Genomic DNA, 72,089 nt, shown 5'->3' with positions numbered 1-72,089 from the left:
TCTACAGATCAATAGCTTAGTCTCACATAGTCAGTTTTCAGGATATTTAGTAGTGCTCTCTTCTCAAAAACATGGTCACTCCACACAGCTCAAGTGAACAATGTGAGATCAGGATTACTCCATGGGATTTGCTGCTGAGCAAAACTTCTGGCATCTCCCAGATCAGCCCTCCCCTTATACATTGGTTCATGCTGTTGTAAATAAAACCCATGATGCAAACCAGCCCAAACAGATTTTGTATATTCTGATGTTTGTGCAGCAGATCTGTTTCAGTTCTCCCTCAGCAAGAGGTGCTAGAAACTTGCATTCCCTCTGTATCAAAACAGTTGACTCCACATGGAAAAGAGACACCGCTCCACCCCTCTCCAACCTAAAGCCAGAAACAAACCACTGGTGAGAAGCAAAGCCTTAGCTGAAGCAAACTGACAGCATAATTTTTTTTTTCTGCACAGACTAGAGGTGCTCAATTTAATAAAAACATAAATGTGGAAAACATGCCGAATTCATTTTTCATCATACATTTTCAGACCAGGACAGGTCTGTCAGAAGATTTACTTATGCTTGAAACTTGTCAGGCAAAGTCATCCAGTATGGTCATACATAGCTGGAGAAACTAGTAAGTTTGAGGAATTTTAACAGAAGGTAGTATCAAATTCTGTTACACCAATGAAACCTTACTCTTCAACTAAAAGCAAAGCCTGGTGAAAACTGGTGCATAATTAAGACAAAGGAGTTACATCTACATAAACATTAAGTAAAAACATTAGGTTCTACATATATCTAGATTGTATCAACATGCACATTCACTTCGGTAAGGACAAGATAAACTGTCTTGATTAAACCAAGCTAATTTCACTGTTTTAGATTTTTTTGTTGACAAAACCATGTTCGTCTGATTTATTATCACGGAAGAACATGATTCTGTACTTGGGAGAGGTCCTTACATGGTTCACAGTTTTTTGGGACTGTCATATAAGTGATGCAAACTTCTACATCAGAGTTTATCAGAAGTCAAAAGCCAACGGTTTAAATCAAAGCAATACAAAGAAAATCCTATACAAAGGGGACTTGAAGCACACCTCACTGAAACTTTGCAAACTACAGAGAAATAATTTAAAGCAGCTAAGAAGAAAAGAAAACAGTGAAATTAACTATTAGGGCTGCCATAAACTCTGGTTATTTCCCTTTGGCATTTTCAAGATCATGAATCTATCTATCTATGGCATGGAGGATGTCTGGGTTTAAAATATGTCTTGTTTTTCTGTGTCTAGTCCATGCTTTTTGCATGAAAAGTATGCATTGCCTTTGTAAGTGTGTGGCAGTGATGGAAAGACAAGTCAGAGGGAGGTAAAATGGCAAAAGAGAGTTATGGGAGGTTTTGTTGGTGGGGTTTTTTTTAACTTACTGCTTGTTTTTCTACCAAGTCTCACTGACTTGTTAACTGCTTAGGTTGCCTCAAGGGTGTCATCAATTAATTGAACTCTGGCCTTCAGGAATTTGATTGATAGGCAGGTGATTGAAACACAGACCGTCCCACCATTAATGACCCTTCCTAGAATTCTGGATATTACTCAGCACCCCAGAAAAACTGCAGTGGTGATAGAAGGGTGGGTTCGATGTCTGGGGATGTTGGTGTCATGCTTGCACTATGCTCTAAAAGCTTTATATTTGGGGGTGTAGGAAACAGCAGTAAGGCACAAAAAGTTCTCTTCTTAGAAAAGAGCCTGTATCTCCCTGCACAGAGAGTAGCTACATATCTTATAAAACCCTGGACTGCTTATGATTCCTATCAGGACTTTAATATTCCCAGCTAATTTTTGGCAAGTCCTAAAGCTCCTTAAAATCTTGGCTTGGCAATAATAAATCAGTCACTGAATAATCCCAGTAGGCGGGATTATCATCTTCTCCTTGCTACCCCTTCACACTAAAAATGTTTATCTTGTCCAACTCTTAGAAAGAAAGTGCATGGTCAGGCAGATATATCATTGTTCATATTGCAACAACACTAAGAGGCCACAGTGGTACTAAATGAGGCTGAAAAGTACAGATCCTCCAGAACCCATCTCTCTGTTCTGTAGCCAAAGTACCTGAAGCTGTACTGTCAAATACTGTGTCACCTCTGGAGACACACCAAAATACCTTAAGTCAAACAGAAACGTTTTAAAAGTAACAGTTGGGCACAATTTTTTTTTTGTCATAACAGTTTTACAAGTCATATAACAAAGGTTGACTAGCCAAGCAGAAAGAGTTGAAGCATGCTCTTTCTTAGTCATTATTTCTTTGGAAACTTAGTATCTGTGGTTTTAAGAGAGCCATATCCAGTAAGTATTTGTATTTTGAATTGCTTCACTTTACCTCCAAATGCCAAGGGGCCTGCAATGGAAGATCAACCTCTACACACGTCTGCAAACCCTGGGCAACCCGAGCAAGAAAACACTGCTCCACACACTTTCAACTGGCTGTTCCTGCTACTCTCTATTACACATCTCAGCTGCCTTACCTTTCCTGCACCTCAAGAAGGTTATGAAGATGCATATGAAAGAAATATTCCTTTTTTTCTGTGTGCACAACACAATCTCGACATCTGGGGTCATTAAGTAGATATCAGCTTATTGACTAATAAATGCAATAGATTCAACAGTCTATATTTTAAATGGTTAGGATGGTCCCAGGCATGGTTTCAGCTAGTTCTCTGTAGCAGTGGGAGTCAGCATGAGGCAAAGATCATCCCCTGCAAGATGTCAGTAAGGTGGCTGTGGGTGCTCTGTGACAGCTGACCTCACAGCCAGGGAATGATCCCTTATAATTCAGTCGCTCAAGCAGATACAGCCAGTGAGGGCAATCTTGACACAAGGCCAACCATGACCAGAGATGGGTGGGGTAGAGTATATTACTCTAAAAACCTATGTTTTTCTAAGCAAGAAATGAAGGAAAATGCCTATGTATATCCCCATCTAAAAAAACCCTTTACTTCCCTATATGCTGCTGCATATTAGCAAGCTCTACCATTCCTATGCTCCCAGTTCTAATGCAGGACAAACAGCAGATATGCAAAATTCTTTGAAAATCAGAAAACCATGACACGGCACATTTATTTAAAAAGCAAATACTTCCATTACTTCTTATACAGTTTCAAGCATTTGTATGCTTAGCACTATGGGACTAAAAAGACTTTAAGGTACCACTGCATCTTCATTTCCCACCTTATTTATATTATTGTCCAAGTCCAGTCAAGAATCTGTCATCCTGATTCATGTTGACACAGTGGGGCTATTATCACATAGTTGTTCTCAAATCTGGATTGGGTGATGGTGAAGACACTGCAAAAGTACCTTCTATTTTATATTTTTGTGGGGTTTGTTCCAAAAAAAAAGCGTTGTATACTCTGAAACAGCAATGGCAAAAATTGTAGCTTGTAATCATTAATCCTGTGATTTTAGTGATTTAAGTAACTAGACATGAGCCACAAGAAACTAGGAAGAATGGTTTTTGCCCTACAAAAAAGCATTTTTACAACAGATAAACACTGCCTTGAGCTCAAATTTTCACACACAGAGCATTAAATTGAATTATATAGTGCTAGAGAGCTGACTGGATTTCCTAATTATTTCCAGACTTGTTAACTTTGGGAAAAATGGGAGAGTAAGAAGAGTGTATGGGGAAGCAGTGGGGCAGATCATTCCTGGAGAGAAGTGGAAGGGGCCCACACATATACATAACCTTGCTGAATCTTCCAGGGAAAGACTTTTTTCCCACTGCCACTGTAACAAGGAGTGGAGGACCCTGAGTTCTCACTATCCACGGTCCCAAGGCCTGTCCCCTTAAAAGGCAGAAAAGAAATTGCCCTTTTTTTTATCCTTGTGGGATGGTTTGGGAAGAAACTCTGTTTTCTTCTTCCCTTTCTCCCTTACTAGTTTTTGTAGAAAGGACTATTTATGAGTTCACCAAAGCCCAAATCCCCACAGCCGAAAAGGATTTTGACGCACAAACTCCTTACCTCCAAGACAGGAGCAGTGCATTTCTCATCACAGATTGGCCATACAGGGAAATTTTTGACTTACAAAAATCACTGATATGAACCTTTGATTTTTATGGTTGAGTGTTCTTGATGTGAATGAGAGGTCAGCAGTGTTCTCCCCCTCATTGTTTTTTCTGTATACAAGGACTTTCTGGAGGTTTATGATGTCACCTTTAACCCAAGTTATAAATACACAACACTGAGATCATAGGACACATTAATTTCCTGCTCTGACATTACACAAATTTAAAAATCTGTGTGACACATAAACATATAAACAAAAATTCATTCCTAATTTAAATCCATTTGCTTCCAAGTTCACACTATTATGCTGACAAACAGAGAACATTTATTATCAATTAACACAGTAAAACAAGAAGGCAATGTTCTTGTAAAATTTTTCTCTTAATATCCATGTGATTACTCATAACAAGATGGACCCTAAATTCTCAAGACGGATTGTAACATGCACGTAAAGGCTGCATATTGCAAATGCTTGGCATTTTTTCAGGTTGGAATAGCCCTGCTGCCTTCAAGTAAACTGCCTGCATATGCAAAGTTAAACACAAGGACTGGGGGGAAAAACTTCAGGGAACCCCAGAACATGTGGTTTTGGTCATCCCAAATCTATTTGCAGGTTTGAGTGGGGAACGTTTAACAGCTTTGTCTGTGAAAATATTTTTCCTGGTTTGATTTTTGTAGAAAAGAAAGAAATAATAATTCTGACCTTATGCAACTTGTTTCCTATCATTTTCTTGCATGCACCTGAGATTTTGTTTGGTTTAAACTAAATGTTTTATTCAACATAGTTTTTTTTCAATTTCATTTTGAGAAAAAATACTAAATATTAGCAAGAATACAATTTCCCATTTGTTTATGCAGACTTAGTCATTACATCATAAGGCTTACCAGACTGGAGCCCACCTAAGTGAATGAAACAATCCAAGTGTCATTACATCTTGAGTTCTCACTTTCCAGTCAGGGTGCCCAGCAGGTCTGTGAGTCTCTTGATTGTTCATATGTTCTGAGACTGAGGGAGAGTACTGTTAGTCCAAACTTTATAACAATTACGGTTTCCTGAATACAATTTAGAAGCTTTGTAGTTTCTGAAAACCAGCCCTAGAAATTATTTGCTTTAAGGATACTCATATCTGCTCCAGATGAAAAGTTTAAGACATTCTGTTTTCTTTTTCTGCCCTCAGATTCTTCCTTGTTACAAAACAATTCTGCAAAATATGGAAGATATACAGTCACTGTTAAACTGTTTGTTTTCTAACTTCCCTTTTTTTTTTACAGTTTCCTCATCTCTGTTTAGAAGTATTCATTCAGTTCTTGCCTGCTTTTCTAGTCTGTGCACATTTTTCTCATCTTCAGAGATCATTGAAGCTGATTTAAAACACAAAATAGAAATGGGCTCTGATTTTTGTTAAGTGTTTTCTCCTTCGCCTGTCAGCAGATTCCTCTGACATAATAGCTTCCCGTTGCATCAGTAACCATTTAATGTTGGTGATGAACATCTTGTGCTGGCCATAGAAAACTTGCAAGATATCAGGGGAGCAGATTGTCAAATATATTTAAAGGTAAGAAGTCATGTAAAGCAGTCCTAAGTTTAGTCTGTTTTGGAGATAATGTCTTACACTAGATTGATTACATACAGCCTGAAAAGTGTGCTCATGCATCCACTCTTGCTGTGTGCTGAAAGATAAAAACCCCATTTGCAGTATTTTATATTGGTGGTCTTTCACACTGGTAATGGAGATCTGTATGTTCCTTGTAAATCACATACATAATGACTGCCAGATAACAACCCACTTAACTGCTGAATGAAGTGTTTCTTAGCTGGAAAGTGAGCTGTGCCATGTTCATGATCTAGCAACTTACAGCACAAACCACTGGGTGAGTCATTGGTTTGTATCCCCATTAAAACAGACACATGCAGAACTCTCTGTAGTTATGATGCTGTAGTCATGATCCAACACAACTTGTTAGCCAAGCCTCTGTCCTGAACTTTAGCTGAATTTGTTTGTTTGGTCATGTTCCCCTATCACCATCCCCATTGGCATGGTATCCAAGTACTCTATGTACATCCAAGACAAGTTATAACACTTGCCTTGGGTTCAGAGAAAAGCACAAGATGCCTTCCCTCTCAGAGTTTCCTATTCAGTAGGTAGGGTTGCCATCAAACCAAGAGTGTAGTCACTTCTGAGCCCACAGTAGTTACTGCTCATCGTTCAAGGAGTAGTCATTAAACCGCAGTAACAGGACTGCCAGGGTTTCTCTGAAAAGTCCCCTCCTGCCAGCTTCCCTCTGCTCTCCTTCATAAACTATTTTGATATCTAGAGACTCTGATCTAGAGGGTGGATCAGATAGAGTCCGCATCCCCAGAAACACTCAAGGACAGGCTGGATAGGGCTCTGAGCAATCTGAACTAGTTGAAGATAGCCCTGCTCATTCCAAAGGGATTGTATTAGGTGAGCTTTACAGGTCCCTTGCACTTACACTGTTCTATAATTCTGTGTGATTTTATGACTCGTAGGTTTTATTATCAGGTATATCTGGAACACTAACATGCACCTACATAATGCTCTAAATTAATTTTTTTCATTCTGAGATCTGATTTATAATTTTAACTGAGATATATTCAACTCTGCTACCACTGCAGTACTTGCACCTAGGCTCCCATCCTTCCTGAAGCCCTCATACCACCCTTGCTAGTCAGGGAGTTGGTAGTCCCTGGCAGAGAGATGGTTGTCACTACACAGGCTGCCACAACAGGCTTTCCAGGTGAACAAGGCTCAGAAAATGCCTAGAGCAACACTCTGTTTTTGTCCTTTCCTAGAGAACTGCATGTCCCTTTCTAAGCAGAAAAGGAGTGCCCCTCAAAAAAATTCCTGTTCATGCACTGCCATTCTCCTTCCCCACAGCTGCCCTGGGGGGCCATTCCCTCACCAAGTGGATTCTCAGCTATGCATGGCTTCTTCTCTGCCTCTTCACGACCTGCTGGTCCCAGTAAGAGGCATAAACACAGCCATCTCCTCAGAGAGGCTCATGTGCAGCCACATCTCCAGAGGGGCCAGATGTGGCTGTCTCCCCAGCAAGGCCCATGTGTGGCCACCTCCACAGGGACAAACAGACACATCTGTCTCCCCAGCATGGCCTGCACAGGCAGCCGGGGTGGCTCTGCATCCGTGCTGGGTGCAGGGGCACTGCTCGGCGCAGGGCACGGCAACCATCTGGCAGAATTTACAGCCAGCCCCAAATCTGCAAGCATGCACTCTTCACAGGCTTATTCGAGACTTTGCTTAACGCCTCGCACACGGGCCTGTGCGGGCCTTGGCAGCGGCGCGTTCTGTAATATACGGTCATCCATCTGCCGCCTCCGTGGAGAGCGCTGACTCCCACGTCTGCCGGGCAGCGGCTGGAGACTGCGCTACCCAGAGGCTGGCTAATAAAAACAGAGCTATTACTTATTGACAGTGACAACAAACCAGTAAAATGTCTCTGAACCTCCTTTTTTCCTGGCTGCCAAGCCTATTGCCATCACCAGGAGGAGGGTACTGCAGGCAGCCGAGGTAATAATGGGTTTCTTTGTACGTCTTTATCTGCCAACAGTATTGCTCGAAATGAAAGCAGGAACTTAGGCACACCAGGCGTATCCATGATCCCTCACAAAGGGGATCCAAGAGAGGGGCTTTCATCTGAGGCTCTGGGAAACTGCTCTTCTGAACTGCATGGCCACACTGAGACAGCCCACAGCTGGATGGGGCCATTGGCACTACCGTCTGCCGCTCCTCTATGCTCCCCGCCTTGCCAAACTCCTAACACTAAATGGACAAATATTTATTTGCCTTAGGCAATGTTTAGGCCCAGAAGGTGACAGACATGCAAGTTTGTGTTTTTAAAACACCAAGGAGTTTACAGAACAAATACAGCTCCTCATCTTAAGCTGAATATTTTTAAACAAGGTTGTCATAACGTCACATTTGCCAGCACTTTGCGGCTAAGGCAGCACTGGGGAAAAATGGCTATAATGCTGTCCCAATAATGGCAACAGCTTAATGTAAACAGAGTTTTTCATCAGTGTTACACCAAGAACTGGAATAATAAATAGAGCTAGGGGGTAGCCCCACACTTCAAATAATTTTTGGAAACCGACTTCCACAGACTCAGCCCATTTCATATTTGTGCAGTTGCTGACCATAAGGATGGCAATAACCCTTGCTGTGTCTTGGACAAGTGCCGTGCTAATCACTCCTCACATCATCTCCAGCCTCAGGAACTGAGATCACTTGACACTGCACAAGTCTCCAAACTGTAATGAATTTCTTCAGATTTCAGGACAGCCCATTCAGTTTGACTGGCAGGTCGGTACAGCAACTGGCTGCCTGGGTGGCAAAGAGGAGCTTAGTCCTATACCTTCTGGAAGTACCATTACCCATTCAAGATTTTTATGTAAAGGTAAAATCATAGGAAATATACCAAACTGGGGGTTCCGTTCAACAGCACTTTAAAACTTTATAATTGAGCATACAGAGCTAAAGAACAGAAAATCAACACTACTACAAAAATCAGGCTGTGAAAATTATTAATGCTTTCTCTGAAGATGTCTGATTACTCATTTATTTTCTCATGTTGACAACAGGATTCACCATTAACTCTGAAATCACAAAAATTACCATGATATTCAAAACCAAAACCCCTACAAGTATAGTGCTTAGTCCAGAAAGAATCAGCATGTTCAGTAAATTTTCTTTAATTTACTTAAAATTTTCACACTGGATATTGTTTCACAAGGATGTATGTGAATTTCCTCTCCACTTAACTGCCACTCTTGAAAGTAGAATAAGCCAAATAATTTTCTGGTGAAATTTGGCTTGCTTTGACTGCAGCCAGGACTAACTGCTTTGCTGGCTTTGGAACCAGTCACAGAGTAACCAAAAGTTATGTTGCAAAATCCACAGGAGGGATTTTTCCAAGTTTTCACTCCAAGAGGATTTCCTTGTTAAGATTTCTCATCTTTGACAAGGGTAATACATTTATTCCCTGCTTTTACTTCCCAGAAAAGCATGTGCAAGCATGGTAAGTTTCAGGGATTTTTTGTAAGGTCGTGTCCATACACATGGAGGTCACCTGTGGTTTTGCAAGAGCCCACTCTCCTGGTTCCTGGCAGTGCCATACATGCTCCCAAAAACACAAGCTCACGAATCTCATGCTGTTTCGCAGTGAATTTAGGTAGCAAAAGTAAGGTGCATTTTACAAAGAAGCTATGTAAGTTGTATTTAAAAGGGAAAACAAACCACATGACAGATGCTGTCCAAGGTGCATATTTACTCCTGACCCCACATCTAGCCGACCTTTTCCTCCTACTTTGCTTCTATTATGTGCTAATGACCTATTTAAACAGTGGCAATAAGTAGCAGCATCTAACAAAAACAACATTGAGTTACAAGCTTTTGGCACATTCCAGAGACAGCTCTCAAAGATTTGAAGAATGCAGACCCATTTGAGACCCCAACCCAAGCACAAAAAATCCTGGAAAGTAATTTTATCTTGCCATGTGTCACTTAGGAACTAAAAATGAATATCCCAAAGAGTTTGATTCCTGGCACTTAGTAGATGGTAAATATTATTATTATTTTTAAACCAATGTTATTATTGGAAAGACATTAATAATTTGAAAATAAGATTAGTGTTGAAAAGGCTTCTTTGGTTTTGGCATTTTGTAACCTTTAAATCTGGGTAGACCATTCCTGGACAAGAATTTCAGCTGGAATTTTATTTTCATTTTTTCTGTATTTACTCTGTGATCTATTCCAGTATACACAGTGCAGCGTTGACTTTGCCTTGGGATACCATCTTCTTTTTTTTTTTTAATTTGAATGGTTTCAAAGAAATAAATTTATAAAGCTCTAACCGCAGAAATAAACTAGGCTCATACACCATTCCTTGAGAAGCTCATACATATTCATATTCCAGTGGCTCTGGCCATCATATTCAACAGATCTGTGGAAAGGGTGTAATAAATACCTGGATAATTCCAAGGACTGCTCTATATTTCTTGAAAGTAAATAGCTTAAAAGCTGGTTTTTTTTAAACTAGGGGGAGTCTGAGATACTATATCAACACTTCATGGAACATCCCTATGCAGCTTTATGGTCAGTTCTAGTTCTTCACTTGATGAGTAGCTCATTCTTGATGAACTACACAAACAGCAATAAACTACAGAGAAATCAGAGCTGATTTGAGTGCGTTTTACTGGCTTTTATGCTTTCTTTTCTTTTTTTTTTCACACAATAACCTGTAAGATGTAATGTATCCGTGGCCAAAGTAGATAAGACACCTGCAATTGCTGGAGCAAACAAAAGCAAGCAGAATAGAATGTGCTAGATACATACGAGCTCGCGTATTAACCACAGCCTGGAACTGCATAAAGACCGCAAAGAAAATTAATCCGCAAGTGCCAGGATGTTCAGAAGAAGGAAGAATTACTAGGAAGAAGCCAGTGATCCCTTTTTTTTTTCAATCTTAAGGACATGGGAGCAAGTAAACACTCTGATGAAGTGTCACGGGCATGAAATCATGCAACAAGTATCTTCAGTGGAGTGGCCACTTTCCCAACAACTGAAACGAGAAGGAGTCATTTGGGCAGGAGGAAGCAAATCCACTGTGTACCATCCAGCAGTCCCCACAGCCTGCTTGGCAACCTCAGAAGTGCATTGGCCTTAACAACCTTTTTCCAATACTGACTTAGAATAACATATTTGGCTTGCATCAGGCCTATAATGTGCTGGGTATGTTCTAAGAATAGGACCACATGGGCCTTGCCCCAAGCAGCTCAATATCTAAGATGTCAACCACAAGATTAAGGGAGGGGAAGAGGGATAAAACCTTTTAAAAAATAGTATCAGCTTCTTTGGCATGTTATCTAACCACTATTATCTGGGAATTTCTTGCTCAGAGGCATGTTCAGTGTGAGAGAGAGCCAAGCTCCAAGCACCCAGAGGGCAGCACAATCACAGTTTGAACAGCTGCACAATCTACTGCGAGCAGCAATTCATCCTGACATCTCACAGGGACAGAAGTAATTTTGTGGGAGGTCCCTGAAGAGCTGCACTGTCTGTCCTTCTTGCCCCAATATGACCCCAGATACTCAACCAGCATCCCCATAAGGCCAGCAATGTGCATAGGCCATTGCTGGGTAGGGGACTCCGGGTTCATCTCTCCCTTCTCCTTCAAAGATTTATGAATTGCAGCCAGAGCCAAGCAGATTAAGGTCCAAAATCTCCATTCCTGTCATTCAGAAGCTGTTCACATTTATACAGCACCTCCCTACTTGTGATTAGGATGCTTTCCTGGGAAATGGAAATTTGAGCTCATCAAGACTGAGCACAGCACTGATACCTCCTATTCAATTCTCTACTTCACGGCCAAGGGCGGCAATACTTGAACACTACCAAAAGATAGGCAGGGCTGGCAGAGGCTGCCTGTTTTTTCAGGTACTGGGTTTGGGGAACTGTCTGTGTGAGTGGATGCCAGGTGTGCATATGACCATCAGGGACTCCTTGCAGCCCCCAGACAGGTGCCTACTTATTGAAGGGAAAGACCTGTAACCACTGAGCATTGCAACCTCTCTCTCCCACTGGACAATGCTGGAAATTTCTGTACCTGACTATGGAGATTGGATTCCTCTCTAGAGTCTGACACCTAGTTCATAAGCATCTAAATACTTTATCTCATCTAGTTCTTAAATAGAATCATAGAATCATAGATGGGTTTGGGTCTGAAGAGACCTTTAAAGGTCATTCTAGTCCAACCCCCTCTTTAATGAACAGGAACTTCTTCAACTAGATCAAGTTGCTCAGAGCCCCATCCAATCAAATGGAATAGAAGCTTTTCAGGATTGACTGAAGTAACTGTGAAGCACAAGCACATATTGCAAAAAAATTTCCATTCTATTTACCCCTCAAACATATTGAGGAATTCCTTTCCTTCTCCTGACCAACTTCCAGAAAGTTTTACTGCTTTCCTTTAACAACTATACCCTGCAGATTATGTCTCTCAAATGCTGCTCCTAACAGTGTCTTGGAGTGGAAAGTACTCTGTGCCCAGTGCTGACTCTTGCTGTGCAACACTCAGGTTGGGTACCTGGAACCACTCAATGAAGCACACGCTCCTGCCAGCGCACCTCAGGATCATATGATCACAAGTTTCATAAGCATGGGTGATGCCATCCAAAGCAGACAATTTCAGAGGCACCTGCATGATATAGCCGACTTCATAACTTAATCCTGAAAATATCTTACTCACTTTTCTTCAGATCTCTCTTGATGGGAAAATCTTATTCTGGAAAGTAAATCTTCCTCAACTGTTCATAAGACTAGTCATTTCCAGTCTGAAGCACATGGGGAACATTTTGAGTAACACATTTAAGTGTTACTTTTTAAAAGAGCACAATAGAAAAAAAATCTCTTTTGGCCAAGACTACATGGAAATAATCTGTGGGTACCTAGAAGTGTTTTTATTATTACTGAAAATCTGAGAAAATAAAACAGAGAATGAAAACAGGGCTATGCAGAAGAGAAAGCTATAATATACTGTAACCTGTGTTTCCAAATTTCTGCAGTCCTCTTGTCTTCAGAAACAGCAGATGAACGCCAAGTATAAAACTTCAGGTTTCTAAGGAGAAGGATTAATAGAACTGAAAAAGTGATGCCTCGTAAACATGACATAGAATGAAGTCTGTCATTCTCCAACTAAGTTTTTATTTTGTTTTGGCTTTTTTTTGCTTGGCTGGTAGCATGAATGACAATGAAATGCATTGTGAATTTATAATCTGTAGATTTAACTGATAAACATGCCTGAGCATTTTTTCTCACCCTTTCCTAGGTTTCCATCCTCATCGGTATGGGTGTAAAATGTTTCAGATGTTATGAAATTTTACACACATTGGTGGTTAATGAATTTTTGAAGTTGTTAAGCTCAACAGTGTTGTATTCCTAGGTTCTCTTAAAAGCCTCATCTACCCCCTACAGTCAGTGATGTTGTGGTAGGGACCCTTAGGAAAACAATATGAGTTCTGATGTGTGCTACTTAAAAAGAGCGTATCCATACTGGCATATTAACATGCAAATTCTATATGTGGGCCTGCCAAAAAATATAAGTGTTCCATCCAATACATATAAATACAGTCTACTTCTCTGAAGAGGCATCATTTTAATCAAATGTACATTTGGACCATTGCTCACTATGAATTTAAACTCTTCAGTGTTTATATTAATATGAAACAGATTGCCCAGTTTTAATAAAAAGGCAGCTATCTTCTGCTGCTAACACATTAAACACAGGATGTTTGAATTTCAGTGCTGCATCCAAGAGCATAGGTGGCCCAAGTGCTTTTGTCCTACTTCAGTGTCTAGTTATAACACCATATAGACAGAAACATACATTTCTGTCCATACATAAAACTGTTGGTGTTCACGGAGGGGATCAGGAGGATGTAAGGAGTTCGTTAACTTCTGTCCACATCACAGTGCAGCACCTCTTCAGAGTACCTATCAAGGAATATGTCTACCTCTCAGAGAGGACAGTTCCTCTTTATTTCAAGGAGGTCTGAAGGTTTCACAGCAAAGGAAAACATAACTTGATGCTTGTGTTTATCAAATTTGTATTTTTACTTATACAAAACCAAACAATTTTGTATTTGAATGTCCCTACTTTGCCAGTACAGAAGAGGTGATGTGATTCAACTATTTAGTGCTTTGAACATCCCAGTTTGTCCATGTAGTTTGCTTTGCTGACTAAAGCAATCACATGGCTCTATCTGTGGTGTAAGACTGACATGTGGAAAAAACCTGGGATGAATATGATGAGTGGGGCTTACCATTGTTTTCATGCTGGGATTTGTGTAGATTTAAGAGTCTTTCCAAAATCTTCTATAAGAGTTTCAAGAGGAGGCTTCTGTTGAGCTGTTGATACTTAGTCCTTTTTATTTAGTACTGGAAAACTGGTGAAGTTTCACTAGATACAGAAAAAAACCCCAAACAACTAGGAGTAGGTGTCAGGGAACAACCTGGGCTTCTGGCTGCTCTGTGGATTCGCTAATTGCAGATATCCCCCTGCACCTCTTATCTTGTCTTTTATCTGTGCTCTTCCTGAGTTCAGATGAGGGTTTTGTCCTTTAACTGGGCAGATCCTGAGGTAGCAGGGCAGTGCACTAAGCCTTCTTTCATATCTGAGAAGCTTGCTTTCTCCCTCCCAACTTTTCCAAGCCTAGTACAAACGGGAAAAATGCATGACCCTCCTTAAAGATGCTGGACCTGCCATCTGGGCTGACACAAATGCACAGCCATCCATCACAGAGTGTTGTTGGGGAAAGCTTAGCTCCCTGCTGATGCACAAGAAAGCCCATATTGTTTGAGGGTCTAAATAGCTGTTTAATACATTCAAGCTTGGTTTTGCTGTTGTTGTTGGGATCTGTTTGTTCTTCTCAAGAAAGTTAGGGATAACTTTCAGAAGAGTGAACTTTTGGGAAGAGTGAACTCTGACTTTGTGAAGAGCTGCAGACACATCAGGACTGTGTTGAGACTGTGTTTGGAAGCATGTTCAGGCAGTTTTCCTTGTCCGTGGGACCATGCTGTACTTTGAAAACAATTCTTCTCACGCATGTGAAAACATATTTATGTGTATGAAAGGGTTTCATGATGAGGCAAACTGAAACTCTAGAAATGGAAACCTGATGGCAATTCCTTTCTATATTTCTTCTTCAAAAGCTGAAAATTTGGCAAATGGACTAAACCCACACTTAGTAATGAGGGAACCATAGCAAATAATTATATGCAAAAATAATCCTCTGGTCATTCATATGCATATACAATGAAAGCTGGAATTTATGTATAAGTGTAACCATTATATATATATATATATAACACTGTAAGCACTGGGGAATCACAATGATGGTTATTATTTTTAATTTCTGGTAGATTTTAATTTCTGGTAGAAAAAGGCAAAGAAGTGCTACCATATTGCATAACTTTTTAGGACAAGAGCTGATGACCTAAAGAGGATAAAAACTGAATGGGTTACAGGACAAATCACTCTACCCACACAGCTAACTATAAATTGCAGATTTTTGTTATATGACCTTTGAGTTTAATTTTTATGAAGCAAAACTGATTCTCATTCTCAGTCTAACAAATGAGGTAAAAAAAAAAAAAAGAAAAGAAGTTTAGGGTGGTTTAATCTTTTCCCTTTGTTCACCAGCTGAAGCTCACAAAGGGCTTCCAGCCTTATCCACCCTCTGATACGTGGTGCTCTCAGGCCAGTCTGAGCTGCTTTTCTCCTCTTCATCAATAGATGTCAATAGCAAGCTTCCTACTCCCAGAGACTTCAGCCATTTCAGGGCTCTCACCACAACAGGAAGGAGAAAAGAGTGACTCCCTCCCGAGCAAGAGTTCTGCTGTTGTGTACTTTCAGTTTGTCCTTAGAGGCAGAGACTCGTTCCTAATAGGACCAGGCGTACTTCTATATTTCATGCTCTGAAACTCTGAAGCTGAGCCAATGTTTGTGAGCTTCAGTCATCTCATGACACATAGAATCCCAGTTTTTGATGCAGATTCAGTAAATTCAACAACATTTTTCAGATTTGTGGGAACATGACTCAAAGTCATCCCTTTCCTTGATGAGTCCTAAAGAAAGCACAAGTGAAGAAGCTGGGCAGGGCACGTGTTCATACCTTTTTTGTTTGTCCTCTCTTTCTTTGGTTCTGGCTTTTGATTTCCACACATGAAAAATTCTGTCCAAGAATGGCAATTACATGCAAAATAACCTTGCTGTAAACAGCTACATTCTCCAGCCACGTACATTGAATGTAAATGAAATTTAAATGCATTTTGCTTATCCGTTAGTGTAACACTGTAGAGAATCAAAACCTGGTGGTGTTGCTTCTAATATCCTCTGACTTCCCTTCATTTCCTTCCTTCCTTTCTTTCTTATGCTGCAAGATAGCAATCCACAAGACATACTGAGCACGACAAGCTCCAAGAAACAGTCTGGTAGAAAACTATATCTGAATCTGCTGTGTAACTTGCTTTGCCACTTTCCTCTCATTCCCAGCTAAAAATAACTAAGAAGGTGGTGGTAGCAGCAGCCAAGAGGGCAGAAATGGCAATACACTCTCTCTCTCATATCAGCCAGGGATTTGGATTGCAAGGACAGGCGCCTACCAGCTAAATGCACTGCTTGCATTTTCCTGCCATTCACCTGCCCAAAGAGCAGATCACAAATCATGCCAGTTGTTCACAGAGGCACCAGCAAATGTCAGCGTGCTTTGAGTACAACAGCCAGCAGCCCTGCTGAAGCTAGCACATAGCTGTGATGGCAGGAAGTCTGTGTCATAATCTTCTTCTGAACGGGTTCTTTTTTATTATGTTTTGGATGGTAAGTGGGAGAGTGAACTCCTAAGAGTTATGGAGGATTCAGCTCCTGATAAGCGCTGAGGTAAAAAGAGTTAATGTCTGGAAATTCAAGGATCTCACATCTCACAGAAAAGCTCTGTGGCATCTCCCAGTGCCCTTAGATAAATCTGCTTTCATGTTTTGCCTTTCAATACAAGAATTTTGCAAAATATTCCCAATTTCCCTATCTTCAAGATTTCTTTACAAAGAGGCAGGGAGAAGAGGTATCTAAAACCAGTTGCAGTGGTTTATTCAAATCAGGTATTTAGAACGGTATATAAACCACTATTGTTCCCCATTTGGTCTTGCAATGCAAAATTTGAAATTATTATCGTGGTAACTCTGTTACATATTATTCCCTGAGGTTGATATGTGGCAAAACAGAGCTTTTCCAGAAGCCAGAGTAGGTTCTTGGAAACTGTAAACCAGAGGCTTTTAGGGAAAAATAAAAAATAAAAAATAAAATAAAATAAATAAAACCCACATTGGTATCTTGCCAAATGCATCCTTTCAGACAAGACACTGTCATTTCTCTGCTAGATTAGGAGCTGACTAAAAGTATCGACAGTTGGAATGTAGAAAGCACCTGAGAACATTCTATTGGTAGAAGAAGCCCCCAAGGAGAACAAGCTCAGATTTGTTACAAATCCCATCTCTTCATCTTGATTTTCTTATGGAGACCCTGTCTTCTTCAGGAAAGAGGAACAGAGCTCTCATTTCTTATTACTTCAGGAAGTTCTTCATTTCAGTTTGATTAAGATGATGTCTGGGTGTGCAGAGAAAACTGCCCTTGTGGTGTCTGAACAAGAGGAGATCAGGCACTGTCAGGGTGGGCTGTTCTCTAAAACGGAAAATTCCACCAACCTGGAATTCTTTATTCAGAATGAGAGTACTCAAGCTGCCACCAAGGGCTTTTGAAAGCGTGGGTTTCAGATTGCTGTTCATACAGCCTCAGACCCCTGAGCGCCAGCTCAAAGTGGTCCCTCCCCAAAAAGCTCATTTAATAGCTGATTCTGCCAGACTGTCTGCCAATCCTCAGTCATAGGTGTGATTTACCTTAGGGGCCCTACCTTTCTTTATCTATAAGGGGGACACATTGCTTTTGATGCCCTCAATAATACAGGATTTTCCTGACTGAATTCTTGCGTGAAACGCAAAAGCTGGCATTGAATTAAATGTGTTCTATATAAATACCCAGCCTTCAATTAAAATTTCCTGGAAGAAAACCTTTATCACTTCAGTTATTTCAATTGCCAGTTAGGTTTCTGTCTTCCAGATCAGTTTTTTTGAGTCATTGAAGGGTGTAGTATATTTATATCTTTCTCTTACCAGAGTTATGTTCCCCATAAATTGTAATTAAGTGACCCTGTAAATTCTTTCTGACAAGCTAGAGAGACAGAGCTGTGGGTAAATCTGAGTTACACATTTTCGAGATCTTAAACAATTATTGTTAGAATTGAGGAAGAAGTAATTACTGGTGCTAAAGTCTTTCCTTCTCTCTCTCTCTCTCTCTGTGTCTCTTTCTTTCTTATAATGAAAACCACTGAGACCTTCAAATCACTTTCTCTACTTAAGACAGAAGGAAAAAGCAAAATAACTTTTTTCCTCCAAGCAACAACCCAAAGAAAATGGTATTGGATTATTTTTTGCTACAACAGAAGACATTTGCAGCTGAAAAAAAAAATAAATGTCTCACATTGATGAAAGTGAAATTAATAAGTGGTTGAGAAGAGTTTCCTAAAACAGGATTTCCTAAAAAAAATTGAGTTTTTCTGTGATTGACAGCACATTCAGAAATGTTGGAAAGAGATTCTGCTGCAACAGGCAACTTTGACTAGGAAAAGTTCAAGTACAGGCATCACGGTGGCACAAGGCTGTGTTACTTTTTAAAATTTCCATCCCCAATGATGATTTTTGTCACAAAGAGTTCTATCTTTCACTCCTGTTTTGCATCACACTATTCCTTTGCGGGCACTTTGGCCAACAGGCATCTCCTGACTTAAAGATGTTCTGCAGGGATGCGTTCTGTCTGCCTGCCAGCTGAGGACTCCTTATCATCACAGCCTGTCAAAGATCCCCTTGTGTTTAGCAACAGTTGTTCTTGCTGCTCCTCTTTCTGGTTAGTAGCATTGTTATCTCCTCTGCAAGAACAGTATTCATGTCTGTCATTTCAACGACTCTGAATTCCTTATTTTTGTTGGAATTGATGGCAGTGCTGCTATTCCTGTTCATTGTACACTCTCTGGGACTGACATAATGAGTCATTCCTGTGGGCTCCATGATTGCCAGGTCAAGTTCTTTTCATACGGGGGAGAGACTTGTAGAAAGACTGAATAAGGAATATTGCCCAACTAATGTTCTAATGTAGCTTTCTATGATGTGACTAAACAGTATATCTCAAAAGTTTGACACCTAAGATGATTTTATTTGAGTGAAGACCATAAAATGGAAAGAAACTGAAGTTTTTACAGTAGCCTATGAAGGTATTCCTGCAGCTTTTCCAACAGCAGCATTGGAAACACTGTAGTGATTTGATGCAGAAGAGAAATATGAAGGTGAGTTTATTGAGCATGGAGGGAAGGATTCACACTAGTCACCCTTGGTTCTCCATGTAAAATTCAAATGGCCAAGGAAACATTTGTGACCATCAAACTATTTTCTGATTGTAAAGTTATACAAGAATTGACCAGAAACACTTGGGTATTTTTTAGCTTGGGGAGGTGGGGAGCATTTTTGCTTTTCCTAATTAAAAGTTCATTTTTCCATGGAAGTGTAAACAAGCTAACATAGATCTTGAATCGTAAATACAGGAGTCTAAGTGTAGTTTGGCTATTCCACACCAGAGGTCCATCTAGATGAGTGTCCTGTCTCTAAGAGCGTCTGTAGCATATGTCTAGGGAAGGCAGCAAGAATAGTGCAGGTCTGCAATAATATTGCTTCAAAATACAGCCTCAGTCTCACAGTAGTTGTAGATTAGGGAGTATTCTAGTCTGGAACTGCTTTTTTGTCTAGTTTTTTCAACTCAAGTGCCAATTAGCATCCAAATTATTCAGTCGCAAGGTGTTCCACAGCTTACCATCGATTTATGGAAGAAGTAGCCCCTTCTTTTCTTTCACAGTTGTCACCCATTAGTTCCATAGAATGTCTCATTGTTCTGGTTTGACTGCTTTTGTATTGTAAAAGACAGTGGATATCTGTTTCCTGTTTTCTTCTGTAGCAGAAGCATGATTTCAGAGAACAGTATTGTACCTCTTGTCAGGGGTCTCATACTCTCCTCAGTCACTCCTTACGGAAGCTGTGCCCTACTTTGACAGCTCTTTGTCAGACTTTTCCCAGCTCTGTTACACCCTTGTGGAGGCACAGAGGCCAGAACTGTATGGACTGCTTCAGACAGCACCATCACAGGCTCTTTGGCAGCATAATCATAAGTAGTTTTTGTCCTCTGTTTGCTACCAGCACCTAACAAATGATTTATTGTTTCACTGCTTCTGCAATTTGAGATGGTGTCTCCATGGAAGTGTGTATTGTAGCACAAAGATCTCATTTGTGAAAGACTGTGGCAACAGAGCTTGAGACCCACCAGTGAACAGGTAAAACTAGAATTGCTCTTTCTTCTATGCATTATTTTGCATTTACTTACATCAAATGTCTTCTGTTTACTCAGTTACTTTATCTTGTCAGGGCCTTCTTTGACCATGAAGAGGCCCTTGTCCTTACCACCCTAAATAACTTACTATCATCAGCGTACCTTGTCACCTCATTATTCACTCCTTTTTCCATATCACTTATGAACATGTTGAACAGCACAGGCCAGAACACAGATCCTGCAGGATTTCACTCTTGACTTCTCTCCACCTTTCATTCCTAACCTTTTCTTTCCTATCTTTTAATCAGATAGAGTCATGTCAGAGTTTTGGTTCTCGTCCCATGGCAGCTTAGTTTTTGTAGCAGGCATCGGTGAGGACACCTTGCTGAAAGCTTTCTGGATTTTCAAGAGGGAGAATACAGCTGTACCTTCCTGATCTGTGTGCTTCAAAGAACTAATATGAAAGCTGGTAACTGTAAGCACTGAATATGTTGAACAAAACCTGAGATATTTTTTTAAAATTGAGATCACTCTACCTGTAATTCTCCTTCCAGCAATCACCTCTGCCATGTCTGCTGTGTCTACTTAGCTGATAGAAGACACTAATACTTATTCAGCCTCAGCAATAGTCTTCCTGCTAATCCAAACAGCACCACAAGCCTGACTGTTGTTTTAAGCTGCGACTTTTTTGCTCCAGAGTTTGATTTTGTGTAAAGCAATTGATATCATGATTGACCCAAGGCCAAGAAGTGTGTGGTTTGGTTGCTTGAATGATACCTCCTGGCAAATAATCATCTTTTCTGCTCGTTATTTTGGACATAAAGCACACCCTGCATAAAAATCCTCACTGAAGTCAGCTTTGAATACACACATTCCACATTATGAGCATGTACTAGGCTAAAATATTTGTGACAAGTATATACACACAGAAAGTTATTAAAAAATATGCAGCTTGATATTATTTGAAATGAGGGAAACACTGAGGTATGGATATCAGGAGTTTTAATCAAAATTCCATTGGGACTTCAATTTGAGATTGAAGCTATACAAAATATTTGCATCTGAAGCAAAATCCACAAATATTTGGATTTTCATCAGTTCTGCTTGGATGAAAAACTGTCAGGCACTGCAGTTTTGGCAGTCAAAAATTGCTTTTCCTAAATGTTAACTGTGTTTCCCACCCACTGGAAAAATTGCAGAAGACCCAGGGGGGCTCCTAGCTCATATAAAGCCAAGTGCCAAAGAAAAGAACTTCCTCAGGGGTTCCTTGTTTCTCCTCAGGGGTAGTCTGTCACCTCCAAACCTATGCTTCATTTTCATGGAGGGATAATTCCTTATGGCAACTTTCCACGATTCTGCCTTGGAACAGGGAAATTCCCAGCAGCCATGGATGCTGCAGTCTTACAACTTTGTTTAAACATCTGCTTAGATTAAGAAAATATTAGCACAATACTGGGCACAATGGTCTTTCCATAAAAGGGCTTTAAAATGTCTCTGCACACAAAGTATTGTTTTCCCCAGTATGCAAGGGAGGGAACCAATGGCAGGTGTAAAATTTCAGTATGTGTATATATTTTTCCAAAATCCTTTGAGGAAAATGTCACAGCTTGTGTCATAGCTTCAGAAATGCAAGAACCTAGTTCCTGATGATGAATGTTCTGAAACCTTATTGCATGACAGAAATACCGACTCATTCTCCCTTCTCAACTTAGAATTCTCACATATAAATCTACCAGCAAAGTCATCAACTTTTATGTTGTTTTATTAGCTCAAGGTATCTCTTTTTTTCTAACAATAAATTCTTTCATGAAGAGTGTTAAGCAATTAACAGGGGAAAACGCAGCCACTTTTCCTCTTTCTGTTTTTCATCTTTCTAAGACCAGCTTTGTTAATACACACTTTATGTTTCTAGACATTTAGAAAGTACATCCCAATTACAAATAAAGTTTATAAATTAATTTTTTTTATTCAGTGTTGATCTCATCAGCAAACACAAATGAACAATGATGGGAGACTTGCTCATGCTGACCGTGTGGTATGACTACTGTTGCAAGATCTTTTTTCTCTTCATTGACACCTTGGGGTCTGTGACTGACTAAAATAGGAAGCATTGCTGCCTCCTGCCTGAGGAGATGACTCCTGAAACTGCAGAGCTGTTTCCAAGATAATTATTCAGGAACTTGGAGCAACTATGTGTGCATTAGCACCCCTCCTTCTCTGAAAACCTTCTCATTGGCACAAATACACTCACATGGGGAAGGAGGGAGGGCACAGAAGGTAACCATGCCAACATCTGTATCTGAAGAAATACTTCTGGCTAGTGCGTGGATGAGTTATTTCACACCAACCTCTGCCCTGCAATTTCAGTAAAGGAATAAGGTAGTGATGTTGTGCAGTGGATGAAAACACATAAAGAAGCAAACATATAGATCCTTCCCATATACACAGATCAAGGCAAATCCAAAGTTCTTGCACCAAACTTAGCAAGATTTCATTCTTGCCAATATACAGACCTCACTCCTTTTTTTTTTTTTTTCCTTTTAGGAGCTATTCAGCAATGTGAAGTTTTTGTGTGGAAATTCAAACCTTATTCTCCCTTGTATTTTAACTATAAGACTATCCTGCCTGCTAAAAATAAGTTGACCCCGGCCTGAGCAAAGTATTGGACCGAGTTTTGTGTTAGTAATGAAATCTTATAGCCAGTAAAGTTTTAAGTTTCATCGTGAACCTTTCACTCTGTTCTAACTTCATAATTCCTTGAAAGCCTAATGCTGAAATATTTTTCCTTATCAGTTTATGTGTCTGTGTATGTATGTGTAAATAAGTACTCATATAAAATAACAAGTTATATATGTAAACTTTATATATATAGAATACGAAGGCAAGATTATGTGGCTATTGGTATGAAATAGAAATGACAACATTACTCATGGCTGATAAAACCATGAATGCTTTTCTCAAATGAGTGCGAATACAATGTTTCAGCCAAGCAAAGCTGGTACAAGATTAAGAACATTATAATTAGATATATAAGTGGGAGCTGTAACTGGAAGTTTCACTTTTAGCTGTAACAATCACAACTGCAGCCATGTATTTATTTCAGCATAGGTAAGTAAATATACAGGTCTAGTTTACTGGTAATGAGTTACACTGAGTTAAGTAACTGTCCACTCTATGGACACTACCATTTTATTGACAGCAACACACCTTTGTGGCAGTATAATTCAATTTTATGCTATAAAAAAGCAGAAAAGAGAGGGACAGTCTGGCCCACAGCTAATTCTTAGTTATAGTAAGCCTCTTTCAGGTCTTTGACAAAGGACAGGGATTTTAACTTTGTGAAATTACTGATCTCAGGATTCTGTAAAAAGGCAGAGTGTAGCAGCCCTAGTCAAGGCCTGGTTTAAGAACAGAGGCAGCTAAGTTGTGTTACCAGTGCTGTTTTACAGTGCTGGAAGAATTAGGCCACACCTGATGTTCAAAACACTAAGGTTTTAGGTTTCTGAACAGACAGTTGTGCATGTCCAGCACCAAGTGCAAAATGTTCCCAAGTGCCACTTCAGGAGCAGAAATGGAAGGAGCTCACTTTCAGCCCCGCAAAGTTTAGAGGGTGTTGCTCCATGCACAGGTATAAATGTCACTCTGTCTAATGGATAGCACCTTGCAAAGCATTGATAGAAAAGCATTTCCTTTTCCAAAGAAACCACAGGACTGGAATGAGCAAATCTCAGACAAACAACAAGCCATTACTGTGTGCAAGGGCAGGGCTGCTGTGTGTTATATATTATGCCTGTGTATATACAAGGAGATCCAGAGGAAGTCAGAATCATTAGCACCGTGATTTTAGATAAAGTTCATCCCACCTAATAACAGACATTTTGTTACATCTGAGATGGGTTTCTGTAACTGCCTTTTGTAGTTCTGGGAGAGTTAGCAGTGCTTGTAGAAAGTAATTTATCTGACCTGTTTTATGTATCTTCTTTGGGGGAAAAAGAGGAATGGAATCCTGGAAGTTTCAGTTTTCTGCTGTGAGCTATAAAGTAGTAACTAGACAACCAGTCCATGTGTTGTAGCTACGTATGAAGAACATGTATAAAATCTGTGTACATGCACAGATCCCCATCTTTGACAAATGGTGACTGCTCAGTTTGTGTTTCCCAGGCTGCTGGTAAAGCTTCCATGGTACAAAATGACATGACCCTGGCATGGCATATTCATGCATGTATGATATATTCACATTTCACTCAATTTCAACATTGTTCTATTCTTATTCCAGCTTTGCCCCTCCCCACACCTCAAATTCTGCCCCTGGAGGTATCCTAAATGGTTCAGGAAAGATAACAACAGTGGTGAGCTGATCCTTAACCTTGCTTGTTCAGAGAATCACTTTTGTGTGTCACTTTGATCTCCTGCTTAGGCATCCTGTTAACTAAAAAGGACAAGAGCAGCGGGAGCAAAGGTGGTTTCTGCTCACGAATTTTCCTTGAGAAAAATGTTCCCTTCTACCTCTAGCTACTTCTCCTTTCATGCTTGCCTCTTATATTGATTCTTAGTTAAATATGGATAAATGTTTCTGAATTTTAAATCTGAACTTTTGAAAGCATCGTGATAGACAATCATATCCTTATGAAAAACACAGCATGGTTCTAATTAATTTTTCAAACATCAGTATATCAAGGCTTCAAAATATTTTTCTTTAGCAATGTTAATCATCAAAATAAAAACAAAATCTCTGTGTTCACCGAAGTCTAACTGTTTGCAAAGATTGTAAATCACCACCAGTTAGAAATCTGGTTTTTTTAAAAGTCCTTTGTTTCCTTTTTTGCCACTTTTTATTTGTGGGGGAAGGTATATGGAAGTAATGAACAGTATGTTAAAGAAAAAAAAGCAACAAGGCTGACAGTTTTTTGGGCAAGTTTCAGCTCAATGTGATTTCAAGTGGCAAAGATTTAGAAACCCTCCCAAATCATAGCTGACAGGGAGAGACAAAGCAGTATCTGCTGAAATGCACTCACTTTTCCAAGACCTAGATGTTTCACATTGCAAAAGATTGCAAACTGCAGTGTTATGCAAAAACTTGCCATTTTACCTTGTGGGATAAGGCAGCACTGCTGGCAGCTAATCATATACCACATCAAATATACTTTTTTAATATGAAACCCTTATAACATAGCCTTGTCTTAACACCTGGTGCATAGAAACAGCCAGCCCGAGAACAACAAGATCTTAAGAACATGTGGACAAAATCTGCTCATGTGCTGGCATTTTAATTATGTTTGCCCTGACCCTTTTCCCATGTTCTATAAAACAGACCAACAGTATGGGGGGGGAGGAGGAACCCACCTCAGCAGCAGCACCTCAGCTAAAACAGATGAGCACCATGTTCAGAATACTACAAGCAAATAGAAACAAACAAAAAATACATTGGAAATGAACAAGGAAGTTGAAGCCAATATTCAAAATAATTGTGTAAGGAGCTGTCACATCATAGCTTCAAGGACACCTTCCTCTGGCTTTTAAGCAGGGTCACAGGCAGTGTTGTGTGCTTTTTTGGAGTCAGATCGTTTCTCTTCCCATCCTGCACGCAAAAGGCGAGCAGGGTGAAATGGATTACAGGGATTACAGATGCTTGTGATCGAACACACCACTGAATCAGGGGAAGCGCCCTCCGAGGCGATGAATTCCAGCCCCTAAATTCAAACCTGAAAACAGCCTGTGTGGAATTATTCCATTTGGAGTCTGAATGGAAGAGCCAAAGTTCAACACAGCCAGGACCCTGCCGACTGCCAGGGCACCTCCTCGGGCATGAGCACTATGCAAGGAACCCTGCTAGCACATGCCAAGGATGGGTTGGCGTCACTTTTCTAACGGAGAAATTGTACTGCATGCAAAATGGTATCACATTGCAAATTCTCCAGGGAGCCAGCTGAAGTTGCCAAAGTGAATGTGCTTTTTCTTAGTGTTCAAGTACTTCAATAGTCAAAGCTTATACACTTATAGACTTGTAGCACTGCTTTGTCCTGTTGGCAATGTTTTCAAAAACTAATCAAACCAAACTGATAGCAAGTCCAGCTGGGACAGGTTTTTGTCTCAGAGTCCTATCATTTACAGCTGAATGAGGTTACATTGATTGCATCTAGGAATATGAAAATCAATAACCAAAGAAACAGCACAGGGAAGGCTTACTTCCTCCAACAGTAACACTTGAGCTAGTAATGATGATGGACTGAGCAGAGCGTGGATTCCCTCCCCTGAGCCTCCAAACAGCAGGAAAGGAGCAGATTAGCTGTAGCCGGTGATCCAAGCCACAGGTGTCCATAACACCTTGTGCAGAGCACTAGAGAAGAAGGGGTAAATGCCTGAGCAGTGCTGAGAGGTGATTGGGGTACCTGTAGGGATGATCTAAGGCTCTTTCACAAGGACAGGCTATTGCAGACTATTGCAATGACAATGTGCTTCCAGGGAGGTGTCACTGCAACACACGGGCTTTCTCTGCCCCCCACCTTGTGTCAGCAGGAGCAAGGCAGCACCTACTGGCCTAATCCTCAGGGAAAGCAGCTACCTGCCCTTGCCACTCCGTTGCACCTCAGCTGGAGTGTGAATTCACAGCTGCTCCAGTATTAACACAAAGCCCATAAGCCTGAGCAGAGGAAGGAAGCTGAAGTGGCAGGGACTATGACAGATGTTGTGAAATGTCAACTTATTCATAACAGAAAGTCAGGCAATCTTTTGAAAGCCTTTTTTTTTCCCCTCCCCCCCATTTTTTTAATGTGCAGACTTCAAAGCAATGAATTGTGGCATCTGTAACAGCTACCAAACCGTGCCAGTTGAAGCCAGTGGAGCACAGTCTACAGTGATAGAATGCAAGTCATGCAATTATTCGAGTTTGCAGTCCTGGTTTTTGAAAAAACATATGGTCTGCAGCAAGGAAGCCAGGATATTTTAAAAGAGCTCCTACAGGGTTTCAAACTTTGATTTTACAGAGGTGTGGGAAAAGAAGCAGACTCTGATATTTAAATACATGTGTTGTCGTTTTGCTTATTGAAGAGAGCTGTGCTGTGCTTTTACATATGCAGGGTGTATTCTGAGTTTCTAAGATGCAGGCAGCAATATACAGGTATTTCACACATTTCCTCCTCTTTGTTAACATGTAGGGAAACAGGGTGCAGTGTCGGACCCTTAGTGAATAGCAAGTGGCATGAACAGCTTTTTAAAAAGTCTAACATAACAATGTGAGAAAATTCTTCTTAATTATCACAATGAAGCTGTCCATCCAAGTATTCTGAGTCACTAACTATATACTAAAACACTGTTGGCAATGCAAAGTGAGGATCCATGAAGTCCCATCAGGTCTTATGGGCATAAAACCCGGTGACAAAATGGTGTCAAACATTCTGGTTGAAACATCAGTCAGGTCACTATGGATGATGAGTATCTGTACTGTATCTTTGCCTGTTCACTCCACACTGAGGGCTGCCAGAACTGAAAGGCAAGTCTAGCTCCGGTTTGCATGTACGTGCACATATCCCCTCAGTCTCCTCATTCCCTCCCAACCATGAAGGCTTATTGTCTAAACTCCACCTTTTTAAAGACCTGAACCTCAAAATCGGGCTTGTGTGTCAGTGCCTGCCTCCATGACACTTTCTTTTACATTTGGTACTTATATTTGCTTTAACAGAAAGAAAGCTAGTAGCTGTTCTGTGGCCTTATCTTACAGCTAGCTACCTACAGACCTTCAAAAGCCCTTATCACACTAGGATGTTGAAAAGCTAATCCTGGACATAAAGCAAGCCTTATATAAAGCATAAAAAAATCAACACTAGACACCACCACAACCATGGTATATGATGTTTCTGTTTATTACATGAATTATAACTCCATTTCCAATGTCGCTTTTTTATTGTCTGCCTTTTAAATATATTTTAAGTATCTATTGCCCAAGGCTAAGCTCCCAGGAAGTGTGGGACACCCTCTCTAGCTTTCAACACCAGAAAGTATCCCTGTCACATCTGGTTTGAACCTACACCTGACACAAATCAGAGCTCTGACTAGTAACTCCTGCAACAGGTCCAGATTATTTGACTGAGCTGCAGCTGCAGCAAAGCCCTTTGACCTCAAAACAAGGAAAGATATTAAACCCCTTCTGAAAAGTTGACTGGGTTAGCTTCAGAGTGTGAGATCTTAAGTACATATTTTTCATGAAGAGGAAAGAAACATCAGTCAGCTCAGAAAACTGGATTTGTTTCTTATCAGCAACCAGGTGCTGGTGCTTTATGGGACTACCCAAACTCTTTACCACATGGTTGTGTAGGCTTTCACCAATCCTCTCTACTTACTACTCTCTATCTCCACAGTCAGTATCTTCCTGCACACATCATACTGGTCACTCAATCCTCTCTGGTTTAGCAGGAGTCATCTTCTATGAAGCTTCTGCAATCTTCTACTCCATGCCCATGGTCTGAGTAACTCAGAAGACAGTCATGCAGGAGGGGAGACCAAGCAAAGCAGTTTTCTTTTGAGAGACTGGGGGCCCAACCACTCTTCTTTCTGTTATATACTTGCTCAGAGATGCTGATATTGCCTCAACTTTTCTTCTGGTCTCCCTGGAATCTTTTCACAAGGGAAGGTTGAAAGAGTTAAATACATACGGCTTGGCTACAGGATCACTGAAGAAGGTTGTGATAATGCTTGCTAATATATGAGGTACCTAAAAAATCTATGCAGGAGTAATGCTATTTAGACTCACAGAGAATGCGTATCAAGAATGGGATGGTAATTATTGAAGCACTCAATGCAGAAGTGTTTCCTAGCAGGAAGATCTGCAGCCTATGAAATCAGCCCTAAAAGAAAGTTCTCAGCAGCCAGGTCTCAGTCAACCGTAAAGCAGAGTATGCTAATACTGACACAGAAATGACTCCTATATGATTTTGCCTAGGTCCCCAGGAGCCTCCAGTGCTCACAAGGTTTTTACAGAACTGACAGATAAAGTCACTCCCCTATTCATAGTGAATCACTAGTTTTAAATTGTGCTCCCATTCTAAACAACTTCCTTCTTATTTCTGAACCACCAAAGCCTTAACTCATACTCCTGTGCAAGAGGCCCTCTTGCCTAATGGAGTGCATTTGGATGTGGCTGGTAAGTCTCATCCTCTGCAAATTGCCGCAGAGAAGGAATGGAAAAGAATGCACTCAGAAGTGGTTAAAGTAAGTTCCAAACCATTTTGACAACTGTTTGGATTCTTGAATCTGGTCTTAAGGCTCTGTGCCTGCTTATAGAAAAGAAACTGAAGCTTTCCATTTTGCAGCCTGGGAAAAGACCTGCAAGAGGAGTAATTTATATTTGATTCGGTTTTATGAATCCTACAGTGGTAAGTGAGGAACCTTCTTCACCAGTCATTATGTGCTTAGGAGAGATTTTTGCCTCTTGGGAGAATGAAGCCACTCAGATGAGGTAGCTTGAAGAATCCTTTTTGCATTGCACACATGCAATGTATGTAGCATACAGACAGCTTTGCACGTGTGTAGACAATCTGCATGTAGCAGATCTTGTGCTTATGCAAACTCTCAAGCAGCAAAAACCCAACAAGTACAGCAACAAAAACAACTAAAACACAGCCCTTCCAGCTGCAAATTTGGTGTGCAGAAGCACACACGTAGGAGTGAAAATCAACCCCTCATGGCTCCTTTCAACTTCCTTTGAAGTCAGTAGCAAAATTCCCATTGAGTTCAATAAGAACAAGAGGCAGCCCTTGAACTAGTAAAAAGTCCTCATGAGGTTTTATAAGCTCTTTATACAAAACTTTATTCTAGTTGTATATGAAATATATTTTGACCCCATATCCATGCACAAGATTGTGTGGCTGGTTGAGAATAATGTGACACCTCCGCTCTGCCCAGGCTGCGACCGTCACTCAAAGCCCTGCTTGTGCAGACATCTGAGGGATTCCAGGTCACCTAAGCAAGTTTTGCTTTTCAGAGAAGAGCCACTAAAGAGAGGATGACAGCTCATGTAGCTCATGTCCAGCTATTCAGGAGCAGGTTAGGTCAAGGCCATTTCTGGCCACTGATCCAGTCTCCCACATGACAACAGACACATGACAAATGTCCCAGCTAATTCTGCTTAGTTTTGTGGTAGCCTTGGACACAGATCATCACAGAGTATTAATACGAAGACTGGAGAACCTGGCACAAGGAGATGGAATTGCATTAGAGCAGTTCCCTTTCACTCTTTCCTGATCAAGTCCAGGGAGTGGTGATGGGCAGCTATTCCTCTGCTTGAGGGTGCTCAGCTGTGAATTCTCTAAGGGATCACTCATGTTTCTTCAGCTGTTCTACATTTATATGAAGTCTCTGGAAATTTGTGAGACAATTTGGGGAAATTATTATACTTGGTACTTTGTCTGGTTTCCAGCTGACTCAGAAACCATGGTTACTGGGCTTAACCAGTACTGACAGGAATAATGTTGTAGCCAAAAGCCAGCTGGCTGAAAGTCTACCCCGAAAATATGGAAAAGATGGTCATCAGCAAATATAAACACTGCTGGCCCTGGCAGCAGTAGGAACCTCAAGGTGGTGATTTATACCTCTATTATCTCTCAGTTTGGTGGCACCCAGGTTAGGAGATCTGTGTAGTCCAATCAGGAGAAATTCTGGGGATTCCAGGTAGCTCCATAAAACTACTGCTCAGAGACTCAGTAGTCTGTTCTAGAGGAAAGAATCCACTTCTGCACAAATGCTGGGGTCATGAAGATGAAATGCACAAGCAAGTCAGCTTAGTCCAGACTATGTAGCCCTGTACCTCAGCCCTAAAAAAAATAATGATCAGACTGATCTGCAGTTCATATTCTCATCTTGAAAATATGAGCATTATCTGCCTCATGGGAATTTCTCTACAAAGTACGCAGTGGGATAGAGACCAGGAAGAAATGGCTGTCTTATGGTTGATTCAGCTACAAAAAAATGAATGTTCTGTTGTTTAAAATATTTACATGAAAACAAATTTTCTTGGATTTTTGAAAACTTCCTGATCAAACTGTACCCAAGCACTGAAAGAACTACTTCAGGAAGACAGATGCTATCATGTTAGGTATTGAAGTCCTTTAACTATCCGGAACAAAGGCAAACGTTTTGTGGAAAAGTACACATTAGTAGACTGAATTCATTAAATGCTAGTAATTTTAGCTCAGGTTAAAACATCTGAGCCCTTAAAGGGTTCAAGGGCACAGTATTAATCAACAAAGAAAGTTTCTAATCGAATTTGGCCTTGGGAAATTCTCTTATATATTCTTTCTGGGTGATGTTATTGTTTTTGGGGAGCTTATCTACTATCTTACTGGGAACAACTATCCATTTTAATAAAGTGCCTAAAATAATGTAATAAACAGACAGCTTATATCAATAGCATCATATTTCCCCACATAGTATTTGTGTGTGGTTTAATTAGATGGAAGGATTACAGGAAAAGTTTGTGTCATAATGATTCTTTAAAGCGAAACCATAGATCAAAGTTCATAGCTGCCAAATATACAACTTTCAAAACAAGCTCAAGTGCTGCTATTAATCATGGCTGCTGGGGGATTTGATGACAAAGATTAAACTGCTGTAAAGGATACTGCTGTGCATCAGATTCTTGCAACTGTCATCAAATAGTCTGCCAACTATTAACAGGTCAGAAGAGTTGTCCGGCATTTATCATGGGTGGCTCCGTCACTGCAGTTGGTGAGGCCGTCCATGCCATGGTGACAACCAGCGACACCCTCCCAGACGGATTTTGTGGGTTGTTATTTTTTACAGCGTGGCTGAAGCCTTAAGGTCTGCCTGTAGAGCAAACAAGAGAGGGAAACTGCAGGACCTCAGCCTCAAAGCATTATTATCGTCACAGGAACATCCCTTGTGTGGAATATTTTCTCTCTTACTTTTCACATGGAGCACCTTCTTCCATACTGCATGTTAAGAGTGCCCACCTGTGGAGCTGAGGTGTTGTAAATTCACACCTAGTTTATTTCTCAGCAACCACTCTGTACAGATAAGCCCTCAGAGAGTACCTCAAGGAGCAGCTTTCATCCCATTTGCAATTACACCATCCCTCTCTCCTTCCACGCTGGATCATGTAATATCCCTGTGGGAAGCTACAGCTCTCACTTACACAGAAACATAATATGAAGGAAGTATGCAAAGCATACTTTGAAGGGCGGGAGCCAACAACCTGTGACCCACCAGCCAGTGCTCTGTGGTGGGTCATTGATGGCCATTAGGTGGCTTGTAGAGAGTTGTTAACCTACAGACCTATGAAATGCTGCTGTCGCTGCTCATATGTAACACTGTGCTTGAGAAGGGCCCTTTCTGAGCTTCAGCTCTGTTGAGTCTGAAACTGGTATCAGAGTCTTGCACCGAGCTGGTGGTGGAACAGATGTGAAAGACAGTCTGATGCAACAAGCAACTGGAGACTCAAATCCAAAACCACAGATTTGACTACAGCCTTCAAAGTTGAGGGGAGTTACAGATCTGAATCCAAACTTCACAGCTGCAGCCAGCTATAAAACAAACTTATCTATATAATGGGTTTAATTGAAATTACATCTGAATATCCAACATCTCTGGGAAAGTTTGGAGACACATCTGGCTGGAAATTTTTAAGCATCATCTCATCTGTGCTAATAACATCTTTAAATAAAACAAAAACAAAAATCAAACCAAACACGAATGCAAGAATGTTAAGACTTAAAATGGACAACATTCAAACTTAGATTAAGTAGTTCATTTTACTGAAAGCTTTCATTCTACCCAACACTTCATTCCTTGATCTAACTGTTCTGTCCTCTACCGAATGCAAAGATGCGACACCAGACAGACCATTTTTAGACATTCATGATGGTATATTTTGATGTCTAAAGGGTCCTTACTCATAGTCTTCCTTTGCCTTAATTTAAATTTTATTTTCCAAGGCTCCTCTCTTTCCACAAAAGAATTTGTATGGGACTGGAATCTTCAGTGCTACAGCCCTTAGATGTTTAGTCCCCTTCTCCCCCCTCCCCACCAAAATGTTCAGGAAATTAATATATCCAGTTATAGCAAAGTGAAATAAATGTCTGCTTAGATAATTGCTTTTATATTCATTGTAAGATGCTCTTTAGTTACCACCACGAGGATAACAGGATTGCACAGGCTTGGCCTGAAATGAATTCTCCCCGAAATCTGGTCTCTTAAAGTAGCTTTGGGGTCTGTTTAACACTTGTGAGGCTACACTTCTGCACAGGATTACTAGAACCACATAAATGACATCTTCTTGCATGTCCTTGTGTGACACGGACAACACCCTGGCTGAGTATGGGGCAGGTAATCCGGAGTGCTAGCTGCATCAGAGGCCTTTATCACACATCAACAGCAGTCATCTGGGGGACGTATCAAAGGGTCTTCACAGACGTCTCTGGAAGCATTAGTGTCCATATTGCACTTCAAAGAATACAAGGACTATCTGGGAACACTTCCCTAAACTGGGACCCATTTTCCTGCTTTTCTGGTTTCTGCCATCTTACATTTAAGTATGGCATCTGGTTTTCTTCTTACTGAGAACCATATACCGAGTATAGTAACCAGGAAAGGGTGGGGAGGTGTTTTCCTTTGGGTTACTGAAAAACATTGCCTGAGGAATGGAAACACTGCTTTGATTGTGATACAACCTCTATTTTTATTCCTTTTCTCTGTAAAATACAATAAAAACATTGTGGGGAAATATATAGTCAATTATCTGCAGTGGAAAGGAATACACCATCCATCGGCAAGGCTTTTGGGGGATGGAGCAACAAGTTGCAGCCTTGTCTTGTCTTTCAGACTATGGCTCAAAAACTGCAGAACCACAAATTTAAAAACAAAATACAAGAATGTGAAATGCAAGAAGCCAGTTATCCGTCTGAAAAACATCATAAATGGACAAAAAAAAATGGCCATGACCATTATGACTACAGCTGCTGCGTGGGTAAAGCACTCTGGAACAGAAAGGGGGATGGCTTAGGGTCTGACAATGTGGTATCCATAAAGCTCAAGTCAGTGGCAGCATTACCACTGGCCATAGTGAGCCAGGTTTCCTCCAACATGCTCTGAATTTATTCTTGGCTCTCTATTAGAGCATCTAAATAAAACCAGTGCTGTGCAAATGAACATAAGGGCGCAGCAAAGTCAAAGAGGCAGCAGCATTGACAAAGGCCAAGTCTGTGTTAGGGCTATGCTTAACATTCACTGCCATAGCCCAGCTTTCAGGTAGACCAAGAATTTCCACATCACACTTTATCCTTCCTGGCTAGCCTTTATTGTCAGTTCTCAGTTTAGGCTATAGCTTCCTGTGAGAGGTGCACTGAGATATGCTTGGATAGAACTACACATTGTGGGTGCTGCCACAGCACCTGCGACATTCCAAAAGGGTGTGGTGGCACTGCAGGGTCCATTTGTGCCATCTCCATTGTCTCCCACCATTCCCTGCCGCAAAACTGGAGCCCAGGTCTTGAAACCTGGGTGCTGCCTCCAACATTTAGAAGGGCCTCAAAGAAAAAATCTGGAACTGTATCCAGCTCATGGAAGTTTAATGTTCATTCTGCAGTGGTGGAAGATGTGAGATATTAACTATTTAAGTGCCAAAAAACCTCCGAAAGTGACACCCAAATGAAGGTCAGGTGAGTGTTTCTATTTGCCCACAGTATTTGATCTGATTTACTGATGCTTCTTGAAAACACTTACTTTACAGGCTTCAAGTTCTAAAACTGAGGCAGAAGATTCAGATTCTCATTTTGATGTAATTTCTCTGTCTGGGCATTGGGCACTGACTATCTGAAATGGTTTTATGGCCAATTCAACACTGCTTTTCAAGAGTAAGTGGTGACTGCAAAGGACTTCTGCTCTTTCTGGGTAACAAACACCTTTTCAGAGCTTGAACACAACAGCACTGACAAAAACCATTTAAAGCAAGTTGAATTCTCCAGAACTGTTATTTCCTAATGAAGCAAGTCACAACCTCTTAAAAGTGTGTGTCACCTTGGCATATCAGTGTTTCGAATCAACCACGTAACTGAGGAATATGGTGGAACATAGGGCAGAACATGAATTTTCGTGCAGTTTTACATATTTCAAATTGACCTATCTACAACTTCATGTTGTTCAAGGCAAAATACTGAATCTTGAGGATCATGTTATTGAAGAGCTCAACTGACAAATTAATAGTTTTGTCATCTGAAGTGCAGAGTCAGCCCCAAAAAAGCACTAATTCATTATGATAAATTGAAACCTTTTTAAACACACTTCTACACAGATTAATTAGATATTTTATCTTTACAAGACAAATATACCCATAGAACTTGTGAGCTACTTCTGATGATGATTTATATTTTTTTTTCTTGAACTGCTTAAGGTACAGGCATACTAGTATTAATGACAACAATGTCCATGACTTTCAAGTTGCTCCAGTTGTCTCTTCACCAAAGCAGAAGTAAGCCCTCTTAAGAGTCTGATTGTGATATTAAAAAAAAAAAAAAGAAAAGAAAAAAAAAAAGAAGACTGTTCTCTTATTAAAAACAGAAGCTTTCATTCTCTCTGGAGGCCTGATATTTATGATCAAGCATTTCATGCCTACTTCTCTTGCCCTAATTCTGGTCATTTGCAACAATGCTGGTGTTAAGTGACTATGAAACCCCAGTCTCTGAAGTAATCAGATTTTCAGGCCCTGTGCCTTATGTCACATGGAATCATTTATTGCAGTACAATAGGAAATAAGGCCACTATGCATAATAGTATTTCTGGGGGGAGAAATGGTGCTCATTGCTGAGTAACAGTAGGCCAAGATGATTATAGGCTGTAAATTCTGCCTTCAAAATCAATGGCTCTTTGCATTTAGAACTAGCAGAACTAAAGGGCAAATTACCAAAGAAATACAGAGAGAGAAAACATGAATAGTTTGGCCCAAGAAACTGCCCACATGGAGTGCTAAATTCTCAAATCCAGTTGATACAGGGCAGCTGAACTGGTCCTGGGAGCTGGGATGACATAGGCTATGAGGAAGTACCAAAGTTCCATTACCGGCTAAAGACCCTGGCAAGCAGCTCAGTCCCTTTTCCCCACATAAAAACCTCACAGCTCTGCTTTCAGCCTGAGTATCTCCTGGTACACAGCATCTGTTGGGACGATTGTTTTGCATAGAAATAATAAGAGAGGTTCAACTGCAGATGGTTAAAGAATTGTGGACTTGTTGGAGCTTGTTGTATTAAATCTCTGAAATTCAGAGCTTACCTTAGAGACACTGTCTTTGGTCTTGCTGAAGTTGTAGCGAAAAAAATAGTCCCAAGCCTCTCAGCTTTCCAAATGTAGTAAAAAGTGTTTGAATACACACTTTAATATATTTTCTGTGGCATTTTTGTAAAATACAGATATATCATTATAGATATAATGCATATATAGCATTTACTGTATTGATAAAAAAGCTAGTCTTTTCACAATGACAAACCAGTATTTACAATATTATTCAAATTTTAAGGAACAAATGAAACGATATTGTGTGGTTATATGATAAGAATAATTTGAGGAAAAATAAGAGACCAGTTCTAAAAAATTCCCAGACAATAAAGTACATAGTCTTGACAGAAGCACCACCGTGAACATCCATGCATGACCCTTTTTTTTTTTTTTTCCTTATAGGAACATGCATGATTTAGCTCTTCCACATTTCTACCCAGTCACAGCTCTTAAGTTGATATGGGTAATTACCCTTTTTCAAGCACAGATTACTTGTATCATCTTTCCACTTAAGTGTTTTTCCAACTGCAAAATTTCAGTTTTGGCTAGAGCAGGAATAACTAAGCACAAATCACTTCTTAATTTAAACCAAGAGATCTATGACAATTTAGACAGCTGAAAATTTGCCCATCCCCTACACACCTTAGAACCATTACACAAACCATTAGCATGAGTTTGAATAGTGCTTTTAGCATTGCAGGTCTTTTCTAGGAAGTTTGCCTCAAAGGACACTGCACTGCCAAGACCAGCGACAGAGCCGAAGTACCACGCATGTTCTTCGTTATCCTCATATATGAACCCTACCCAGCCATTCATCTGTAACATACTGTCCACAGCACAGCAGACGTAATGATCTTCATTTTCAGTGTACTGTCACCCCTTCCTCAGAGGAAGAGAAGTGCTATTACCACATTTTTCAGAAGGAAAAAAATCTAATAGAGACTGAGAGAATTTAGGTTCACTCAGAAAGGCCACTTAGGAAGTTTGAGACAGCAAAGAAGCAAGCCCACATCACCTCAATTGAATCCTCTTCTCTTTCTAACTTTGAATGAGAACTTTATACATATCTTTAACAGACACAGATATATAACTGATAGAAATAAAGTCTTCTTCAGGCAGAGGCATAAAGATTGCTGTTCTATTCCCAAGTAAGCAGAGGTAGCAAGAGGGCTGTTTCTGCATGCATTATCTCCATCTCACTGAAGAAATGTTAGCTGGAATGAGTCTTTCTTGAAGTGAGAGTGTTTAAGCCCACAATTTGCCATAAAAGATATAGGAACACTTGAGAAACATGAAAATTCACCTTCACCAAAAAAATCCAACAAACATAAAACCTGAAAGACCTTAATCTCCTTCAGTGCTGACTAGGGAAGCATTTTCAACTACATCTGTACCCACCTTAGAATGCCTTTACATCACCTGCACAATATAAATGAGGATTAGCATACTGTTGAATACCTGATCTCTCAAGCACTAAAATTTGAACCTCTGGGCTTCAGCTCTGACAGACAGGCAGCTGAGAGGCAGCTTTTGCGGGAGGACTGATACACACCTGGGCTGTGCAGGTGCAGATGAGGGCAGAAATTTGACCATGGTAAATGACTCTCTGTGTCCTTGTCACTCTGGAGAAGTCTGGTCAGGAGCAGATGGTGATCTACTTTCTTACAAGTGCCATTTAGAAACCAGAGGTGGGAATGAAAGAAACCTGTCCAATTCCAGGACAAAACCAGAGCAACAGGAAGGCAGCTATGACAACGTTCTGCTTCCAGAAATACTTTTGGGCAAACTGGGTCATCTGCCTTATTGATACAGGTGATGCATTTTTGAAATATTCAGGATGCATGACCTTTCGCCCTCATTAAAAAACCAACCAAACAAAAAAATAGCAAAACACCAAACCCAAAACACATCACACACAAAACAGGTAAAACCAATAATGGAATTTCTTATCCTGCTCACTTTTTTTTCCTAAATCAAACCTGCATTTTCTTTTAAAAAAGTAAAAATACAAAAACAAAGATACATTAGAATATCCTACTGTCCAGTAAATGTCTTATAGGCAATATTTATGGAGGAAAAAATGCATCAAGCCCTTCCTTTGACAAAAATTAAGCACCCCAAAGTTCATTTCATACAAAGGAATGCTGCTTCTAGTGCTGTTGGTTTATATTATTCCTATCACCACAATTTGAATATGCATTATTTGTCTCAAATATATAATCATAAATCTAGACTAATGCTGAAAAAAACAAATCCTGGTGAGAATGCTGTGCTGTTGATAAGCTAAAAACAGCATATCATGAGAAGGCAAACGAATCATTCCGTTTACTTTGTAAATAATTCATTAGCTAAACTTCTATTTTAGGCTGGATGCTTGATGCTTAACACTAAGAAGCCCAAATACCCTTTGTATCCCTTATAACAGAGAAGAAACTTGTAAAATGCCTTTGGTGCATCAGCTTATTGTATGAATGTTTTAAAGAAACTCGCTAGTAGGAAATGTAAGTGGGCTTTTTTGTGTTGTTTAATACTCCAAGTGTCACTTCATTCTTTAAAGGGTTAGAACAGAGGAGGGGGAAAGGGGAGGAAGCCTTACTTAATTTGTTGCATATGTCCCAACGTGTTATACAACTAAGTGTATTATACCAGAAAACTAAAGCAGTCTGCACTCCAGCAAACTCTGTGTAACTCAAAATAGGAGAATAATCTGGCCACAAGAAGACAAAATTTTAGTGAAACTTCCTCTCATATTATATATACACACACTTTACAAGCTACATCGAGTGTCCTTTCATATTCCAAAAGAAATACATTGTAGACACCAAACATACTGTACTTTTACTTAAAGGCTTCATCAAACCATATGTGCAGACACTTGAGAAGACGAGAGTGTCAAGCTTCCTAGGGTCCTAGAGTCAAAGAAATTCTGCTGCCCCCCACTGCTAAGTAAGTGCACTCCTTCCACAGGGGGCAACATCTGCCGATCCGTCATGGTTCCACTTGGTGAGGACCCCAAGAAACTTCCTTGGGAAGAAACGATTTTCTCAGGACTGGCAGCCAGTTTAGGGGATGTGGAAAAGTTATATCCATAGAGCGCACAGGGACTGTGCAGTCTAAACGTGTTGTAGGAGCCTTGGTGGGTTTGATTAGCAGTAAAAGCATTGCTGGATGGGGAAGGCATGATGTACTGGAGCTGTGGAGACATCCCTGAAATCTGCATGGATAAGCCAGTCTGCGGGCAGCTGAATGCATCCCCTTCATTGCCACTCATAGACATATTCACAGTTGTGCTACTCGACACACCGACATAGGAGGGAGTCCTTGGGGGTGCAAAGGTCTCACTGGTCTGGTTCGTGAGCCGGTTGTAGGTTTCAGCCAAGGAAGTGCTGTATCTGTTCAGGGTCAAGCCTGAGCGGGCACAAGCTGTGTAGTCAGCTGGAGCAAGGGTACACAGCTGGCTAGTGTTGGGACTGAGGTGGAAGGCTGGAGATGAGCAAGGGGAACCTGGTAGAAGGTGAGGGTGGGTAGATGGCACTCCACTGCCAGATCCCTGGAGTAAAGTAGAGGAACCTGCATTTCCTGGAAGAGAATATTACAGTGTAAGAAGCACATTGGGAAAGGTCCATTTCCTAGGTAACAGATCAAGACCTTTGCCTTTTATAACAACCCTTGAGATGGAATCCAAATCAAATAAATTAAAAACTTTTACATACATGTGCAGGAGGATGTGTGAGTAAACCACATGCATATATCTAAAGAAACACCTTGACCAAGAAAGAGAACCGAAGTTACATTTTTACAGCCATCACTCAGTACTTAGAGCTCCTGCCCAAAAGGTTAACTGCTCCTTATATGACATGGAAGGAAATTGCATGGCAGTCAAGATGTAACCAAGTGAGTACCACATCACAGGATGCCTTCTTCAAAATTATGATTTTTGGCTTGTCTATGCTCTTGCTACAGTTCAGAATGGGTTTCAAGCGCTCTCTGCCTGACTGTCACTGTCAGAGCACCACCTGAGGAACCAGCTCCTTAGCTCAGATGACAGAGGCTCTCACAGATAACAGCTTTAGGAAAGTTCCCAACTTCAGAACAAAACTTCAGAACAAAAAATTTCTGACTTCAAACCAGAAAATTCTGAGAACAACCAAAAGGTTCAGAACAACTTCAGGAAAAGTGTAGGCTGAACACTGTGCATAGCTGCTTCATTCCTTGAATAGGTAGATTTGGAGTCAACTGTTTGCAAATTGTTAATTTACTGATATCAGAACTTTTTACTTTACAAATCCCAGTGCTGAATGCTCCTGAAAGCACACTGCTTGCTACAGGTGAAGCCTTTTCTCAGGACTGAAAGTTTCCCAGCTGCAAGAAACATTTCCTTTTCTTAAAAGATTGTATCTTCCTGAAAACTCAGCGTAGAAAAATTTACTGGAGCCTTTTATAGTCTTCCGGGCAGAAGACACTTGAAAAGGAAGACCTCCTGTTTACGAATCATATTAACAATCAAGCAGCCTGATGCTGCAAAGAAATAAATGTTGTCCATAAGCTAACAGTTGATCATAATAGCTGAGGTAGTAAAAAGAAAAATACATTATTAATGAACACTGCCTGCTGCTTCTTCTCTGTTAACAGGATACCACAAGCACAAAGCACCATTAGACACTGCCACATTACAGAAATCCTGGTATAAGACATATTTTTCTTTTAATCTCAATCAATGCCTCCACTACCTGAAGATGGGCACTTTCAGCATTAACAACCAGGACAAATTTCAAATGGGGTCTTTCGGAAAGTCTCTACGTCCAAGGTATAGGTGACTACAGATTTTGCAAGGATCCCAGTTTCCATCCTCAGAATATCAAGAGTAACTTCAACAATCTTCTTAACCTCAGGTAACAGCAGAAAAGGAAGTGAGACGTTCATAGCAGCAGTTCCTGTGCTCTCAAACAATGCTCCTACATACAAACAGCCAATGAAGCTGGTCTTTTTCCTAAACAGATTGACTGCATCGTCAGTTGCCTTTCAATCTTACCGAGTCTTACAAGGGATTTCAGGTCTCAATCTAACTTCTCATTAAAGGCCTCTCTGATGAGACCACCCCTCACCCCCATGCTCCACCCAAAACTTTGCCAACACTCACTCAGTGTATCTCTGACTTGGCACAAAACCTTTTAGTTGCCCACATCAAGGACTGATGCTCAAGATTTCTTGAAGGAGTGAACTAAGAAGCTGACAAAAGTGATTTTCTGAATTTCTGGATTTTCTGGATTTTTGCTCTGAGGAGCTTTAACAACTTTGCAGTCAATATATTATCAAGAAAGCAGACTGGATGTTTGTAAATTTGGTAGCACAAAATGTGAAGAATTGGGAGCAATATGTCTGATTTAGCTAGGAAAAGGCTGAGAGGTTTTCTACATGCATTGGCGTACTCTGGAAATAAAAGAACTCAGAAAAGAGTACAGAGATTCCATTCTCTGTCCAAATAGGCCATTTAAATATTTTTCTCACTTATGACACTACCTGCACAATGGGGAAAGTGGAAACAAAGAGGTTTCCAACAAAGAGTAAGGAGCAGGAAAAAGCAAAATGGAGAGGAGATCCAATTTTTTAAGCTCTAGGATGCAGATAAAGTTTGTTGGCCCACTTACTGAACAATTTACAGGTCTTTAAGAATCAAGAAGGGGTTCTAAGAAGAAAAAAAATTAAGCGCCCTACTATTTTTTCTTTCCTTTTGAGAACGTTTCTATTCTAATTCCTTTTTTTTTTTTTTTCTTAAAGACACAAGTGATTCCTACACTGGGATTTGGGTGTGTACAACAGAAGTCATCTGTAAGTGATCTTTACCTTTTGTAACTAGCCAGAGCATAATTCTAAGGAACAGGTTGTTTGATTCTTGTCTAACTGGCATTCTCCTCCACATGTGATCTGATTTTTGTTTACAATCTAACATTTTTATTCCCACAGTGGTTGAGTTAGCATTCGTTTTCTAACTTAGAATAACTGATATGGGGGGATGGGTGCACTGTGGTTAGTTGGTTGTTTCTGTCTTGCAAGTAACACAATTACCTAGACTTACGTAAGGTATGATGGGCAAAGCTTCATCTTCTTTTGTTTTTTGTTTTGAAAGAACACAAAGACAATTGTTACCTTGTTTGGGTATCCCAGGTATATCCTCAAATGTAAGCGTCCTCAGGGAAGGTCTCCAGAAGGCGTAAGACTCTACCAGAGCTTCCAGTCCCATTCTATTTAGAACAAAAGAATCATGGTGTCATGAAAGCAACCTGTATTTTGCCACACATCTCTGGATACTCTACCTCAGAAACATATAAAAATTAGTAAAATTTCAGGATTATTTTGAAGTTGACTTTGCATTTTAGAAAAGAGCCTTACAGCCTATCCATGAGACCACAGAGACCTGCAATCACTAGGCTGACACCACACAAAGTGTTGTCCAATTCCACATGCCTGGCTCTCTATTTCAATATTTTGGGCCTTTTGGGACGGCTGTTTGAGTGGGAAGACTTGGCTAAAACAATGCTAAATGTTTTGCTAGTATGATATTTCTTAAAGAAATCATCCAGAGGGATGATCTGCTATTTCTTCCTCGAAAAAAGGTAATCCACTGACAACTTCTATTAAAACAGAATCCCCAGTCATTACTGATGAGCTGGAAAATCACACTCAGAACATCAGCAAGGCATGGGCGTACAGATATTTTGCTACTAAAATCACATATAAAGCAACGTTGTCTTGGTTATTACCTGCTAAGCAAAATGCCTTTAGAAACTAAAAGTCTTTGTTTATTTTCTTGCCAGTGTCCTGAGAAAACAGAAGTGACTGTGTAGACAATGGTGGCAGACACTAATTAGAAGAATCTCTGTTTCCTGAATGTAAAGGCCCATTTGTTTTCTGACAATTATTTATGAATAATGCACCTCAGAGGTATATATGCTTAGAGGTATAATTTTGGTGTTATTTTTGGCTGCTGGGCCCCAGAGGCCTGTTAAGTGTCAGCATCAGGCACACACCAAATACAAGGGCTTGCCTTCGAGCAGCAGCACTTTGTAAACTTGAATTATGCAAATAGCCCAATGTGAAGCAACCAACATGTTCTGATACTGCTCCTTCCAGCAGGAGCACAAATGTCTGTCAGGAAACATTTATGAAGCATTTATTAGCTGAACCTGGACTAAAAAGATAGCCTTAATTTTCTGCAGTAATGGTGAATTTTCATTTCTAGTTAAAGTGGAGATAAAAGCCACCTCCTGGAGGAGTGTAGCCAAGGCGATAATTTATACAAGATGCCTTCGAACAATTTCCACATTTTATCACCACCCTAATTTGCGCTATCAAATGCCCAAGTTTATTTAACAAAACAGTTATGTTTTTCCCAAAGTATTTAAAGGGAGAAATTCTGGTCCTTTCCTGAGTAAAAGTTTTTATAGGGTCAAACTTAAGGCCCACCTGAAGAATGAAACTATTCTCAGCACATAAATTTTGTTGCACTTTGCAAATGCACAGGGAATGTTTTTAAAAGGTGAAGCTACTGATTTCTGTAAAATAGCCTGTGGGACTGAACAGGAATGACCTAGAAGGGCATATTTTTAACTAAACAGAATTACTGCATGCAGCAGTGCAGACTAAGATAGCTGCAATTATTAAAGCAATACTGAAAAGCTGGGTATAATTTTACCACAGTATTTTTTTAAACTTGTTGCAGACTAAAATGCCTCAATGATAAACCTACCAGCTAGAACAATGAGAGTAACAGAACCTTAACATTTAATTTCAGTATTTAGTAACAGAGTAAATTAATAATGGACTGAATAAATGCATAGAAATTTTCCTTGACAATTAAAATTCTGAGCTGAATTCCCAAACACACTTACCCAGTAATACAGACTATAAAAGAAAACAGCAATACCGACCTCAGTAAAGCAATGTCAATTTGCAGCAAACAAGAGTTTGCAGAGTCAATTCTGTAACGAGTGTGTTTGTAGAGTAAAAGCACTCAGACCTCATTTAAAGGCTGCTCCAAAACATTTTACAGATGATGGCTCTTCCTTCAGGACTGGCCTTCTTAATCCATTTCCATAAAAAATAACTCTCTTCCATACAAAATATCCAGCTTTTTTTCTAATGCCTGAACCAGACTATTCTTAGCAGCCAAACAAAAAACACCTCTCTGGATACACCCAGTCCCATAACTGTATTTGTGCGGTTGCAGATGCAGTACTCTTACACTCTCCTCAGGTAATACCAGAGCTGTCCTGCCATCTTAAGACCTGTTCAAAACTGGTTTCTGAACAATTCTTTCCTTTCTGTTTTAAAGGGTATCTTCTCGTTTCATATAACATAATGGAGGAAATTCCAAGTCTACCTAAACTTGTACGCTTCAGAGGATCAGGATTTCACACTTCTTAGGAAGTTCCTTAGTACTTATCTTATAGTTCTGCAAAGAGCAAGCGTAACAGAGACACTGTCTATGAGAGAGAGCTTTCAAACAGGGCACGTATGGCAACCCTTTTCTTCCTAAAGTACACAGAGCATGTTTTGCTTCAGACACTGCATTTACCTGGAAGCTGCTGTTCACTTAATTTCTAACTAGAAGGCTACAAAGGACTGCCAAACTCTATTTATGTCAGTGCCTGGGACATCCCATTTGGGCTGCAGAGCATGGGTAATTATTTCTTGCTAGAAGACAAAATCTCAAAGATACTGAAAAGATACTTAACAGTGAATGCCTGTAAGTCTTTACAAAAACCTTATCCTTTCTGTAAGTATTCATCTTCTAAAAACTACTCTCATTTGCTGTCCAGTCTCAGCTTGCATGTAAATCAGGTGTAGGCACAAAACAGGCTTTAATGCTGTAGCATCTGCTAACAGACAAGCTCATTAAAGTAACTATCAAAAAGAAACTCTCTGATCATTCCTACCAGCACACAGTCTGCTCCCTTCTCTGCAAGGCTTGTCATAAATATAGCAGCTGCAGACACCAAACACAATGTGGTTGCTGGAACTGAAGTATAATATACACCACAATAAAATACTGCGCTTTTTTAGCTGAAATGGTTTAACATACAATTCAAAGCAGGCTTAATTAGCTTGCATTAAACAGTCGTTGGGTAAAATACCTCATCAACCCTGGCAGCCCAGACCAGACCCAAATCTCCGCTTTGCACTACTCAGATTTCCCATTGCAATTTTGAAAGATTCATGGATCAAGAGAGAATAAGCAATTAATCAGTCCATCCACAACAGAAGAGGTGGAAACCAGTCTCATTTCAAGGTCTTCTATAGCCTGCTAGAAAAGGTATTCACCTAGGAAGTGGATTTAAAACTTCTTAGACTAAGTAGACCCTTGAACACAGGTCTTCCACCTCCTAGGCAAGTATTCTCAACGTAAGGTTACTGCACAAAGCAGTTTCTCCCCCTTTAGGAGGAAACAAGCCGTCCATCTGTGCTATATGCCACTTCCATGCAAGAGAACCTGGGCTTAGAGTTTGACAAGGGTATCTGTAACTTGTGTCTCCAGCCAGGAGAAAGAGAAGATTTCAAGCTCAGCATGAAATCACGGACCTGAGGATACATTAAGTCCATTTGCAGCCTTCATGGTATCTCACTGCTTCCACTGAAAGGAAACTTGAGTTCATGAGTGCCAGCCTGTTCTTGACCTAGATGGTCAGAGGTGTAACAAAGTGAGCTCACCATAGAGAACATTACTGAGTGGTTCCTCAAGGAGTACGAGCTCTCAAATTAGTTTGTCTCTAAGTACAAGTGTTCACCTTGAACAGCCTTCACAAACTGATTCTGTCAGCAGGAACAAGCCCAGCTCCTTCCCAACACCTACCTGTTACGGCCTGAATCTCTAAAGCCTTTGGCGAATGGATTCCTATCAATCTTCAGACGAGTTATCTGTGAATATGATTAAGAGAAATTATTATCTTTCAACTTAGGTAAGTAGCAGAGAAAACAACTCTTCTGACAGAAGTAAGCTGACAATAGAAACATCTTCATATTTGTGTGGTTTAAGATGGTTGTCCTGAAACAGCAAAATAAGGACCAATCTTCTGATCATTATTTTTACAGATCCCCAGAGAAACTAATAGGTATTTAAAGTTGCCAAATGGCAGTTGGAATTACTGAGAAAAACTTCAGGCAAATTTCATTTTTCACCTAGGAGAGTACACTGACTGCAATAAAATTTAAATTAAATTTTATTTCTGTACTGGTCAAGAAGGAAATGTGAAAAGAAAGATTATCTCTAGGTTATTATCCTCCATAAAAAAGACACCAAACCAACCGATCAACCAAAAAACCCAGCAAAATACAGCCCACCCCAAATAACTGTAATTTATTTTAATAAATGGGAAAGTCACCAAATACTTATATTTCAGTATTTACGTGGCTCTCCTGCCCTTCTCTTTGTAAAGACATCAATGCATATGTAATTTCAAAAAATACAGCTGCAATAATTTATATGGAATTAATAAAATGTCACAACACTCACTGTGGTGTCATTATGTCTGCTAATACTTCAACAAGAGGTAGAAACAGCTGAGTGATACAACCTGCAGTTTACTTTTGACTTTGAATCAGTGTGGATCCAGATAAATTGCCCATAATAATATAAGTTGTATGCAGTTAATAAAAACTACTGAAACTTTCTTCAGAACTCAGCTTCTCTGTTAAGGTCCTGGGAGTATTAAAAGCACTGGAGTCAGGAACAAAAGTGCTTTAAAAATTCTATCCAGACACATATCTACATTTAAAGGTATAGAAACACCTTTAAAAATTAGACTGCTCTTTGCCTTGTTCTTCAATGCTATATTTATAATCAAGACACCATTAAGCATGCTAATTAGACTGTGTGATCTCCATAATAAGAATGATTTTTTACATGCAGCATCTCTGAAGTCTCAGCTATAGCCTCCAGGCACTGCAGCAATACTACCAGTGAAAGCTACTTGTACAAAAAGGGTTTAGATAATTTTATTTTAATAAGAATTACAATAAAACTATTTGCTTTTCTCCTATCTTCTATGTCTCTGGACTGCTCTGAAAAGCCTGTAAAGTGCTAATCAGAAAGCCCAAATTACCTGTTGATTTTGGTATGCTGTGACAGTAGTGAAAACTGTCTCTGGAAAGGAGAAGGCTTTCACCCCTTCTCCTGAAGGGATGGGCTTGACAGGGGACAGATCATCACCACAGTCTTTTCGGATGACGTGCACACGAGGCTGGTATTTATGCATAGAGTGAAGGATAATCTACATAGTCATGAAAGGAAAAAGATAACATTTATTAGAAAGGACACCCTGCTGTTTCAGGACTAAGAGCTTTTTGGAACAGGTTATGGTATGTGTTTACCATGCCACTTACTGGAAATCAAATGTTTTCTTTAACCTCTGAAGGTTCTTGTTACAGTAGTCTAATCCCTGTGCATTTATGTTATTGCCAACCCTAAGCATTTAAAAATTACGACTCAGGAGCTCCAAATTCAGAGACTGGCTCAATTGAAACTGGCTCAAAAAAATGAGGAAAAAAAAAGAGAGAAATCAGGAGTGAAGTCTAAGTCCCACTGGAATTATGAAAGTTTTGTCACTTTTTTCCACTGAAGTCTGGATTTGATCTAACAGGATTAACAGCAGCAGAAATTTGCCTTTTGTTTTTGGAACCTTCAGGATATGCTATCGGAGCAATTTTTTCCTTATATCCCAAAGGCTGGAAACAAGTCTTGGTTGGAACACAAGCTGAGACTCTCACACTTTGAAGAAGCATAAACTTAAGAGTAAAATGATACCAAAATCCAAAACTCCAAAGTGTTAATAGGAATCGATTTATAATACAAACGATGAATTTCAATAAACAAACCCCTCCCAACATACAAAAACTCAATCAAAAATAAGTTATAAAAGAGAAGTGGATGAACTCATAGTGCATAAAATTAAACACACAAATACCTCTTGGTACTGCATCACAATTTTAGAGAAGATTGCAAATACAGAATTTTTCCTCTATTTTACTCCACTTCAGCTAACCACTATTAAAATAGAAGATTTCAATAAAAAAATTTTTAAGTTTAACTATTATTGTTGGAAGCCCTAAGAAATTAGTAACTTGATAAATAAATAGTCCTATGGCTATTGGCCTGTGGAACTACTAATCAACATTCTGGGGAAGCTTTTTAATTTCCTGCTCCTTGAGTAGCCTCAGAGTGTACGTGTGCTCAAGCACTGAACAGAGCCCCTATGCCAGACACTGTGGAAGTTCATTCACCCAAACGATATAGAGGACATTACATTCATTTGGATAAACTAGAGTTTGGTTAGTTTAATACACTTGGTCCTGGCCAGATTACATGACCCTGTTTTGGTAAGGCAAGTTTCTGGATAATCAGGGGTTTTATTAGCCTTTGAGTAAGGATTTGACAATGACATCATAGGCTCCATTTAATTTGCCCAGGGAGTGCCCTATGGGTGTTCTCATACGAAGTCTTTTTCGAGTTTCTGAAATCTTGAACAGAGTAAGATTTTTTATCATGCAAAAGTGTTTTCTCTTTTACAACACTCCTTCCAGTTCTCCAGTGGCAAAGATCTACAAAATGAAAATGTGGAGAGGACAGCACATTCCTCATCCTGTTTTCCTGTGAACACCGAGTGGTACCAGGGGAGATACTGGTGCAACAGAAAAAGACGTGATCAAGGAAAGATGTTTCACTATTCAAACCCCCTGCAACTCTGTGCCTTGCCATTTGTCTGGATGCCACTGAGCACTCCACATTCTGCTCCCACATGGATTACTTGACCCCATCAGCTCTGTGGTGCAAACTACTGCTTGCCCACACATCAGCGATAACACTGGCAGCCACAAAGAGCTCTGCTCACACGTCAGAACAAGTGAAATCAAAGCAGCACGGAGATGAACATCTCCCACTCCTTATCTGGGTGGCTATTACAGCTAAACTGATCCATGTCATCCCCTAAGAGACACGTGTCTGGCCCTGTCCTATACTGAAATTTCCTGTGCTGACACACTGTTTGGCAACTAGCAAATCTGTAGCAATAATCTTTTTTCTTGATTTTGTACCATGTCTTCTAACAATGGGATCTTTGTTAGTGATCTGAAGGACTCTGAACTCTAAAAAATGCATAACTGTAAAGCCCCTGTGAATTAAAGAGCAGCATATGAATATAGGACATAAAAGGAGAAGGAGATACAACATCCACTCCAAAACCATTTTAGCTTTATTATTCAAAACATCACCTAAAGCTACTGTGAAGAAAAAGTTAACAAAAAGGAGATTCTGGCTTTTCATTTCACAGTGCTTGCACATTTAAAAGCACCAACAGGATCTAACAGTTTATGTGCAGAAACAGCAACTTTTCCTTCATGCCCTTAAAATCCAACACCAAAAAACCCCAATCAGAAGTCCTGCTGTGTTCCCAAATATGAACTGGAATTACATTCAACTCACAGTTGAAGAGCCTGCCTCTCTCTACAAAGCCCTCTCAGAACAAGATCAAAACACTTCATGGGGGAACAAACCTCTGTCACAAAAAGTAAAATTATATTTTGGCCACAGCAGCTGTCAAGAAATCACAATCAAACAGAAGACGCCGCAGAAGGGACCCCACAGGTAGGAGGCAGAGCAAAGGCGACCAGAGCACCTACAGGCACACAAAGCTGCAATCACCTTTGCAATGGCTTCTGAGAGCTGCTGCCACAATGAGGCCTCAGAGCCGACCCTGAGCATGAGCACCACTGTGGCACAACCATCTCAGCCAGAACAAATGAGAGCCAGATACTCCTTCACAGGGGAGATGCCAATCCTCCAGCAACTGGGCAGTGCCAAGAGTACACAGTCACCTCCCCACCACTGGCACGGTCCTGGCTGCTGTTTTTGCCAAAAATCCTCCTTTATCCTCCCTCCAAAGCACAAGCATTCAAGCTTTCTGCAGTCAGGGAAGTGTGTGGGGCTGAGGAGCACGGATTCCCTCTGTACTAAGACAAAAACTGCAAGTGCAAATGCTGACGTTTCACAGCTTTTCATTGTGACAAGAACATATAACTGCCCACTGACTGTAAGCAGAGCTCTCTACTTGGAGCCAAGTCTGGGCAGAGTTACAGTCCGCCTCTGCTTCCAGCCTCGCCCCACTTTCAAATGGGGAAAAAAACCCACCCCAACCACCAAGGAACAATTAACACACTAACAGCCTCATTTTCACTAAAAGCTAAAAGATGTTCCTCTGCATCAAAAAATAGTCAGTTGAAAAGCATGGAAAATAGCATAAAAAATATTGACTTTTCCCCTCTACTGAAATTCAGTTTAAAAACTGCATTGAAATAGAAAAATTACCCAGCTCTAACCAGCCGGAAGGAGAGACTGCTTTTGCAATGCAGCACTCACTCCACAGATGAGAGAGGGATGAGAGGCATTAACAAAGAGCATCCAGACCACGCACATTTCAGTGACAACTGCAAAATCCAGGTTTACTTTTCCTTAGCATCACAGTTTAGATGAAAGACACAAAAGCCACAGTGCATGTCTTAACGACTCTATAAGAATGCAGTGTTTCCAAAGCAGGGAATTCACCCTGGAACTCCCTTTTGAGATCAGAAACACACAAGGAAAACATGTCTGTACAAATTTTGCCTCATCTCCTCAGACTGCAAGTGGAACCCATGTATCAGAGAGCATCCTATGTGCAATATGACTTCAAAATCTCTCCGCTGAGCAGCACTATAAAATTGCGTAGTCACAAACTCCCACTTGAAATATGAAAATAGCAGCAGGCAGCACAAAATCTGGAAAGCACTGGGGCAGTGAGTCTCTTAGAGATGGCTTATCTACTTTCTCAGAATGCTAATCCCAGGGCAACACAGTGCAAAGGGAATGAACAGGCTGCCACCAACTACTACAACAACATAAATACTGTGCAGGAACTCTACCTTAGTGCCTATTTCCAAATACTGTCTCTATTCCCACAGACATGGGCCACTTCTCTCAGACATTCTGAGAGTTAATACTCTAGAATAGGTAAAAGGGGTCTAGACTGATATCATGCAAGCTCCCTACCTCAATGCCTGCAAGACCAAACCTACGCCTGGGATTTCAACACAACTACTCTGCAAAAGCTTACGCCTTTCACAAGCACAGGAAGCATAAAGGAACAATTCCAACAGGGATTAAGTTGCCAGAACCAGAAAGCAGGGAAAGCATTCCCAAAGAACAACAGCTAAAGCCCAACGCTGCTTGGTGGAAACGCACCAAGGCTTCTCTGAGCCACTCTGCCTAAACACGAGAGGTAAAACCCCCACTTTCTAATAATCTAAAATATACCCCATGTTCCATACAGGGGTGGGAGAGTCAGAACATCTGATATAAGAACAAATATTAGAGGGACAGCCTTGACTCCTAGCTCTTCTAATTCACCATCCGTCCCCTGGTACCCTCCTGAGAAAAATGGTTTCCTCCTGCTTATGAGAAACAATTGGTTTTTTATATTCATCACAAAATATGATTATTCATTTTCCACTATTGCTAGAGGCTTTCAGAGGCTACATAGCTTTTTCAATACAGCATTCCACACTACCATAGCTTTAAAAGAAAAAATGTACCCATTGGAAGAGACACTTTTCTGCTTTCTGCTTTTGCCTTTTCTGGTAATTATGAATGACATGTTTGCAATTTCCCAGATTTGAGAAATATGAAATTATTTTACAGTCATCCTTCTTTTGTCCTTTTATTTTAATACTTAAATTTCCATTTTGGGGAGAAGGGGTACTGCCATAACTCTGAATCAGTTCAATGTGTCTCAAATCACTGTACTTGAGCTTCACTTCACTCATTTCCAAGCTGAAATACTTAACTAAAGACCAGAAAATTTATATCCCCCCATATTACAAATAACAGTGTGCTGTGTACACTCCACAGGTTTCAGTTCAGAACAAAAACAAAGCTAAAATCTGGGATGGAAAAGTACAGTAACACGATTCTCTGCGTAGCTGAGATTTTATCGCAGGGCAGCTTGCAACTGCAAGTGCACGGGTGGACCACAGTACCCACAGACCATCCCTCTGCATCCAGCGTGTACAAAAACCAGCTCCCTGCTGGAAAAGCAACATTTTATCCATTTGCATCTGCTTCACTTTCAGAGCCCTTACAATAGGCTCAGGATTCAGGGAAAACAACTCCCACTTGAGAGGAGTACCAAATACACGAATGCTGGGGAAACTAAGGGAATTTCATATGCTAACCTTAACTCAAAAGGATGCTGCCAAGTAAGACTCCATAACTGTAATTCTGGAAAGAAGAAATATAAAACCTCTTTTGTACTATCCTAAGAAAAGCATTGTTAATTTCAGTGAATACCCCCACATTTCTTTTAAGGAAGAACAAAATAAAATTATGAAAACTACTGTACAAATGGAAGCCTTTTTATCCTTGTTATCACATTTGCTAGCTCAGCCACTCTCCTGTATTCCTGCCTCTGTTAATCTCATTTGCAAACACAAATGAGGGGAAAAATCTCAGACTATGTATTAACAAAATACTTGGCTCAATGTCAGAGTTGCAACCATAAAGAAAGACGAGTGCGTTATCTTTGTGCTCTGTGCCAGGTATGTTTTCTTTCACTCCTTTCCTTGAAGGACAAAGCATCTTGGTTAGTAAATTGGTTTATGCTAAGGACAATGGAATCCACATCCTGTCTCAAAACTTTCCTCCAACATCTTAAAACTCCACCACTTGGAACTTGATGCTCCTTCTGAAAGGATGCCAACATTTGCCATTTATTACAGGGGTTTGTAAAATCAAAGACTTCACCCTGACTAAAAAAAAATCTCATTTTTTAATTATTTCTTAAGGTGTCAAGTAAAACTATTTTAAGGATTGCTGGAATGATACTGGCTTACATCTGTCATGTTTCAACAGTTTTGAAGAGAAAAGGAAATATTAACATAACACATTTTGTCACATTAGATAATGTCATAACTAAACAATTTAGAACTTGCAAACAGAACACTCATACTGCATACGTCTTCGCCAGTTTTTTCAGAAGTAATGAGCCTCAGCTGTGAGAGGGTCTTGCTTCATAAGGTATGTAATAAATCATCATCGGAGCAAACCCAGCTCCCATGTTGTTTGTCTTTGACTGCAATTATTAACACCTCACGGGGTTTCACACAAACGCTTAGGTTAAGAAAATACTTAAGTGTATTTTTATTCATGTGAAGTTATTACACACTATTAATGTTTCTTCTAGCCACTTGTGAATTTAAGCGTCCTTTTCGATCGTAGCAGAAGTTGCGAGTAACACGCTTGGTGGGAAATACTGAGAGCAATTCTGCCCCTCTGTATTAGGCAATTTAGCCTTGTAAAGTCTTACTTTGCAGAAGGAGTTCTCTCTTTGAGGGGGGAGTAAAACAGCAGGCTCTAATAAGCAGTTAATTATTGGAGCAGAAAGTAAGCAGATTTTAGATCTGGACAGTAAAATTCCAAAACAACTCTGAAAAGTCAAGCCTATTTCTGGCACCCTGAAGCTGCACGTCAGAGCCTCTCAGGGCTGAGCAATGTGCCTACACATAATGCCACTTGAAGAGCAAGTACTCACATGCCCTTGATCATCCAGCTCGTTATTGGTAAGCTTCAGTTTGTCAAAGCTGATCACTTGTCTCATCCATGTCTCCCCCGAGGCAGGTGAATCAGGGTGAATATAAACACGAGGCGGCACCGGGGAGTCAGCATTACCAGCCACCATCCACTTGGAACTATGATAAACATACCTATAAAAAGAAAACAAATACCTTTAACCACAAGCACCAAAACAATTTGTTAGACCCATTCAGCATTAATAAATTAGGGCCCATGCACATAGCAAAAACCCATCAATTAAAAAAACATGAAAGGACACAATTTTACATAAATAAAAAGATTTTTTTGTTTGTTTCAAAACGTAGTTCTGGCACCTGCACAAATAAGGTTAAAATTCATGCTCTGATGTGACCCTACTCTTCCTAAAATCACTCACAGTCTCAACATTAGCTTTCAAAATGAGCTTTAAGCTGGTGTCAGTTTAGTGACTGCTACAGGTCTGCTCTGAAAAGGCACCAGCAAACAAATCTGGTCCTTCTTTTATCAAATTGAGTAGTAATTCCATATTTGGAAGATTTATCATGTTGAATCTAATATAAGACTCTATAAATAAAGCTGTTGAAGGGAAAGAACATTATGATTGGGAAAAATAGTGAAAGTATTTGAAACTATGCCCTCGATATTTCTGTAGACCGTATTAATTGGCTTGAACAGTATTGCAAAAAGGTTAAAAAATGAAAACACAGGGTCTGTAGTTCCTTTGATAGGCCAATGCTGATGAGGTGATTTTATGACAAAAATAGTGCCTGCTTTGGTAGAAAATCTATTTTGAAGGCAGACACTTCACAAAGCAGTTTAAAAAGCGTTAATTGAAAGGGGTTTTTTTCCAAGTACAGTAAAATTCCAGTAATTCAGCCATATTTTTTAAAGAAAACAAGAAAGACTTTATCAAATCATATCTTTGAACAATTCAGTTCCTTATTAGAAAATGACAAGCAACATAATCAGAACAGAAAACAAAGTGATCCAATGCAGGTATCACTCCAAACAATTCAGATCAAGCTGCATAGTAAATTCTAGAATGGTGGTGAAATTCTCTCCTGGGGACAAATTCTTAAACCCAGATCACTGTTGTAACATTTTTAATTTACTTTACATTTCTTGGTTTATACTACATATATGCTTTCCCTAGAAAAGTAAATAAAGTTATAAATACACATAAATACACATTTAGTTATAAATACACATTTTGAGCTACAGCTTAAGCTTCCAAATATTTATAAGGTCAAATTTTGCTAGAAATCCAGACCTAGATGTGATTTTCCTCATTTCCATTAGTTTTGCTATCTGCTCTGTCAGCTAAAGACTAGACTCCGTGTGACTGCTGTCGTGTCTATGAAATTTAAAGATCTGCAAGACAGTGTGTGAAGCTGCACGAACAGCCAGAGCTGAAATAGCAGTCAGCAATACAAAGCACAGAATAGAATGAGAAGAGGCAACAAGTAAAACACGTAAAATATTAATATTTAGAGGAAAGCTCAAAGGCATGGATACTAATACATGAATACAAAAAAATTCAAGTTTGTCAGCTAAGAAAATACTGCCATTCATACAACTCTTGTTAAGTTACTTCAGTTACCTGTGCATCACGTATCACACTGTGAAGACAGTGCAGGTCAGTTTGACTGTAATTATTTTAAATGAAATGAGGTTTTAACAATTCATACTCAGAATAACTGCTTTTAATTTTTAGTATAACATTTTAATTAATTTGGGATTACTACCTTGCTTTTTCTATGAATTTATGAATTATTCAGACCTTCTAGGAACTATATGTTTAGACTGTAGTAAATTAAGTAAATGCATACATGCAACACAAGGCAAGAAAAAAGTTTTCATTTGGACTGCGCTGCACTGGTACAAAGAAAAAAAAAACATTTTTTCCTCTGTGGTACAGACAGGAAAGACTCCCCTAAATGTATATGCTGGGCATCCTCAGCCCTTTTATCTGGTGCCCCTTGTTGAAAAACAAAATCTAAAATGGTTCTAAGGTCTTATACATCCCATGAGAAAACGACAAAATAGCAGTCAATGAGGTAAGTACAGGAAAAACACAGGGCAGCGTTTGCTTAGGACACAAGGCAGCATTCCTGCAGAACCAACCTTTTAATCTTGGTCTGAAATATTCCTAGTTCTAGAATTAAATCTGCAGCGGTTTTCCCTACATTATACTAAGTATAGGTTAGAACAATCAAACCCGCAATTGGTAAAGACCTGATCCTGTCTCCACTGAACTACTCTGGCCAGGCTTCCCCCCTGGCTACTCTGGAGCATGGGATTGCATCTGTAAAGCAACACCTTGGAAATGGCTTCAACTCTCAACAGGAACTGCTGCGGGCCCAATCTTGCAAACATTTCTACAGTACCAGTGGCTTCTGCAGAGCACAACCAGCTCCCTCAATACACAACTACCCTCGAAATAGCGAATGCTTCAGGACATCATTTCTACTCCTAAACGTTCATAGAACAACCTCTTTTGTTGCTCACATCGTTCTCCAGACAATAATGCCATTAATTCTTTAAATAACAGTAATTAGAAACACTACCCCTATGAGTCTAAGCAATCAAACATCTCAGTGATAAACAGCTTTTAAATTAAATTATATAAGCAATTTGAAACATGACCAAGACAGCTTATAAGTATTTTATTCAGACATCCATGCTATTAATGTTATTAATTAATGTGAATACCATTTACCATTAGAAAATGTACATTTTCGTATTTATTTGTTAATAGGAAATAATTCCCACTGACAGGATGAGGAATAAAATATGATAACATTTCCTGACCACACTAGAACTGCCCTCTGAAAGCCAAACCTGAGCATCTGGCCTCAGTACATACACAGTGTGAGGCAAATGTATCACAAAGAGCTTCAACACAAATTTTAAGTGCTTTTGCATACTTGGTACAATATGGTCTTTTAAAATGGACTGGGTGAAAATAAGAGTCTTTAAGGACAGTTAAATGTGATCTTCTGCTAATTTATGTTGTGTTAATATTTTCTTCCAACAGCCAAGCACCCTATAGCTTACATCATATATTTTTTGCCTAAAAGCCACCATACCTGTATCTTTTGTTATCCACTGGCACAATATCCATAGCAATGTAATACTGCTGATGTGGGTCTAAACCTGAGATCTTCACTCTCATTGCGGGAAACATCCGCCTGAACATTGGAAAGAGAGAGGTCATTTTTAATACGAAACAGACTCGGGAATGGTTGTTTAGGAAAAGTAACCGCTTCGTGGGATTTTTCTCGTTCTTCCTTTTAGCCTACAGAGTCCTTTTGGACGATTATAGTTACATAGCCATGAAATGGCCCATTCGATATGTCAAAACAGATTTCCAAAGTGGATTTACTCGAACAATGCTTCATATGTTTAGGGATACGCTTTGGGAGTACAGCTATTACCACATCATTTCAATTTTATTGTTAGACAGTAAATCATTTGGGCTTGAGACTTTACTTTAGCAGTACACACATTTAAAGTCCATTTGAGATATTAGCTAGAAATGTATTCCTGGAGATGTGCAAACATCACCTCCACCCAGGAAGCCCAAGGCTTATAAAAAGGCAAATTGCCACCGAAGTTTCAACTGACAGCAGAAAATGGTGTATCATTGCTGTAGCGACGAATTAGAAAGCTAAATCCACGGTGATACAATTATAACACCGCAAGGATGCAGTTATAAAAGCCAATGTGCCATGCTCTAACCCAACAATATGGTCTTTATTGAGACGGGACTTCCTGTCTGCAACTTACTAAAGGTGAAGTGCGAGAGCTACTCTGTCTTTGAAAGGTATAGTAAAACTTCTTTATTGAAAGCAGAAACAAATCTACGAGCTAATTTCTGGAAAAAAAAAAAAAAAAAAAAAAAAGACAAAAACCAAAACGTTCAAGATTTAGATTCTTCTGTGGAGAAACGGATTAATTAACCAATTAGGTGGTTTTAACATAAAAGTGCCCTTCTTAGTTTGGCGTGCTTTTTATCAGAAAACTTCATTCTTGAAGCCAAAAAAAAAAAAAAAAAAAAAAAAAAGGTCCTGACTGCACGCTAATAAAATATTCTTCTATATTTTATAAACCTGAAAGTTATTCCAGTTTATCAGTATTTGCTGCTGTGCTAATATATATATATATATACACACACATATATTAAAAAAACCAATCAATTAAAAGTCGTTACTGGAAACAAAAATCCTATCTCCGCCATTTCTGAATAAGCAGGAGGGTAAAAACCTGACTGTGGCTGACTAGTTTTTGCTGTTATTTCAGTGCACCTGTAAGATAAAACAGAAATTCCCCGACTGGACTCTCTTAAGACAAATGTAGCTTTGTGCTGTTTAAGACTGCGTTTCAATCATTAATAAAGCCTCTCTGAAAATGCAGACGGTAGCATATGGATTCAATAAAATATGTTTTTGTAATTTCTAATAAGTTCAAATACTTTTATACTTCCCAGGTTTTTACCATGTGTAGCCCCTAGAAAGGGGAAAAGCTTCCCCCCAGAAGGGCACGGCGCTCCCAGACCTCGCCCTAATGAACAGGAAACCCGAAACGCCACATGCTCCCGTGCCCATCTAACATTATCGCCATCTACCTGCCTCGTAAATCTGGAGGGTTCCCCCGGTTTTCGCCCGCTTTGATGTGCCCGCCCGCCCCGGGAGCGCGCGGGTGGCGGCCCCGCGGTGCCGTTACCTTCCCGCCTTGGTGATGATCATCTCGGTGCCGATCTCGTGGAAGCGCTTCCAGAGCTCGGCGCCCTGCAAGTCCACCCTCGGCGCCTGCGGCGTGGGCAGCGGCGAGCCGGGCTTCGAGCCTTTGGGGGAGCCGCCGGGGGAGGCGGGCGGGGAGGCCGCCAGGAAGCCCTCCTCGCAGCCGCCTGCGGAGAGAGCGGAGGAAGCGATAGCGGCCGGGGTAGAGCGGACTTCGCGACCGGGGTACCCCTCGGCCCCGGCCGACCCGGCGCCGCGCTAGCCCGGCGGCAGCGACGGCCTGCGCTGGCCCGTCCCGGGCCGCAGCCTTGGCTCCGGGTAGCGGGCCGATGCGAGTGCCGGGACCGCGGCAGGACGGCCGGGCTGCCAGCGACGAGCCGCCCCCGGCGCCGCACCGCGCCCGCGCCGAGGCGGGCGGCAGCGGGTCCGGGGTGAGAGGCCGGCGGCGCATTTCGTTTGGCCACGGGCTTCTGTCCCGCAGCGGGAAACTGCGCTCCCGTCCGCACACAGCAAATTGCCCACACACATATATGTAGGTGTTTTGTGTGTGTATATACATATATATATATATATATGCACGTATAATTCTATACATAGTTGCATATGCATTTTCGCCAGCGCATATACACATATGTGTTGTACAAGCGCTTCTCCCTCTCCTTGGAAGCAGGGCTAGGGACAGCCCCGTGCCGTCGCTCCCCCGCGCTGCGGCACCCACAGCCCCGCCGGCAGCCGCCCTGCCCCGTGCCAGCGTCCCAAGGCCGCCGTGGATCCTCACCGCCAGGCCAGCGGGAAGGGTGGTGGGTGCCCACGCAGCGTGAAAAGACAGGGATAACGAGGAATCAGAGCGGCGATGGCAGAGAGGAAAGGGGATCCCGAGCCCGGCCGAGGAGCGGGGCCGCGGGCAGCGGCGGGGCGCGATGCGGCACTCACCGGCGGGGGCGCGGGCGGCGCAGCCCAGGTCCATTTCTCCGCAGGTCCTGCCGATGGCAGCGGCGGGGGAGCTCTTGGCGCAGCAGCCGCTGCCCCCTTCGTCCTCCGCCGCCTCGTCCTCGCCGCCCAGCTTCCGCCGCTTGGGCTGCCGCGGCGGCGGCGGCGGCTGCTGCTGCTGCTGCTTCTCGGCCCCGATGAGAGCCTCCACGGAGAAGGCGTGAGCCTTGAGGCTCATCGTGGTGCCTGGCGAGGACCGCCGCTTGTCGGCCATGCCCGCCACCCTACAGCCCGCGCATCCAGGCGCCCAGCGGCCGCCGGCACCGGCACCCGCGCCCGGCCCGCCGCGCCGGCCGCCCTCCCGTCCTCCCGACCGCGCAGGCAAGGGGCTGGGGCTTTTCCTCGCCTTTCTTTTTAAATCCGAGTTATCAGCCAAGTTGGTTGTTTTTTTTTTTTTTTTTGGGGGGGGGGAGGGGGATTGTTTTGGGGTTTTTAAAGTGGAAAAAAAATCTATTCCTTTCTGCAGATGCGTTCCTTCTCTCTCCCTCCTCCTCCTCCTCCTCCTCCTCCTCCTCCACGTTCTGCCCCGTCTGATGGGCCAGGCAGGACTGACATGGGTAACAAACGCTCTGCGGACACAAATTAGGGCTTGTAATTGAAATTTGTTGCCTTGATCTGTCAGCACTTCCAGGCAGGAGACCTGTGGGAAGAACTCGCTCATTAGTGTCACTGCGGCGGCGGGGGCCGGGCGGAGCCGCGGGGCGGGGGCGGTGCGGCTCGGCCGCCCGCAGCCCAATCAGCGCCGCCCCGGCCCCGCCGCCCCGGCCCCGCCGCCCTTCCAGGGGGCCCCGCCGCCGCGGCCGGGGGCAGCGCCCCACCGTCCCGAGCCCGCCTCTGCCCAGGCCCGAACAGCCCCGCGCCCCCGGCCCGCAGCAGATGCACCCGCAATGAACGCTAAAAGGACACCCCCGATCCCAGCCGTATCTCCCCCCGGAACGCAGAGGGAAGGGGGGCTCTCGGGGAGCGCAGCGTTTGGGCCGGGAAAACCGTTCGGACGTTAAACAATGACGTTGTGCCCTGTCTTGCTGTAAGGGATTAGGAATTATTGCTGTTACTGTTGCGCTTGGAGATTGATCGCGTTGTTATTCAAACTCTGGCTGCAGAGAGGTTCCAGTGTAGCATCCACAACCTCCGCTAAACCCAACCCATTAGCGCTAAGGCTGCAATAAAACGAGAATTAAACCGAACCTTGTATGAACATCGATGCATGCAGCCGCAGCAACTTCAGTAATAATCATATTCAGGTGCATAAAATAGTTACAGGAAAAATCCTCTTTCGTATCTTTCCAGTGAATAAAACTATTAAAAGTTTGGAACCAGATATTCTTTCCTTTGCATATCCAGGGAAATGAAAAGCTGGTGAGATTTTTGTTGTGTTTTTTCTCTTTTATTTTTTTTTTCTTCTCTTGTTGGGACATTTTTGCCTATTTTTTAAATTTTATTTTTGTTCCTCAGAACTAAATGCAGTGACATGCTCCCTTGAAAGAAACAGAATAGAAACCCTCCAGCTTTAAAAAAACCCAATGTGGCAGATTTCACTGTTTAGGGGACTAGGATCTCAAACTCATTTCGCTGTTTTGGGCAAAGGAGAGAAGGAAATTCGTGATCTGGTTCGCCTGTGTCACAGCCTTGGAGGTCCTGTTCGGGCCGTCGAGTGGCACAGCTGAGAATTCTGATCGTAATCTAAAACGGAAATAGCTGCCATTTAGGAGACGTAACCGTTTCCATTATTGTATTTTACCTACCCGTAAAATGCAAATTTATCGCTAATTTCAATAGCTGTTTCGTCAGAGACTATGAGGAATGGACTGATTAATAAATATACCCTAGAGATAAATTTTCCCTTCAAATAAGGTTATCAGCGTTAAAATTGTAGAAGTGCTTTCCAGACGTGAAAAATTAGGTATGTGACAGAAAGATAATTAATTAAAGAAAAATAAAAAACAAAACAAAAACGAAACCGACGTAGGAGCACTAACTCTCTCCACATTGGAAGAGATGGCAACTTGTCTGAGAAAAATTCGTTACTACGAAAAGAATTGCGCTGCAGTGGCTGTCGCTCTGAATTGATAGGAGAGCAGAAAATGCTTAATGCCTGTCACCGACAAACAGTGCTGTGGAGTTAGTTTATCTTTACATTGAATCTGGGACGTATTAACTGTTCCATGGTCTAAAGTCTGTCTGCTCTGCCTTTCCAGCCGTGATTGAATCTGAAGGAAATCAGATGTGCGAGAGTGATCGAAACGTGCTAAGCTAGAGGATCTTGCAAGAGTTTAAACGCCGTCGCGGAGGAGATGAGATCGATAGAGGAGAGGAAGGAAGGAAATGGATGTTATCTGTCCGAGGGCGCTCCCGCAGCCTCCTCGCCCGCCCGCCCATCTCCGACGGCACCTTCCGCCGCCCCGCTCCGCGCTCCCTCCGCCTGCGGCCGGCCGCCGGGCCACACACGCCACCGCCACCGGTGCGACGGCCCCGGCGAGGCCCGCGGGAGCAGGTACCGACCCCCGCCGCCGAGGCCCGGGAGGGGCGCGGAGGAGCGCGGGAGGAGGAGGGCGCGCTCCGGGGCGGCGGGGCCCGGGTGCGAGCCACGCGGGGCGCGGGGGCTTTAGGGCGAGGCTGAGCTTCTGGAGAAACTCGGCGCGGGTGCGGAGAGCGGGGCCGGCCCCGAGCGGCCGCCGGGACCTGCCGGCGTAGGGGCGAGTTGCCCCGCTCCTCCGCCGGGCTCTCCGGCGGCGCAGCGCCGGTGGAGGGCGGCTGCGGCGCGCGTGCAGGGACGGGGACGAAGCGGTGGCGGTGCCGCGGAGGTCACGGAGAAGCCTCTGGGCACGGAGTTGCTGATCCTGCCCGGCTTTTATTCTTTTCCCTCCCTCTAGAGCCAGCCGCCTCGCGTTCCCGCCGAAGAGACCCTGACCCCTTGCTCCGCACCGCTCCGCATCCCTCCATGCCGCACAGCGGGGTGCGCGCAGCCTGCTCGCCCTACGGCGGATGGACAGATCGCCCGGATTGTTTTTATTTCTAGAGGAATGACCCTTGTTGATTTTTTTACTCCTCGCTAGATTTCTGTAGGTTGCTATGTGGCATGTTGTTTTCATTTCTTGACTTTTTGAAATAACTGTTTGGATTTAAATTTATCGAACAACCTGTTATCCATATGTCTGTCCGATTAATTTTTTTATGTGATGATGAAAGAGAGAAGGATCTATATATATAATGATCTGCTAATGGTATAATATATATATCCAAAACACCTATCTGGGGTTACTTTTATTTCCGGACTTTAAAATGCAGTCTGGGCTTTTAGGCAATTGGGTGAGGTGAATTGATGTAGAAGAGTCACATATTTAGACTTCAGGGGAAAAAAATATATTGTTTTACACCAGAAAGATATTTTCCTGTCCTTCCTTAGAAAATCTTGAATGACATTTACAGGAAGGTTATGGCCATGTTTTGCCATTCACAGTGTGATTTCTGCAGATCTTTTCGAACATTGAACCCGGGTGCCACCAGAGAGTAAAATATCCACAGCGTCCTTTTCACTTCAAAGACACGGTTTTCTGTAACTAGCCAGCAGGGATCCATAGGAACAGTCACTAAGGAAAACATATTTCTATCATTAGCCTCTTCTTCCCTCCGCCCCCCAAGTGAGCCTAATCGCTTCACCCTAAGGAGACGTGGTGTGTAAAACTGATAGCAAGGAGCTCACCGCGTGTAGTCAGTCAAACATTATCAACTGCAGAAAAATTATAGGCGCCGGTGAGAAAGTCGTCTGTGAACCCTGTTTTTGTGCATCCCAAGAGCACCTTCTCCCCCGTTTCTCTCCCTTGCCCTTGCTTGCGGCTGAGTGTGTGTCGGGGGCGAATTAGCACTTCCAATTTTGCTATAATGGGCTGAACAGCAAGCTTAGAGCGACTACCCCAGAGATACAGGTGACCCTCAAAAGAGGCTTGAGAGAAGGTTAAGCGTGGCTTAGATAGAAAAGAGGAAAGTCCCCAGAGCCCTCACGTCCCACTCCGCCGGGGATCCTCCGGCCGGACTGCTTTCCCCGCTGCCAGGTGGGCTGCAGCCCGACGGAAGAGGTGGCACTAGGGACCCGGTAGGAGCGGTCGTCCGGAGCGGCGGCGGGGCTCTGCATCGGTTTCCGATGAGAGCAGCTCGGCCCCTGCTTCCACTTTTGTATGTCACCTTCCTCGGGCGCAAAACGAGCGCGGCTCGCAGCGTGCAGCGCAGGCGGTCCCGGCTCATCCCACGCCGGGCCTAGGCTCGCGGTGTCCCGGCGGCCGTGGGCAACCCCCTGGTATTCGTCCCGGGTCCTGTCCCGACCGCGCCGCCTCGTGCGCCCGCCCGACGGGCTTTAGCTTTGCGGCCGAGCCGGAACGAGAGGGAGCGGGGTCGGTTTCCCAACGCTTGAGACTCCCCGGGTTCAAACTACATAACTCGACTGGCGGGTCCCAAAACAAGCGGACGACGAGGCCGCTCTGGACCCAGCCTCCAGGACCAGAGAGCATGCAGCATCCCGTTCGGTGCTTCTAGCTCAGGAGCCGAGAAAAGGGAACAGGGCCGGGGAAGAGAGGGGAAGCCCCGAGCTCTCATCGCGCACAGAGCCCTTGTCGCCTGCAGTGACCCAGCTTTAGCCTGAACCGCGGGGAGCCTCGTTGCGGCTATCGCCGGTAGCGCCGAAGCCAAGCCCAACCTGCCAGGAGCGTGGCCACGGCAGCCCTCAAACAGCCGCCGCGAGTGGGATTAGGGGAGGGCTCATCGATACGGCGTGGCACGTTTTGTTGCCGCTTCAGCACCGCGGGACGGCCGCGCACCGAGGAGGCAAACGGGTCGGGGCCAGCCCACCGTAGCCGCCGACGGGGCGCGCGGTCCGCCGGCAGGCGCGCGTCACCCCCCGCGCGGCGGGCACCGGCCTTTCCCCGTGAGCCCGCCGAGCCCCTCGTCCCGGCCGTCCTTACAGGGCGGTGCCCCCGCAGCCTCAGGTCTCGTTTTAAAACTCAGAGAAAAAAAAATATTCGCTCCCCTGCTGCGGTGTATAAATAAGATCAGCGTAAGGAAATAAACGCTCAGCCAACCGACCGGCTTTCCGGACGGGTGAAAATGCTGAGGAACTGCATTAAAGAATTGAAAACACAGTTTAAAGGCATCCGTGTTAAAATTATAAACATTCTGGTGATTGCCTTTTATAGCGCTTATATTACTTTCTTAATTCCTAATTACACAGTCACGAGTATGAATAATTTTTAAGGAAATCTCCATTCTTTAATACGACGCTCCCACTTACATTTATTGTTCGTTTCAGACAAACGATTTTTTAAAACAGCCTTTTCATTACTCCAGTCACAAAATAAGCATTTGCAAATGCTAAATGAGGGTTGAAGAAACCCTTGGTTTTACTTTTTTATTGCTTCCTTATACATTTAACTCATAATTTCATTATTGTCTCGGAAAAAAATGAAAATGTGTATGGAATAAAATTAAATCAGGTAGCTTTAAATCACTGTAGTTTAGGTTAAGTCACTAATTGGAAATATTTATGTTTGCGAAGCTGGGATTTCAGCAGTAAAAAGATACAGTATATCCCCTTTTTATCATAACGTGGGTCTACGAGAACATTTATATCATACCATTGTAAGAAATGATGTGTAGTTAAACAGCATTTTTAAAGCAGGGTTTGTCTTTTTATTGCAACCCTCGGTCTTTAGTCAAGGCTAGTTCTCATATTACGTGAAATGTACTTTAAGGAGTACTACCTGCTCCAGCTGTCCAGGAAAAACTGAATTATGGAACTAGGAAACATATGGCAGTTGCATATTGCACGAGTAAGGTACATATGAAAGTTATAAATTTCTTTTTTAAGTAACCATTGTAAACGCATTTTTATAGGTTTTACAGTATGTATTACATCTGTAATTTTAATTTTTGCAATATACCTTTTTAAAGATACCCATGTTTTCTGTATTCCGGGGAAGGAAATGCAAAGCGACGTTTACACGTTAAAAAAAAAAAAAAAAATGCTGCGAGCAAAACAAACAAGACAGGTAAATAAACGGGGAAGCGGAGCTTCCTCAGAATGGAAAGGACACTATGCCATCTATTGGCAAAGCAGTTATTTACAAAGCCAAGGGTACCCAAGCGAGTATTTTCTGTTCTTTCAATATTGTGCAGTGTCCCAGCTGTAGCTTTGGTGTATTATATCAAATAAATAAAGACATTTCCACGGAGGTCCAGGGAAAGAAAAGAAAAGAAAAGAAAAGAAAAGAAAAGAAAAGAAAAGAAAAGAAAAGAAAAGAAAAGAAAAGAAAAGAAAAGAAAAGAAAAGAAAAGAAAAGAAAAGAAAAGAAAAGAAAAGAAAAGAAAAGAAAAGAAAAGAAAAGAAAAGAAAAGAAAAGAAAAGAAAAGAAAAGAAAAGAAAAGAAAAGAAAAGAAAGGAAAAGAAAAGAAAAGAAAAGAAAAGAAAAGAAAAGAAAAGAAAAGAAAAGAAAAGAAAAGAAAAGAAAAGAAAAGAAAAGAAAAGAAAAGAAAAGAAAAGAAAAGAAAAAACAAGAAGAAGAAGAAAAGAAAAAACAAGAAGAAGAAAAGAGGAAGAAAGCAAGACAGTTCGTGAATTTATACCTCACAAATTAGGTCATTAACTCACAGGGGATTTTGCAGCTAATTGCGAACTCCCTTCTTGGAGAGCCCGAGTAGGAGAGGTTTAACATTTTCGATTGTTTTATTACTGAACCGTGTCAAAGAAGTCTTTTTTTTTTTTTTAATTTTATTTTCCTTTCTCCCCTGTGTTTTTAATGCAAGGTTACTTAAGGACTTTATGGCCACGAAACGGCCCAGCAGGCTGCTTCGGAAGCTGACCTTACGGTCTCTGCTCAGTCCGAACGCTATGCGGGTGTGACTGCAGGATCGGGCCTCCTTGTCCGCGCCTCGCAGAGCTCCCCCGAAACACGAGCCTGACCTGCGAGGCGCTCTAAGGCTCTGTCGGACACGGGCGAGGGGGCAGCGGCGGGGGCAGGAGGTGCTCGGAGCAGCCCCCGCCCCGCCGGCCGCCGCGTCCCGCGGGCAGCGCTTGTTCTCGGCGACAGAAAAGCTCATCCCGTAGGAGAGAGCTACTAGCGCTTTTCCTGTTCCCAGGGAGGCGAGGGAGAAGATATTTCCCCATCAGCTATAAATAAACCGAAATAATCGGACAGATGTGAAAGGAAGAGTCAATTTTTCCTGTTCCAAGCATAGATCAATTTCTGAACGAAAGTCCCTGCCTCTCGGTCTTGAACTGGCTTTCCTCCTTCTTCCCTCACTTGCTAAAGACTTGACTTTTTCCCTGCCGTGACTAGCCCACTACTGCTCGGTGGGAAACACGAGAGCCCTTTGTTTTAACTTTAAACGTTGTAATCTCCCTTTCCCGGTCCCGCAGAACCCAGCTTGGCCCTTCTCTCCTAGATGCGTGCGTCGGGGGGAAACGGGGGGAGAGAAATTCCTGGGAGCACCTGTATTTCTCAGCTCCAAAGGTTAATCTTTCCCCACACAGAAAAAGAAAAAAAATCCCTAAAATAAAAACCCACAATCCCCTCCGTCTAAAACCAGACCCCAGAGGACAGGAAAATATAAAATCCAGACCCTGCACTCATATCCTTTTACTGCTCTTCTCGGTGTGAACGTGTGAGTAGATGGTGTTTTACAAAGTTGTCTGAATTTCATGAAAGGCCGTTCCTGTGTTTATATGCGAGGGGAATAGCACTGTCTCGCTGACTGAAACACACCTTCACCGACTGGTCTTTACCCGAGCAGTGGGACGCGGCGCTGGGAGCTCGAAGGCTTCGCCTCGCAGCCTCACGACCGGATTTTCGGATCAGCCCCTCTCGTCCCTCGCTGCCGAGGGAGCGCAGACACTCGCACTCTGGGGGCAGCACTCGTTTTCTGCTTTTTTTTTCTCCCCTGCAAATATCCCCGAAGCCCAGGCGAGCCGCGGGCTGGCGGCGGCCCACGTCAGGGGACGGTGATGGGGCACTGCCCACTCCGAGACCCGCCGCGGCTCCCCGCAGTCCCGTATCCCTGCTGGAACGTCATCATGGCCCGCAGCCGTGCTCCCTCGGTTCCGCGTGCCCGCTTTTTTGGGGGCAGTCTGCCTGGGAACGGGGCCGTCGCGCCCCAGCGCCCGGCCGGGACACAAAGAAGCGGCGGGCGAACGCGTTATCGGGGAGCTGTTGGAGAAAGGGGAAGGCGGGTAGGCTTTAGGGTTCGAAAAGCATTGATGTAGGAGAAAACTGAGCTCCATCTGGGCAGCGATCTCTGAAGAAGACATCAAACAGGCTTCTCTGCCCTGCAGTCCACGCACGGCGGCTCGCCACGCCGCCCCCGCCACCCGCTGGAGCGAGGTGCCGGCCGAGCTCCGGAGCATGGCCCGATTCGCCCTGTCACCTGAATGAAGGGACCTGGCTCATCAAAATGAAATCCCTCCGCAGTCAGCCAGACCAAAATGCTTTCAGATCCAGGAGACCACTTCCCCCGAGTTCCCTATCGAGTGTTGCAAACAAGATTTATCTTTTAAATATATTGTTTTTTCGATGATGTGCTGAAAGGGAGACAGTTACTAAAATTGTGCGAGCACTCTGCTTGTAATTACCCGGGGAGTGGGGCGAGGACGAGGCGCTAGTGGGGGACTTAAGAAAAGCGGGTCTTTAAAATCGCTGTCCTTTAAAGTTTGCGTGGGTAAAGTCCCTTGGCGCCTTTTTAACAATAAACAAATGCCCGTGTGTATATCCATACAGATATACATAATAATATAAATCTATATGTATGTCCAAACACATATACACACTTACATGTATATCGATTGCACTATTCTGTATTAAATATAAACATGCCTTGAGGTCCAGATTCCTTCAGTCGTTCACGTCTGTAGACAAATGCAATTATTTCCTTTAGTGTTTTCTTCTCTCACTCTATTTTTTTTCTTGTTTTCCTCCTTTTTTTTTTGTTTTTATTCCATTCCCTTTCTTTCTCTTTTCTCAGTGGAAAGTGCACAGCAAGTGTGAAATATACATCATCGCCCGAGGAATTTGTCTTGAAAAGTCCTCTCAGCCCCCTGGTGTTCGAAGACTAAAGGATGGTTATTGATTATTGCACTAGATCAGAGCTCGCATTAAACGCCAGGGGAACGAAATGGACCGGCTGTGAGGGCCCGGCTGCCTCCCGCGGTACCGGCGGCTCGCCGGGGCCGGGGCTCCGCGGGGCCGCTCCACTCCCCGCCGCGCTCCGCACCCGCGGATGATGGGGCGAGCAGCCCGCCGCTGTGCCTCGAAAAGGCTCAAAGCCCCGTGGGCACGGCCCGTGCCCGGCTGCGCGCCCGCGGAGCCCCGCGCAGCTACTCCGCTGTCGCCAGCCCCGCGCCCGCCGTTTTCTCCCGTCGTGGTCCGGCAGCAAAGCACCCGTCGCGTCCCGCAGCAGCGCGACTGCACTGTCGGTGCTCAGGCTGGGAGCGCCCTCACCGCAGAGACAGGCCTGAGATGTGTAAGTGTGTCTATACCAATACGCACACATACATAGAGACGGCTTCAGCTGGGCGCAAGAGGCCGTGTATTTAGAACGAGGAGCTCTTGGGCAGGCTTGGCTGTTCTTACCACACTCATGCACTCTGAAATCCATCACCTGTTCCACGGAAAGTTTTACTGAAGGGGCAGAAGGGAATGCTGAGGTGTGGGACAGAGGCTGAGAAACCCACTGGCAGGAGATCACAGCGGGAGCCTCAGTGCCAGGGTGTGGTGCAGGACGGAGTGAACGCCTCAGCATCCCGCTACAAGCACCCTGCTCCAGGGGATGTGAGGGGCTATGCCACATCCCTGCCCCCCTGCCTGACCACAACTGCGTGGGTGACTGGGGTTCTCCCGGGGCTGTAGGTATGCCTGGCCTTTACTGCCCGAGGTGTTACATCGGTGCAAACTTCCCTGCATGCCTTGGGAAGCGAGGTATTAACTGGTGACTGCAAGTTCTCCAGAGCTATTGCTTCTTTGTCCAATGCCAAACAGAGAGAGCATCTTTTGTCCTTACAAATTGACCAGCAGTGACAAAAGATAATGCTGAACGTGCTCCATTCATCTGGAGAGTGATGGTACTGTTTAGGGAGGGGGGTTGTGGAGGCCAAATAAAAGAGGAGCTTTGGAAAGCACCGTGACCTCGGGCTTTAATTTACAGCAAATTTTGTCTTGTATATAAACAGAAGATCAAATGTATTGTGGAAAACTTCAAAATGCATTTTAAATTTTATTATTTTTCTCTTCCTTTGGGCTGCAGACACTTGAATTCATGACAATCGAGAGGATTTTCTTTATGAATAAGAACATCAACAACCCCATTGTGTCCTGTCATACTATCCTGGTATTTCTACATCCTCTCTGAGGTTCACTTTGAGACTTGGAGGAATGTGATCTGGGAATTAGGTTTTGGACCATTTTGTTTCCATTTTGCAAATGCAAAGATGCTACAGTGAAACACACAGGGGTTTCTATTTCTTCCTCTCTGTAGTCATGTTTAACTCTCATTGACACTGATGTGAGTTATGCACATGTCTAAAGAGGAGAAGGGAGTCTTAGATCTTTTTCTCATCGTTTACATGAGATCAAAAGAAATCAAATAGAGTTAATGAAGGGCCAGATGGTGCTTTATGTGTGCTCTGGAAGAGCACAGTACAAGAGAATGGGAAGGAATATCTGTAGTTTAACCTGGCAAAGAGGAGGAAAACTTACTATCTCATTTAACGGGCACTGAAGCAAGTATGCCGTATCTTCAGAAGTGGGAAAGGTTTGCTTGTTTTCTCTCTCTCAGTAGATTTTGGATGCAGGGCTAGGGTTGTTTTTGGAAGATGCTGATTGAAGGGATTCCAGACTCTGAAATCATTCTCATTTTGTCTCTTTTGGAAACACAAATTTCTTTGGACCGGGCAGCTCTTCAGGTTTTGCTTTTAAGCTGTAGGATATGGGTGCTCCTCTAGTCTGTGGAAAATGTGTAATCTAAGCTGCTATGAGGAGGCAGAGCTGCAGAAGTAGAAGAGCCTTTGATTTAGATCCTCACTGTGAGCAAGAGTTTGGCAGGAGAGGCACAGGATGCAGTAAACTTTACCAACTGTGCACACAGAGCAACTCATATCCCAGAGGATGTAGACAGGGTCAGGGCCATCCTGTGCTGTGCCTCTTTGCCATCTCTTAGCCCTTGCACCTGGCTGCTGGGTTCATAGCTCAAGCTGCCCCCAGGATCTTGAGGGAGGAGATTGTAGCACTGGGCATAGCTAATGGCAAATTGCTTTTATCCTCACTGACGATAGGATTATCCAAAAAGAGATTAAAAGCTTGTTTCCTCTGTAGACCCTACACTCATCCTGTCAGGCTCTTTCTGATATAGGATACCCTAAAGGGTAAACTGGTAAATGGTAATCGGTAAATGTGAGGGAAAACAGACATTTTTACAGAGGATACCCCTGCCTGTGCTGATCTTGTAGGGATGAGTCTGTGGAGGCAGTAGAGGCCATCTTATTCCTTGTTCTCTGTACATCCCATCATTGTTTTAATGCATGACACACCTATTGGACGATAACTTGGCACCAGACCACAGACTTCCCAACAGGTTGGTGTCATGTGTTGGCCTTGCATGATATTGTAATGCCAGTTGACAAAAAAGAGTCACTTTTGTGTTATTCCCCCAGGCTTCTTTTGTTGACAAAGTAGCTCTCTGGATTTGGAAGTCTTTGCAGTTGAACTGAAGGCCCGGAGGCTTTCCTGTTTTAAAAGCAATGGGAAGAGATGCAACTAACATCTGTACTTTTGTTTAAGGATGCCAGAAAATGTTTGTGTTTATGCTCTCTTCTCAGAAAATTGTGTCAAGAGTACTTTAATATCAGTACAGCCCCATCTACTCTTTGCCCCCTGGTACAAACCTAACATTACAGCTCCAGCTGACATTATTTCCACCTGCTTTAAATGTGTTCATGTGCCTCTAATCCTGTGTGCAGCTTCACATTTGTACCCATTTCCTGTATTTTATAGGCACATGTGGTATGTCGAGGTTTGGAAATGTAAGCCCTCATTTTGTGCTGCTAGCTTTTTAACATTCATTTTCCCTGGCTGTATTCCTTGCTTAAAAAAAAAAAAAAGTTCCAAAACAACAACCAAAACCACCCAAAAAACAAAAAACCCCAAAAATACAAGAAAACAAAAAACACCAAACCAAAACAATTCTTTTTTTTCCCTGTTGAGGTTTAAACAAAACCTTGAGATCTTCCTTGCTATTTTATGTATCTAACACTTTTATTGAGTGAGTGTGCAGTAATTTGGTGGGTTTACTAAGTAACTTGACAGTTAATGGGATACATCTGCAATAGATTCCAAAATAACTGGCTGCTTAGAAATATGGA

The 72,089-nt window shown here is 42.1% G+C and overlaps 1 protein-coding gene across 1 annotated transcript; it reads right to left on the bottom strand.

The window, feature by feature from the left end:
* Nucleotides 1-39,185: 39,185 nt before the first annotated feature.
* Nucleotides 39,186-59,909, bottom strand: TBX18 (T-box transcription factor 18; the record flags this gene model as incomplete). Its single annotated transcript, XM_082300576.1, has 8 exons — nt 39,186-39,910; nt 42,479-42,573; nt 46,182-46,246; nt 47,431-47,598; nt 53,944-54,115; nt 57,053-57,154; nt 58,689-58,872; nt 59,639-59,909. 8 exons carry the CDS (start codon nt 59,907-59,909, stop codon nt 39,186-39,188), a joined length of 1,782 nt encoding a protein of 593 aa, XP_082156702.1.
* Nucleotides 59,910-72,089: the final 12,180 nt, after the last annotated feature.

This window comes from Coloeus monedula (genome assembly GCF_965178545.1).
Source record: "Coloeus monedula genome assembly, chromosome: 2".
Classification (NCBI taxonomy): domain Eukaryota; kingdom Metazoa; phylum Chordata; class Aves; order Passeriformes; family Corvidae; genus Coloeus; species Coloeus monedula.
The sequence above is the reverse complement of the archived record's forward strand: the minus strand, read 5'-3'. Positions and strand labels throughout refer to the sequence as shown.